We start from the raw sequence: 53909 nt of genomic DNA, 5'->3' as shown, positions 1-53909 counted from the left end.
TAGTTTATAAACGACAAAAGTTAACGATAGTTAACAATAGTTAACTATTGTTAGAAAAAGAACGCACCTCAGTGTCATCGTGCCTGTCAATGTGATGACAATCGCACTACATGACACATTTGTGATAGGTTCTGAAGCGTTATTTTTCAGTTAGAGAGCCTACTTGTTGACTTTTTACGTTGGCCGTTTATCCCAACTTTACTCTATACCGATTTAAATGCTATCTTAAGAAGAAAATTCAAAAGTGATTTGAAAGTTGCGCTTTTTAAAATTTATAATTTAAACATATCGAGCTCTTTCCGACAATTTGTCGTACAAGAATTTTCATCGTAAACGGGTAACTCTTTGGATTTTCATCCTAAAAATGATTACCACTCGACATTTTTAGAGTCATGTCATCTACATTCGTCCTCTTATCTTCCTCATTTACACTTAAGATGGTAGAGAAGTTATTATTTTGTATTGTATTTTATCATTTTCTTACACGGAGAAAAAGACCACCTAATAATCATTTTTATCAATAATCATTTTTAGCAAAAAAACAAAACCGACTTCCATGGATCAAAACTGGGTTTTATGGTTTTTAAAATAGTTCCTATGGCTAAAAGTGAGCGAAATTGACCACACTGCAGCCACCAGCTTTCTAATACAAAAAGTATTATCAAAATTGGTTCACTCAGTCCACAGTTATGCGGTAAAAAACATAAAAAAAAAAAAAATACAGACGAATTGAATACCTCCTCCTTTTTGAAAGTCGTTAAAAAAACAAGACCGACTTCCATGATTCAAAACGGGGTTTTATGGTTTTTCTAATAGTTGCTATGGCTTAAAATGAACGAAATTGAAATGGGACCACATTGCAGCCATTAGCTGTCCAATACTAAAAGAATTAACAAAATTGATTCACTCTGTCCAAAGTTATGCGGTAACAAACATAAAAAAAAAAAAAAAAAAATACAGACCTCCTTTTTGGAAGTCGGTAAAAACAAACAAATTTCTGTCTGCATGGTTATTTGCCAAGATGTCTTTTTCTCCGTGAATTCATATCTTTATTTTAATACATTTAAAATTTGTTTTACATAACATAATTTAGTTATTAATTTATTTTATTATTTATTAAGCCCTTAATGGTAAGAAACAGTTAAACCGTTCTTAAAATTCATCCTCGACTTTAAAATATTGGGGAATCTAAAACTATTTCATAAAATGTATTTAGTTTATTGTTTGATCTATTAAGGAGATATGTTTAGTTTACTTTGATTTGGGAAGTTGTTATCGATTCAAAGATCCACTCTTGTAATGTGTTGCCATTCACTCTGTACACGTACAACAGGTTGGTTCCCATTAACTTTTAATCTGGTAGAATTCCAAAATTTCTGATTAGCTTCAAAGTTTGGTTTGGTTTCCTGGGTTTGTTTATACACCCATCTCGCAACCTTCTTGTTCTTAAACTGATGAGTTCTTAAGCCATTAACCTCTTCTTAAATTGGTAACGGTTGGCGCAGTTCTAATTTCTGACGAGAACGTCTGAATAAAATTTGTAATATGTATCTTTAAACATAATATGTTTATGATGACGGGTCTTAAAGTTTTTAGTCACCCTCCCTTATCAAATAAAATGCACGACTGGGGTCGCACGTACTTGCTCTTGCAGTTTAACACACTTTTATGTTAGTTTACTTGTAGATTTTTAGAGCTGCCTTTAAATAAATTTAAAGAAATTTTGTTGATGTTGGGGAAGAGCCGACATTTAGGGCAAAATTTTGAAAAATTTGTATAGGAGGTACACTTTTTTGACTTTTTTGAGAAAAACTAAAAATGCAGTTTTAATGCAATTGCTTAAAATATTACGTCTGCAAAGTTTAATCAAAATCGTTAGAGCCGTTTTTGTGTTATTTGGTTTGAATTGAAAAATTTGTATGGGAGGTACACTTTCTAAGCGAGATATAAAAAAACAAAAAAAAAAAACAACTTTAAGAATTTCATAAAAATCATCTGTACCAAATTTGAAGAAAATCCGTCCACCCGTTTAGGCTGTGGAAATGTGTACAGATGGACGTACAGACGCACAGACGCACGGACGGAATTGCGAGACCCACTTTTTTGGAATTCTCCATCATCGTAATGTTGGTTTTGATTAAAACCTCAAATTTTTTTTCGACACGAAACCAATACTTGCCCTATAGAGCAAGTAAAAAGTTTAAGATGCAAGTGCATAAGCTAAGTTAAGGTTTAGAAATAGTGATGCTCTTAACAGAGTCAGTACCGTCTTGAGCGGGAATACTTTAAATATTGGTAAACTGGAAATGTGCAAGCGGTGGTTAAAATTTAAATCAAAAGAGAAATTAGAAATTTCAATACAACTGACAGCAATATCGATCCGCCATTTAAAATTTGATTTTCTTATCTTTGTCTGACCGCCATGTCGTATACAAGAAAAGTGAACAAAAAACACTTTTTCGACTAGCGGCTTCACACTTATATCTCCAATCCCAATTGAAATATTAAAATTGCAGTATTGTAACCAAAATAGCCTGGATATACCTTATATAAATGTACAATTTTTTATCAGCTAGTTTTCATTAAAACGTCACTAGGCAACTTAGCGTACATGCTTTTGACGAATTTTATAGACTTGTTACCCTGAGTTATATTATCTTAGATTAGAATATTGTAGTTTATAAAAGGGTCAATTATCTGTAAGTAGAGTTACAGTTGAATTTTTAACATTTTATTTTTGTATTCTTAAAATTATTTGAATTTATTTTGTTTATATTAATTTAAATATTTTTATGTTATACATATACATAATTTGGTTTCTGCACTATGTAAATACAAATATGTATAATAAAAAACAAAAAAAATTAGGCTGATTGTCCACTGTACGTAGTGCATGTGATGAGTAAATCTGCTGGCATTGAGCTTGCCCGTGCCAGATTCCGTTATAAAAATCGTGGAATCTATGGCGAAACATTGGCAGCAGCTCTTGGTACAAATGGGACACATTGTTTAAATGAATGTTGGCATCATGCAGCGGCTCATATATTAAGTCCGCCATTACGTCCAGATCCTACAACGCCAGAATTCATGATGCAACTATTGGCAAAGTGAGTATAAAGTAATAAGTTCTTATATGCAGAAGAATCCATTAGGCCTTTAAGGTATTTTTGTGTTGCTTGCTTTGTACATACTTATTTCACTAAGTGTTGCTTCTAAGCTATGTTTATATCATTATAATAACACAAACTATTAATATGAACTAAAAAATTAGCTTTATTCCATCAAAACCTTCCATTTTCTTTGTTTACATTACTTTTCTCAAACAAAAAAGATGAAAGCTCCGCTTTATGTAACCTGTGTAACATGTAAATCATCGGCTGAAATAATTGGCCGTGCACGTCGTAGTGGATATTGCGTATTTGGAGAGACTTTGGCCAGTTCGATAGGACGCTCTATGAATGGTGTGAAAAAATCAGAACAAGCTAATTATGTAACAAGTCCACCAATTCGGGAGCCAGCCGAAACGCCAAGGCAATTAATGAAGTCGCTGGCGTAGTAAGTACATTTATGTCCTTTAATTGTTAAGTAATTTCCTATTATTTTGGATTCCCCAATTTACTCTTATAAATGGTTGTTTTGTCTATTGTTTATCGAAATTGGTTATGGGTTTATGTCTTTATTAAATTTTTTCATTCAATTAATTTCATTAACTATATTAGTTTTCGTTTGTTTTGTATTTTTATATTATTTTTATATTTGTATGGTTCTATGAAATATACAAAAGAGTATAAAAACTGATCAAAAAAGGTGGACGAAACAAAATATTAAAAAAAAATTTGAGCTTTTGGAATAGTTGAAAGAAATGCTCTAATACCTTTTACCAACAAATCCCGTTTATAAATTCTCAAATACTAATTATTCTTAAGAAGTTATTTAGCTCTTTTAAGCTTCCATTATTAGATTGGAGTGACTCTATCAGTCCATTGGTTTTTCTATACAGTGGGCTTTTCCAAAAACTGGCAGTACTTTCAAAATCAGTCAGCCAAGTCTAATGAAAAATTCATGTATATTTTTACTGGGCAAAATCTTGTTTTTTTTTGTAATTTTTTGTTTAAAAAAAATCAATATTTAACGGTACCTTATACAACTTTGCTCTATTTTTGTGCGTTTTATTAAACTAAATATTATCAAAACTGATTGAAATCTTAATTTACTAATTTTCTTCAACATAGAAAAGCTTTAATTCTCAACTCACATTCCCTCAAGTGAAATCTAAATTCAAAGCAAAAATAAAGCGTTGTTTTCAAAAAAAGAAAATCTTGACGTGAGGAGCACTTTTCTCAATCAATCTCACAATAAAATTGGTCTAATTTACGTAAATTTATCATCTAAAAATGTATTTTTTTAATAATTCGGTATCGATTTTATTTTGTCATCATCATTTTGCATTAAAGAAAAAAAAATTATTAAAAAATAACAGTTAATTGCTCAAATCAGTCAAATTTCATTCTGAGCTTCATTGAGAAAAATATTTTTTCAAGTCAAGATTTTACTCTACTGAAGTAAATGTTAAAGTTGAGAGAAATTTTAACTTGAGTAACGACTGTGAATTCCGCCATAAATCGGTCAAGTGAATGTTGAAGGAGGTTTTAAAACATAGTTTGGCTGATATTCGAACACAGTGAAAATGTTCGGAATGATTAAGAGGCTACTAATCTTTGTCGTCTTTTATACAAAGTAGGTAAATGTTATTTTATTTATTCCGGTTTTTTGATTTTGTTTTATTAAAAAACTATTCCTTATGTCGTGACCTTTTGGAGTAAAATAAATTTTACTATAGACCCCGCAAATAGTAAAAATTATTTTTAAATTATATTAAAACTCACGCCGAAGATTTTTAGGATAACTTGAATCCGAATTAGAAAAATTTATATCAGCTCGATTTTTCGAGATATTCCCGTTACAAAATCTCAATAATCAATTTTTTGATACTTTTAAAGCCTTTCCCTTGCTTACAGTGGTTTTGTTTTAGGAGCAAAACAGTACTTTTACCTACCTATAAATGTTTTGAGTGAATCCGATATCAGAAAAAGGTGCAATTTTGTTTATCAAGTTTTATTTTACATTTCGGCTAACGAACATTTAGATTAAACCACTTTTGGATTTTTAATATTGGATTGCCAATTTCTTAGGCAATTTCTCAAAATATAACTATATAATGTACAACTTTACCACCCGTGATGATGGATTGTCCTTATGCGAAGTAATTGAATTTAAAAAGAAAAAAAAATACAAAAGTGCTCAAAAATTGTGATGGTAGTAAACAATGCTGTATGTTATAAAAAAAAAACAGAATAGTACTCTAAAAGGCCTCTAATTTATTTCTCTTGACAATTTATTTCGAAGGTCAATCTTCCTGAAATGTTTTATGTAAACATTAGAAGGCTAAGTGAACGATCGATGGTTAATTGTGTTTGCATTGGAAGAAGGTTTTAGTTTAAGATTTAACCCAAACTTGAGTAACCCTAAGCTTTCCGTACGAATTCATCTTAAAAAAGGGTCAGAACGAATAGGGCTACTTATAATAATGCCACATTTCACTAGTGCTCCACTTTTGTTAACTTGTATTAGATAATGTTTAAACTTGTTCTACTTAAAAATGTTCATATTTGTATTTATGGTATTCATATCTATTCTCTTTGGTTTCATTCCGTTCAGTAGTCAAAAATAAAATAATGCGTAGGTACCTATCACATTTTTCAGCTTGAAACCATCACCTTCTCAACTACTTCTCCAATTAAAGCGCGGTGTAAAAAAATTCAATGAGGAATATGAACTTCCTATAAAGGATGAAATTCTGTGTCGATACCAATCATAAAAAAATCATAGGTAAATTAATTTTTCTGAGTTCTGAGACCCCCTATGTTTCGATACTTGCAATTTCGTATCCTTTCTGATCTGTTCAACAAAAATTTTTTTCTTGTGAGTTTTGCCAATTGTTTTTTGTTACTAATTGTAAGCCTAATCATTGCTAAATTTCCATATAACTGGGATTAGGGCTTTGTCAATAACAATTTTGTTAGATTATTTTTTAGGATTAACCAATAAAAATCTAGTTTATCCTTATTAACTAAATTAATATGTATATATTTTTTCTTGTTCTATAGTGATGACCTACAAACAACAGGCAGCGACAATTGCACTTTCAACAAGAGCCAAAAAGAAATTGGTATGGGGAATTTCTCCAAAATTCCAAACGGTGTCAATGGCGTTGAAGATCGTATGTCGATTGTTTGGGAAAAAGGTGTTCATGCTGGTCTTCTGGATCCTTGCCGTTTTGTCGCTGTTACTAGTACGAATGCAGCTAAAATCTTTAATATGTATCCTCAGAAAGGTCGCATTGCTGCTGGTTCAGATGCTGATGTAGTCATCTGGGATCCAAATATGACACGTAAAATTTCCAAAGACACCCATCACCATGCATGTGATTTTAATATATTCGAAGGCATGGTTTGCCATGGAGTTCCTGAAGTGGTCATTGTTCGTGGTCGTATTTGTGTAGAAAATGATAATGTTCGTGTTGCTGAAGGTTATGGAAAATTCGTCCCCTGTGAAGTACGTCCCGCTTTTGTCTATGACGCTCTTGAGGGTAAAGTTAAACCGGAAGAAGTAGTCAATCATGAAGAAGAAATGATTAATGGATCTAAAAAGCTTAATCTTTGTGATGCATTGGAAATCGAAATTCCATACCAGGAACCTATAACTAGGGCCCTATTGTCTGGTAATGCTTGCATGCCCGGTGCTGGTGAGGGTTCATTGGCCAGTACTCCTTCATGTCGAGGACATCGAATCGATGGGCAGAGAAATATGCAAGAGTCTACATTCTCTATCAGTGGTAAGTTTCGATCAAAATATTAAAAAAAAGAGGATAGTTTTCTCATATTTTTCAATTCACAGAGGAGTTGGATAGGAGTGGAAATCGGTCTTGCATCAAAGTTCGAAACCCTCCAGGCGGAAAATCTTCGGGTTTCTGGTAAAATACAACATTCATAAGACACCGCACAACTTAGCAATCTAGAAGCTTCTTTGATTCGTATTTATAAAATTTAAATTAATTTATTATTATTTATTAACTTAAATAAATTGTATCAACCAAAAATATAATAATTATTATAATAAAGTATATATTAAAAAGTTTTTCAAATTAATAAAAAAAAACAACAAATGAATATTTAAGGAGTCATGGTGACAAAGTAAATAAATTGCGCAAGCGCTACATAGATCTTATGGTATGGCTAACAAGAAAACTTATGAGGAAAATATGCCACAACAAAAGTGTGATAAGAGTATACTTAACTAAATAGTCTAAGCTAATCCCGACAAACAATTTTGGTTCTATAAAGCTTTACAGATGCAATTGTTGCTTCTGTAAAGCATTATAGAAGCAAAATTGTTAGTAGGGATAAGGGACTATTTCGAAAATACATAGGTACTCCAATATGATGTCGCCCATGTTGTTCTACTTTATGATTCCATTTACCTTTATTAAGCTTATTTATGTTTAGATACCTACATATAACATGCAACATATAACTGACAATATTATATTCGCATACCTAAGTCGTTGAGATAAATACCTATGCAATTTTGTTCTAGACTTTTCAACATTCTATGCAATATTGTTCTAGACTTTTCAACATTCTGTATAGAATGTTTAGAAACATAATTGCATTTTATCTCAACGACTTATGCGAATATATCTTAAAATCCCGTATCTAGGCAAGGAAAATTCAAAGGTTGATTAAGGGTTCATATCCAACGTGATATCCAATATTGGAGATATATCCTTGCTGTAGAAAAATATTTATATTAATTATTTCCAAGAATCACCTATTAAATTTAACTTGATTTCATATGAGACACCCTGTATGTTCCAGCAATTTTATGCCGACTTTTTACGAGTCATTTTTTTTGGAGCATAGAACCGGATGTCCTCTTCGTCATTGGAATTTACCAAAAGTACATCCTTATCTATAGGGCAAGTATTGGTTTCACGACGAAATAAATATTTAAGGTTTTAATCAAAATGACCATTACGATGATGGAGAAGTCCGAAAAAGTGGGTCTCGTAATTCCGTCCGCGCGTCTGGACGTCCATCTGCACAAATTTCCACAGTCTAAAACGGGTGGATGGATTTACATAAAAATTAGGTACCTACAGATAATTTTTATGGAATTCTGAAAGTTTTTTTTTTGTTTTTTACTTGCGATATAGGTACTATAGAGCATGTTTAGGATTCTTAACAAAAATCGAACTCCAGATAACAATTTTACATGACATTACGATGATGGTGAATGCCAAAAAAGTGGGTCCGACAATTCTGTCTGTCTGTAAATATGTACCTCGAGCTACGGCCTAAACTACTAGAGCGATTTGCTTCAAACTTGCTAGTAAATAGTTTGTTGTGATTCCTTAGAAGACAAATTGAATTTTTTTTAGGACCTGTCACGGTACCTGTCATATAACCGAAATAGAAAAGTTAATTTCTTTCAAAAACGGCTCTAATGATTTGGATTAAAATTTTTCTGTTTAGTGTTACATAAAAGAGCCTTCTATTGAAATAACAAAAATATTTTCTGTACCGTTATTAACGGTACCTGCCATAGAACGGTCTTTTTGAATTTATGAATTTTTCGTAAACGACAAAGCAGATTTCAACCAAAATTTTTGTACAGAAACGTTAAAATAAACGTTATACAAAAATTTTATAAAGTTTTCAAAAATCTCATTTTTGGATTTTTAAAAAATATTTCAAAATGTTTTTTTTGAAAAATCAAAATTTTGAAAACGGGTTAGTGAATTTTATTGAAACTTCGTTTTTATGTGTTGAATAATATTTTCTTAGAAATGGCATTCCAAATTTTTGTTTAAGTGTTGGAAATTTTTTGTGTACAGTACATATATAAAAAAATATTTTTTTAAAAAAACGACTCTAACGATTTTCGAATTTTTTTTCTAAAAATTCTCTTATGTTCAAGAAATCAAAGGGCATACCTACTTAATTTTGTGTAAAAGATCATTTAAAACGGTGTTTAATTAATTTTTAAAACTAATTTTGTTCGATAAAAAGCATTAATATTATAGTAAGTTTTACCATAAGAGCAAGTACGTTCAACCCCAGTCGTGCATTTTATTTATATCTTTCTTAGAAAGTGTACCTTCCATATTTTTTTTTATATTTTTGCAATTTTCTCGAAAACGTCTCTAACGATATTAATTAAACTTGGCACCGTTATATTCAATATAATTTCAATATAATATAAAGGCTCGATTATGTCAACCAATTTTCCTAAAATTGTCACATGGACAGTTTTTATAATAAACAAGCTAACTAACATAAAAGTGCTTTAAGCTCCAAAAGTAATTACGTGCGACCCAGTCGTTCAATTTTGGAGACTCTACAGAAGTGTGGCTTATCTATCTTTTAATAAAAATATATATATTTTTTTAATCTTTAGATCTTTTTTTTAATTTTTGCTTTAAGGAATACCAACTTAATTAATAAAAAAAAATTAAATTAATTCTTTTAAATTATGTACTTGAAAGCCTTATGTACTTGTGAAGCAAATCGTGAAGTGAATCCATACTTTTTTTTTTTGTCAAACTTATACACAAGACTAGATTGTCTTAACCGCGAACAGTGTGATTATTATTTTTGTTAAATAAAGGATATTTTCAACAATTTGAAAAAATTTATGCAGTGTATAAGTATATATTTTTTCGAACGAAATTAATTGGAAAATTGAAAAAAAAAAAACAAAAATTGTATGAATTCACTTCACGACTTGCTTCATAAGTAGGTACAGTCACTCACATAAATATTGGGCCAAATGCAAATAAAAAAACATACCTAAACATATATCGATGAATTTAGTTTTGTGGTTATATAATGGATTACATTTAGGCTTAAAATTCAGAAATTTACCGATATTTTTACAAAAAAAAACGAAAATCGGATAAAATCAACTATTTGGCTCGCAAAACCTGGTTCAAACTATATCGTCGTCACAACGCCAAAACCGCGAATCTGCATTTTTGGACATTTTCACTTTAATGCGTCATTTAACTTGTTATCGGTCCCTCTATTTACTGTTTAGATCCCAATCTTGCATCTGTTGCCTAGAAGCCTAAAATATCAATATTCGTTCCACTAGTCTCCATACGATTGGGCACGTTCAGGAAATGTTAGGGACTAAATATTTAGGCAACGTCATTTTCCGAACGGAAATTTGAGCAATTTGCCTGAATTAGTTTGTATACGCCATTATTGTCAAATTTCGAAATTTAGTTGAGAATTTTAAAAATCGCATGGGGCAGACACCAAATTTCACTTCACTTTAATATTAGTTACAAACGATAATGCACTTTTTACTCGTTTTTTACACAAATAGATTTAATTCTGCTACCGTTATTCTAAAATTATAAACAATCAGCTGTCATGTTGACAAAAAAAACTTTCCTAAACATTTAGGTAAAATTTTCTTGCCTAACTTTCCAGTCAGCTTTCCAATAAAATTACCTAAATTGGAAGGATTTTTTTTGACAGTTGACCAATCAGAGACCGAGAAATTACCTAAATATTTAGTCCCTTACGTTTCTGAACCTGCCCATTGTATGAGTATCGAAAACTTTGAAGCCGTTTTTCTCAAAACTACAAATTTGCAGATTCGTGGTTTTGGCTTTGTGCCAACGATATGAAGTGGAATAAAAACTGTTTAAAATACTGAAACAGAAGTTAAACTGAAACTACAGTTCCCAAACTTGATTTCGGATTTTTGGCCCAATAATTTTGTGCGTTTTTCAATTATTTCTTTAAGGAAAAAATATTTTTTATTTGATTTTGCTTATCAAACTAATGGTTTGAAATATATACAAATATCTATGCTATTTTCAAAACATTTTATGTATTCCTTCTTCACTTTTTCCGACATTTAACTCAAGACAAAGATTTGGCATAATAATTCCGTGACTGACTGTACATACAAAAAACTAGATTTTAAATTACTTCTATGAAAAAAAAAAACAATTCTGTACGCTTTTGATGTTTTTTTCCAAACATTAATCTGAATAAAACAATTCAATTTGCGTAATTATTTTGGATCTCAAACTCTTTAATGAACATTTTAATACTTTTTCTAAATTTACATTTATCAAGCTTCTATATCAAAAGAATTAAAAATATTAGCAACTTGAACTTTAAGAGCAAGTTTGTGCGACCCAGTCGTGCATTTTATTTTATCTAACCATTCTACCAAAAACACAGGGGTGAATTTAGTAGCGCTTTGTGGTTTGGACATATTGCGATGTACGTATTTTATGGAATAAATTGTGAATAATTTAATCATTATAATTGTACATATCTAAGCCTTTTTTTTCATCATCACTGACCGCAAAGAGTCAAAAGATTGAATCAAAATTCAAGAATCATTGTCTATACTTTTTTACTTAAATGATATTCAAATAATGTTATATTCTGAAGTATTATTTGCCCATACTCTCAATACAAAACCAGACACATACTACATTCAACAACTCTGTGCGCAATGTAGCGTTAAAAAGTGACTCAACCAGAAAATGAAAGCACAAAGGCAAGCAATCAGACCGTGTATATGTAGCAAAAATTAACGATGGGAACGACCGACTTCCCGGACAAGACGTATGCGGGTGGACCGCTGAAAGACGACACGTGCAGTTAATTTCAAAGCTTTTCATTTGTTAGCCCCAACTCAAACTCATGTGTTTTGTCATGATGGTGGTCGTGTAAAAGTTGGCGAAAAAAAACATTGCAATGTGAACACCTCTCTTTTAATAATGTATACACAGCGGCATAGATGAGTGGAATATCTATGTAGATAGATATCCACTTAAAGTATCTAGATAGTCTTAGGGTAAGCGTACACTGTAATGCTATTACCGTTAAATGAAGTTAGTAGGCATTATTACTTGTTAGTGTCTACGGTTGGTTTGATGTTTGGGAAGATTTTAAAAGTAAATTTTAGTAGGTACAAGTTGTGTACCTACTAACAACAATTTTTATTCTTTGCTTTTAGGTAATTGAAAGTAAACTCAGAAAGAATATTTAGTTTAAGGTTTGGGTATTATTTTCTAAAATTTTCTGAAAATAGAAAATAATACAAAGATTATTTTCTAAGACTTCAGATTTAAAAAATTAGAAAAATGAAAATTAAAAGACAGTTCAAAAATTATTTTTACTCTATTAAATAAATTGAGATGGTTTGGTGATTGTAAAATGAACAACTTAAATCAAACTATAAATCTTTAGCAAAGATATTTTTATGTATCAATTCTCACTAATTTTCACTTCGCATTTAGCACATTTAGATACAACATCGCTGTACAGCTGCCTAAGATAAAAAAAAACAGCAACAAAAGCTTGGAAAGAATTAACTCAATCAAATTCAAACAAAACGTTGCTCGGAGGCAGGTGGAATATGAGTACACGAGGAGTCTCCCGAGGTGACATCGCGCCGAATCTACTCAGTTTTTTTTTGTTTTTATTTGGTATTTTCGTGTTCTTTTTGTTTTATAATTTCTAGCTGCCGCACGTGTAAGATACTTAATTTAGCTCATGTATTTTTGTATGTAGGTAAAGAAATGTGAGAGAAACAAAACAAAAATCCCTCTGTTACGGACGGACAAGCAAATGTGAATGAAAGCTTATTGTTTAATAGCAGTAATATCGACACACAGCCGAGTCCAGCGTTGCAATGCTTTTTCAAGTGTTTCTATAGAAGTTGACGCATGTTTTGTGCTTTCAACCAAAATGTTGCTAGAGTACCAGCAAGTTTTACAACAGAAACTTTGTAGTAAAGGTGCTATTTTGTATCACACAATAGAAATATGCTTTCTGATTTCTGAAGAGTATGTTTTTGTTTAAAGGCCGTGACCTATGAAATGTGCAGTTTCTATTTTTAGATAGGTACAATAAATTAAATATCTTTGACAGATTTAGCTTAAAAGTCGATATGCACGTGTGTTAAGAAATACCTAAAGCTTGACAAATTTTTTGGAATTGCTTTTAAAGTAGACAATAACTGTCTGGTGTGGGATTTTTTGAAAATAATTATAATTTATAATTAATAACTGATTTATAATCAACTACTCATAAGAAAATTTTAAATATAGTATTCCTTAGTAAGAAACAATTGTATTTTGAACTATTAACTGTTGTTGAAGAAAATCATTTTTTGGAATAGTATATCAATAAATAATCTAAAATATTTTAATATTTGATCGGCGAAAGATATATTTTTTAGTAAATAAAATTTTATTTTCAATATATATGTAAGAAAAAGTAACTCATACACCCCAGTGACCGTTTATGTTTAGACTTAAACAATACTAAGAATACTTTTATCACCGATCAAAAAATTAAAGCGTTTAAATTATAATGACAATTTACTGGCCTTTAAAATTACAAAAATTATTTGGATTGTTTAAATTGTTAAAGAATAATTGTAATTTAGGCTTCCAAGCAATGTATGAAAAAACAGAAAAGCTCCAAGCTCTGTACTTCATGAATTTAGTTTCATGTATGAAAAAGAATTCACAGAAATAATAAACAATAGTTAGATCCATTTTCATAAAAGAATAGATATTAATCAAGACCTAAAAAAACTTAATACAAAAATTATAAAGTCATTAAAATTAAATTCAAAAAGATTAATTAAGTTTTAAAATATAAGGTGCATTTTTAAAAATTTTCACGATTACTCCAAAAACTCTTTACTATAAAGATTGACGTCAATCACTTCAGTGGCTTAGAATGAAGTTTGAGATAGAGACAGGTAGAACAAATTGTATTGAAAAGCAGTACCAGTAAATGATTTTTGCGCTTTAGATATCAAGTAGAGTACATAGCTCTTATATGATTACTAATTACAAATTTAAAAATAATAAATAAAATAAAACAATAAAATACAAATTATAATAATTATTATTCTCCTAAGCTCGAAATTTTTTTTTTAATTATCCTAATTCACTGGTAGGATTGAATCAGTGACATTCCCGCCTTCGACACCTTTCTTGTTTAAAAATCTACTCGATGAGGACTTAATTAATCAATGAGAAAGATGCCAGCCAATTTTACGTAGATCCTTGGTCAGCAGAACACAATCAAGCTTGAAAGTCTACGCCCTTTCCAATAACACATCATCTCCACAATCATAAAATTAGTTAAACACATTGACAATGTAAACAAATTGGGCCCCTTTGGGCCATTATATTAATAGTGTAACCATTTAATTCAGTGGCGTAGCTAGCCTTTTGGGGGCCCTGTATCCAAACATTTTTTTTGGGGCCCGTCATCTCCTAGATTTGGGCACAGCCTTGTAAGCTTTTTTGTTAAACGAAAACATTAAAACCATATCCAAAGTAGTACTTTCCCTGCAATTAGGCAAATTTGTTGATTGGATCTTTCATAGCTAACCAGGATCAACATTTTCGGCATTTATGGGACAAGGACGGTTATCGGATTTATCGATTTTCAGAAAAATTTAAAGCAAAAAATATTAATTTCGATAACCAATAATTTAACGTATCCTACTTTGGCGGACACTTTGTCACGGTGAAAAAAAAATTAATCTTTAAAATTGTAGCTAGTTAAATGCTAGTTTGCTCGATTATTTTTCTACAAAATCGGGCTTTAAGCGATAGAGCCTGTGTTACTTTAAATGTCTATTATTATTGTAGAATTATATTGTAGATTTACTGTTGTAGATTCTTAAAATTTGGTAGAATGGTAGAGCTGATAAGTTATACAAAGGAAAAATTTTAAAATATGAGAAATATCGAAAACTCGAAAGCATGGAAAAGTCAAATAACTATGTAGATTTGAAATTTTACAGCAATACCTTGCAAAAACATAACTGTTAAAAAAAAGAACCAAGTTGAAGTTAATTCTGGAACAAAAAGCAATGATATTTATAAAAGTGCACCTTGTTCTAAGATTTGGTTAAATTTTTTCCGATTCATTTTGGCTTGTTTACTTGGGAAGTTTTCAAACAACTTTAAGAAATGGTATAATTAAAAGAAAAATTACCTAGTTGAAATAATTCGTTGATTCGGGTGATAACCTTATTTTCTTAAATTGATTTTATCAATACATTTAATTTTCTTAAAATGCTTACCAATTCAAAAAGTATTTTTAATTTGTTTTCTTCTTTATGTCGATGGCATAAGCTAAACATTTTGAATATATGAATATTTATGTATGAACAAAAAAGATAAAAACAGTAATTGGTATTAATTGATTTTGATAGAGTTATCAATCAACAATTTTAAAAAGTTCAAAGCAGTTAAACGTGTGCAAATAATCATTAACACGAATTCGTTACAAGGCAGCCAAACAGAGACTTTCCTCTTCCATTCTTGTGTTTTTCTTACGAAACATATCACATTCCTAGCACATTATACAAAAAAAAAATCGTATAACCGACGACTCATGGCTTCTCGCATGTGCTGGTTTCCAAACAAACATTGAAGGAGTGTGTGGTGTGTCACTCGTTTGAAATGAAAAATATTGTCATTGTACCTTTTTTGTGAACATACATACGTTTCTACTACGTATCCCATTGCCAGGTGATCAGATTATTTAACAATATTTAACCAGCCATTTTTGATAAGAATTATTAAGTGTTCCTCACGTTGTGAATTTTTTTTGTTATCTTTTTTTCGAAATTATTTAATCATCACTTCTTTATCATAATGTAACAAATTTAAGTTCAATATCTTCATCGCCATCGCTGGCATCGTATTCCGCAAAAGAATGTCTCATGGGACTTTCGCATTGAATCCTCTGATGTGAGCTAACCCAACCCTTGGCACCAAATCAGCTACACGTGCCGTTTTTATTTACAAAGTTGGTGGTTCTTCTTTTCCACGCCTCAACCGGCAGTCGCCTGAGGTGGATCCTTAAGCCCATCATATTGCACCGCAAGAATAATATAAAAGCTTTTTTTCGTTTTGATGTTCATAGTCTCCCCATGGACATGTTATCCAAATGGGAAAACTAAAAAAAAAAAACCCGAGGGTTGTGGATTTTTTCCGCCTTTATGCTCTGGATGGGTATTTACTTTTGGTTTAACCAACCATTTGTGCAATTTTTTGTAGCAAGGAGAGAGTACTCCCTGTGTCTACAATATAAATTCCATCTTATTTCTTATTCAGAAGAATGGGAGTTGATTTGTATTGATTTTATTTATGTTTGAAATATTGGGTTGGGTCGTTGAATATTATATTTGGATTAAAGGGATGACAAAACGAGTTTTCGGATATGAAAGAAAGTGGGGGAATTGTTTTTGCAATTTGTGTTTCTGTAGATGTGTTTGTGTTTGGACACAAGGATAACTTAAAAATGGTTTAGGTACTCCCACGTGGAAAGGATAAAATTGGATCTTGATAAATTAATTTGAAACTTTTGTAACACAACCTTTGGGACTTTAAGGTTTTGTTTATTTTAATAATAGGCTTTGATCGATGACCTATAAGGAGTAAAAAGTTAGAACTTTTTAGATATTGCTACCAGATGTTCAATAAGAAATAGAAAACTCACGCATAAATAATGACACTAAGTCAGAATTAAAGCAAATAAATTACAAAAGAAGAAAAAAACCATACAATATTGCAATTTTTTTTAAGGGCAGGATTTATTGAAAATTACTGGAATTTGAACTTGACCCAAGTTTCACCAATCAAAAGCTTTTAGGATTTACCTATGTCAATCATCTCAATTCCAACAATCAGGACTAGGACGCCTTGTGGTTTAAGGTTTTAAGAAAAAAAAATAAATGTTACGCATACGCCTCAGTGAACCACCTTTTCATTCAAATTTTAATTGAATTTGTGGCTGGGTGTATATTTGGTATATGCATGTGTGTGTGTTTGTGAGTGTGTGTGTGTGTGTGTGGACTACAGGTCAAAAGTTAAACTTTAGAGTTAGATGATACTAAAAAATATGTAGGTACAAGTATTTACAGTGAGATAAAGATACAAATAATTTATAAAGTTATAAATCTTGCAGTACAAATTGAAAAAAGATCTGCATCGTAATTGAAAAGATTTATGGTTAAGGCAATAAATAAGACGAACGTATTTTACAATAATATAAAATTTGTGTACTTTTAAATTTATCAGCAATGAATATTCAAGCAGTTTGGAACACCATGAAACTTATAAACTAATTAAGTGAAAAGACAACATAATCGACGTGAAAAGTGAATGTCCGCTGTCCACAAAAAAAAAAAAATCACCCCAAAAGCCAGAAGCAGATTCTGGGTGTGAGTTATATCAAAAAATGGAATTTTTGGTTTTAAAGAAATTAAAATGTAAATATGTTCGAGATGTGCAATTCATAAGTATTTACATATAAATTGAATAAATTTTGCAAATAATACAGTATGACAGGAAAGAAATTTCAATCTACTCGATTATTGACCAAAAATTGTTATTGTTGTACTCTTTAGAGTTCTTTATCAATCAGCTACATAAACGACTTTAAACATCAATAGGACCATTCCATTGGTTTTCAGGGCCCATTTTATTTCTGAATTATTTTGACCATTAACAATATTCCAATGATTCTATTGGTTTTTGGCCTCAGGGTCTGTTTCAGAGCTTATTACACTATTATTACATCATAAACCTCAGAAAATACTTTTTAGTGTCTAAGTATTGATAATGTCCTAAAAAGTGCTTCGAAAAATCTAAAAAGGCTCCCTTATTAATGCTTAAAGTCGTTGATTATAATGATGTTGATCCTTGATCAAGACAGATAATACATTTCAATTCAAAATTCTGATTTTAAATCAGAATTCTTGTCCAATTTAGATTTGTATTAATTAAAATAAAAAGTATCTAACTTTTTACCTGGTTATAATTCAGTTGAATCCCGAAATGGACTTTGCTTCTAAAAATTATCTCTTTTGTCTGTACACTGTTTTAATACAATATTAAGATTTCAAATAAAGGCAAATAAAACTCTCCTGATATTATTTTCATGCCAATCAATGTGTTTTTTTTTTTTTTTTTTTACTTTTTTTATCTCTTGAATTTACATATTCACACCACACTTGAAGCTCACTTCTATATGTAGCTTTCATAACAAAGCGGCTGGAGAACAAACAGGAGCAGATGTGGAATCTTTTACATCAATGTACACATTTTACATACACACATACTTCCAGATTGTTCCATATCCATAGACAGAACACAGGGGGTGCACAGGGTCATGGATAAAATGGTGTACACGTGCGGCAAACGGCCATTAAACTTTGTGATGTGACGACTTAAACTTGCAGCATGTTGTACACATTGGTGAATGATAGATTGGTTTCTCTCACGTACTCTAGTCTTGTGTATATTCTGTAAAAAATGTGAGCTTGAATAATGATTCAACAACAATTTGTTGCTGTCTGTATAGTTGCATTAACGAAATGTTGCTATACATCGAAAAAGTATCTAAACAATATTGTGAAGCTTTGACGACAGTTTCCTTTTATTTTGGTTCCGATATCGGCAAGTTGTAGATTTTTTTTTGTATCTCACATAAAGCGTTTGAATGCTGAAGCAATCGGTTTGTTTCACTTCATAATAATATAGTCGTCAAGAATTTAATAAATAAAAACAAATAAATACGCGACTTTGAAAAGAAAGCAAAAGTATTTTTGCAATATTTTTTGTTTTACATACGTTTAAGTGCAAAATATATTCGGAATCTTTGTCTAGCTTCAATACTTGCAATTTTCAACTCAATTATAAATTGATTTTAAAATTCTTTTTGTGTAAACATGCTTGATTGCGAGTTGTCTCCCTGCAATTTGTAGTGCATTTGTGATCTTTAGAGTGGTAAAATATTTTTAAGCAAAAAAAAAAAATTGTATTGAAAAGCAAATCGGAAAATTAATGTGAGAGTTATTTTAAAAAAATTGAAAAAAATATATTCTCTATTTAAAAAATAAAAAAAATCTGTCTGCTCTTGGATTAAAAAAATACTAAACACATTTAAGGTAAGCCTTTAAATAATTTATTAAATTTAATACAAATAGGAAAGATCCTGCTGAGAACTAAAAATGAGTAAAGTTCTCAAACATTCAATTTGTAAAATAATTTTTTATTCTTTGGTGTGAAAATATTCAAAACGATGTTTTATAATCCAAATTAACTAAGTTTAACATTAGTTTTTATCTTTTTATGTGAAGTGACATCTTCAATGGTTTGGAAATACCTACAAATACGATCAAAAAGTGGAAATTAATAAAGTTGTTCTTATGTCAAAGGTTTAATGTACTGTATGATTGAGAAGAAAAAGGGAGCGAAATTCCTGAAATTTGATTTGTAGACCATTATTTGGTGTCTGCTGGAAAATATTTATGAATATGCCATTGTCTGGTTTTCATTTTTCCAATTCAATTATCTGTTATTGAGAAAGATTCAATTTTGATCTCTTATTAAAATACTGGAAATAAGATCCCTTACATTTTTAACGATCATTATAAAATATTTAAAAAAGATTGTGCACACTGTGGCGTATACGTGCTTTTTTTTTTATACAAATTATGAAACTTTATGAAACTTCTTCATGAATTTAGTAGGAAAATGTTAAAAAAAACTCACATGAAGCCTTACTCATCGAGTGTTATATTAAAATTAAAAAATAAACTAACAATTGCCAAAAAAACCTTTGAGCGTCAGGAATATTTTTGTTTGAAAAATGTGTGATGACTTTTCCAATTAATTCACATTCCATTCAACATGGTAACATTTTTCGTTATCCTTTTTACGTTCACCTTAAAGGCAATTTATAATTCAACATCTGTTTTCAATTGCTTTCGTTATTTTTTTTTATATAAAACAACTTGGGTTTATCAACACAATCCTTCAGAATAAGAAATGAAATAATGTTGCAATATAAATATAAAATATCCTTTATTGCTCAGTGTTTCTTAAGAAAAAACCCACGCATTCTATGAAATCAGCAAGCTTAAAACAGCATGGTGGTAAAATTGCAATGGGATCAAATAATACACAATATTCTTAGAATTATGATGATTTATGAAGGATTTTCTTTTGATGTCTATTTGTCAAATCTTTATCTATGCATATGGGTACATTTTCCATTGAATTTGTTCTTAAATTATTGTTAAAAAAAAAAACAAAAAAAAAAAAACAGTAAAACTGTATAACTTTTTAGAATTTAGCAATTGTATAAAGTAAAACAATATTAAGGGTCAAGAAGCGGGTTTTTCTTACCTTCAGTCACGCAAAAATTCTAGCGTCCTCAATTTACAACCGATTTTAGCTTTTTAATTGTACTATCTATTCTAAAAAAAAAGACATTCAGGGCCTTGCAACGATCTTTTGATTCAAAACCTAGTTTTCATAAACTGAAAAAATTTCAAAAATAGAGTTTTTGAACGCGTTAGGCTGGTGCTTTTATTTACTGATGCTCTTTAGTGAATTTGGAAAAAAAAAAACTTAAATCTTATAATATTTTGTTTGGATTTTTTTGGATTTCTAGAAATAAAAAAAAAAATTATTACAGTTGTAAAACAACTCAAACGACGAAATCCCCAATTCATGAATAATATCTCTTTACATGCGCGCCTCATTAAATTACTTATTGTGTTTATAATCAATCACTAAGTACATAAATTGGCAAACTTCATTGGCACGTGTTGTTATATCGTGAATTTTGTATTTATTTTCTTATCTTACTTCGGCGAACCATTGAGCATTGGCTGGCCATACAGATTGTTTGTTCTATATCAACGTTTATGTAGAAAACTTGAGTTGTTGACAATCATTTGCATTTCAAGTGATAAATATTGTTTTTTTTTTTTTTTTTCTTAAAGGCAAACAATAACAAAACAAAGGTCAAACGCGTTACAATATTGAATGGGTGGGTTGGGTTTGGGAACATATAGATTTATTGAAAATACGCACACGTGTTGGCTGTGTCATCAGGCGGATATGAGATTAAAGCTGTTATGGCTTGAACTAAGCGGAAAATAACCTTATGTGTAATAACTTATAAGAATAATATATTTTGACGTTAAGGATGATGTGATGCGATATTATAGGTATTATATATTTATTAGAATTAAGTATGTATAACAGTTTTAAAAACTTGAAATATAAATTTTTATTGGAATTCTGTTACGAGTTTGGCAATAATGGTTCTAGAATTATTGTTTAGCACACAATTTCATTTCTAGACAAAGTGGGTTGTAGGGCTGCTAGACTCCTGATATACTCTTGACATGAATCACTTCTCAAGAGATCTAGCCACTTTGAAAGAAAGCTTTTAATTGTATTGCTTCTACAGTTGGTGCGAATAAAGGTGGTGAACTAGGTAGGTTTGATCACAGATTTATTATTGATCTAACTAATCGACCCCTAATAACAAACTTTTCCCAACATCTTTAAAAATATCTGTCTTCAGTCGTTCTAGAAACGTGATTTCAAATCTTAATTCGTTTCAATTTTAATTTTTTTATATAACCTTTAATAACCCTGCAGACGATTATTGCATTCAATTTAAACACATCTGCATCAGTTATGAAGGAAATATAACTTTTTGTCCAACCGAGTATTCAAATTTTTACAATTCAATTGACTGTAGTATAAAAAAATGTACTAAGAAATTTTGGCAAGTTAGTTCAAAAGCTTCAATATTATTTGTTTTTGCAAAAATTGAGAAAAATTGAGATTTGTAATCACGTCACTTGAAAGACCGTCGTCACCCGTTTTCGTTTCGACGTAGACTCTCAGGACACCCTACATATCAATTAACAAAAAGTTTAATTTTGTAAAAAAGAGCTGATAGAGAAAATTTAGACAAGTCTAAAATTTGACAAACAAGTTTTTCTTAAAAAAAATATGGTATTAAATAAGAATTGCTTAAAATGCCATACCATTTTTTAAATTATGCCATTTAATTTTTTGTATACGCGGGTTCCGTTTTTTACATGTTTTTTATAAATAAAAATAAAGAAAAAAATAAATAAAAGTATTGGATGGCATACCAACAGAAAATATAAATTGAAATATAAAAATCGAATTTACAAAAAAATCGCAGATCTGTTATGAATTGATTTTTTTTAAATTTATTTTTAAAATCCTTTTTTAACAAAAAAGTTGTTAAAATTAGTTTCGTCTATAAAGTCAGAAGTCAAGAAAACCATTTTATTAATAATGGTTCAAAACTAGGACCTTGTTTGCGACAAAACAAAAATCATCAGTAAAAACTACCCATTTAACACAAACTTTAAAAAAAAATTAAAAAAGAGGAAAGGTCATAAAACAGTTTTGAACTTTAATGCAATACACTTTATTTCATGGCACTTCAATTGACATTAACTTTAAATTAAAAGTACAAGTTTAACTTATTATAACCAGTAAAATTATTCCATCCTTAATATTTTAAATAAAGTTCAAAAGTTCTAACTGTCTAATTTAAGAATTTTCAATATAGTACTAAATAGATTGTACCTACTTTTCCAAGAGTTAATTTTTATTGTATAAAATTTCAACACACGCGCAGCCATAGTAACCTTTATGCCTATATATAAACACAAAGCAGAATGTGAACACGTGCCATTGTTACTCAGTGGGAATAATGTTATTGTGCCAATTTTTTTTCTTTGAAGATCTTTCTCAACTGGTGTTGAAGAGGTCGAATCAAACCACGATTTATTCACACCAAGAAGAATTTTGCGTTCAATTTCTTGTGGCCCCACGCAGTGCTCTTGTGACAAAAAGAAGCTTTTCGAGGAAAATGTTTATAATACTACCAGTGCTGTCGAAGTAATATAATGTATTTAATACAATATTAGTAAGAAACATGCCTCACATTTCAATTCTATGTTTAAGTTTCAACCTACAAAGCATAATATTAATTGTGAACTATTAAAAATCACAAAATACATACATAAAGCGTTTTGCGAATGTTTTGATATTTCACAAAGGTTATTTTAGACTTTTTTGAGAATTGACAAAAAATTGTGAGATTCATGTACCCATGGAAAAACTCTTATAAAAATTTTTATATGTAGATATATCTTTTAGTTACATACCTTTATATTTTTTTTACTGAAATTTTGTATACATATGAGAGCTTTTTCGTACGTATTTCCAGATAATACATTGCATTTAAAAAAAACTAAAGTTAACAACTTTTAGTAATAATAATTTTATAAAAACACAAAATGACTTCATTTTACAAAATTTTACAAAAACAAAATAATAATAAAATTAATAGAATGACAGCACTGTGTTTTTTTTTTTTTTTTAACTTCCAAACAGCTTCATTTTTGTTTGGCTTAGGAAAGAAAGCATGCTTTGTGACTTTGTTTTCTCTGTTTTATGTAGGTTTTGATACATTTTATTAAGTAAAATAAAAGTATCTCATAAAATGAAGCACAAAATTGCTTAAATTGAGGGATGAGTAAGTGAATGTCAAGGTGGTATACAAAATGATTTTACTACATTCAAAGTTATATGGATGTGAATATTCTATACTTACTTAATTGTGATTGCAATTTAGATTAGATTTTATTAAATATATTGCAAATAGGGTTAATGGGGTTCGAAGACATTTTCGTGATGAGATTTCAAAAGCAATTTATACATAAAGCTTTTTATAAAAAGGTTAAGATTGAGAATTTAATTTGATTAGGAAAGGTTTTTAATTAAGAGTTCTTTTTTGTGTAGAATACCTAAAATGTGAAGTTTTAGATTAAAACTTATACAATGAAGATGGAAAGATCTTAAGTATTTTACCAAAACCCGTGAAAAGTCGGGATGAAAAAGTTATCAAATTCTGAGAGGCCATTAGATAATATTTCACTTTTTTTCAGTTAAGGTCAGTGCTTAGAATTTCGTTGGTATGTTTCATCTGCCATTGAAGTTTATATAGAAAGATAGAGAGCTTTTAATATTTTAATAAGGATGGGGACGGTGAGTTTTTTGAATTGAAATTTTATTTAAGGTCAGTTTTTTTAGGAGAATTAACCCTTTTAAAATTCCTACTCCAAAGTCAGTCCTACTCCAAAGTCAGTTCAGCAAAGTATGGGTCATAGAAAAAAAACTTTATGTGTAAAAGTCGCAGAGAATTATTTTTTTTTTACAAATTTTGCCAAGTTGTTCACTAAAACTTGTTTTTCAAAAAATCCAAGATGGCGAAAATGGATAAATCTCGATTTTCCTGAAGCACCGGGCTTAGATTTCCAGAGGCCAACTCTAACGTTTTCAAAAAACTTTTTCGATAATTGTTTTTTCCATTTCAAATGTTTATTCCGATTGGACTAAAAATGTCGTGGTCGGTACCGGCGGACCAGTTGTTTTTCTCAAGCTTTTTTATGGTTTTCTTCACCCCTTGCATGTTGGCTCATAGGATTGTACGTATCATCAGTAGATCGGGGTTGATTTTCTAATTTCGGCAAGGGTATAACGGGCATCATGGGCTTCAGTAATTTCTAATTCAAGTGGTTAACCAAAGACAAAAAATGAGTTTTGGCTTTATATTATGGGTGTTTGAGTGTTTTTGAATTCAAGTTCAAAAGGTTTACCCCAAAGCCAAAAAATAGTTCGTTTCCCCACTCTGTTCAAATAAAAATGTATCAAAGAAGCATATATTCTATTTATGTGAATTTCCCACACGTTATGCCAACTTGAATCCACTATTAGCCAGTTCATTTTGTTGAATCATTCCTTGTTTTCAGCATGAACTACATACGTACAATATTTTCATTTGCATTCATTTCTTATCACTGAGCACTAAAACGCGAAAGATTAGAAGGCACGTTTTTTTGTTTATTTTTTTATTTGTTTTCAAACAAACATCTGTTTCTGACGAAAAATACATAAAAAAAAAAACAAACAAGAATAAATATAAATATTTAAAGGCTTCATTTTTTTTGTAATTGCATTCGACAAAAAGAGTGTAATTAACTTAACGAGTGAAAATTTAAAACAATTCATTTTCACAGTACGATGAAGATTGTGAGCTCATCCCAAGAATTTCACTAACAAATACATAGTTTATAAATTTGCACGACTTTTTCTTAAGTCTGGCACCAATATTGTTAAATTTAAAGATACTTTTTAATATTTAAGAGAATATTGAAAAAAATCAAAGATTTCTTTGGTGGTTTTCCTTTCAGTGTATATGTTCTGTTTTGGTCAAATATGAATATAAAAAAAAGTGCACGTGTTTGTGCGCTGTGGGATTTATGAGTTTGAGTTCTGACCTAATTATAAAAGCATGTTATTTTTTGTAGTCAGCATTTTTGGCAAAACAATAAATATAAAAAGTTACAACATTTTTATTGAGGTATAAATAAATATAAATGTATGCAGGCAGGTAGGTACCTACATAAAAACAAGACATTGGAGCTGGACGGCAGCATATCTATGGATTGTCTTACTTAGTGTATAGTATAACAAAAATTACGAATTACTTTGAGTAATTAGGTTAAAATGTCAGCAGGATGACGATTTCTTTTGGCTGCAGGAAATGATGTCATTTGGTAAAATGGTGAATACAAAAGTGATTCCCTTGACAATCTATTGAATAGTGAATTTTAAGAACATTTCAATGAAATCAGTATGAAATAATTAATTAATATTATTTTTGAGGGTGTGCATTATAATAAATTAAGTTTCATTCGGTATTAATTAGGATAATTACTTAAATAATGGGTCACATTGTGAATGCGAGATTTGGTCTATGTTAAATTCATATTAAATAAATTTGTTATTAGATAAATCTAATGTGAAATAATTACATCAACCAAAATTCAAGTTTTTTACTAGGCCATATTTTTCTACAACTCAGTATCTACTCATGTTTTTATTATATAAATATACAATACAAAAACATATCAAATACTCACTTGTGTAAATTGTCTTGGTTTGGCGTTTAAAATTAAAAATAAGTATAGGTAGCTTCTGAGTTATAGAGAAACAAAACACGCCTATTGTTAAAGCTGAAAAGTTATTAACAAGCGTATTGAATATTAGAATTGAAAAACCTTCGTTAATGAGAAAAATTAGGAAAAAAAAAAACAGGCGATTGTTTTACGTTGTGTGCAGATTTTTTGATGTTAAGTCTGTTACGGAATTTTTACATACCTTTTTGAAATCAATGCAACAAGCTCTACAAAACGTGATAGGTTCCGAGATAATGCCATTGTTCCTTTAACTTTGTACGATGCAATTATGATCTCGATACCGAAGGGATCATAACCATCACCTGTGGTGTTCGTTGGGTTGATCTCAGAAAGCGGGTGCAGGCGGGCCCGGCGGTGGCAAGCTTCCCGGTTTTGAATCGTTTCATTTCTGAGATCAACTAAATGCTGGTATTATTGCATTTGTTATACAAGGAATTTTCAGATTTGATTTACAACTTAAAATTTTGGCTAACGGTTTTCCCGGATTTTTTTTTATCAAATAGAGTTTTTATCATTTTTTAATTATTTGTTATGTACATCAATATACACGAGTTTGGAATATGTTTTTGAGGCTCGAAGCTTCTTTATTCATGCAAGATGGAGTTCTTGACATAAATCTAAGAATATGTTAAGTTATTTCTCCATAAAAATTAAAAGTGTTGAACCAGTCTGGTAATTCCCCAAGCATGCATCCTTTGGAAAATGTCTTTTGGAGCTTCTCAAGAGAAAAGTTGTACAAAACCTTAAAACAGTTCAAAATTAGCTGCTGAAAAAGCTTTATGCTAAGTTACAGATTGATAACGAGTTCAAAACTACAATTAAATCATTTTAAAAAAGTGTGCTTTTAAAAATGAAGGGATTTAATAAAGGGAAACATAGAAAATTTCCGTTTGTATATTATTTTCTATTTCAATTTGTATTTATACATTTTTACATTTTTTTTTTATGAATCCGTACCTATAACAATAAATTATTACCGTAGTGATTGAGACCAAAAAATGTAAGCTTCAATAAAAACCTTGAAAATTGAGCAACATAAGCCAAAAATTTACATTTTTTCGCTTTTAAGTGCATTTTCGTCGCTTTATCAGCACTCTACCTCCAAAACTGTTGGTTAATGGTTTTACAGAAAAATATATTTTGAGCATATTTTGTAGATACATAATTGCATGAAAAACTATTTTTATTCTGACCTCTATTCATTAAATTTACGTAATAAAGAAGTAAACCAAAATTCAGCTCACTAGGAAGTTTTCATAGAGGAATTTTTCCGCAAAAAAAACGTAAAATAACTTTTACTTTTATTAACTACAAAAATGTAACATTTTTTCGGCTTTACTCAAAATTTTTAAAAATTGAAATGTTTCTATTTTGTAAGAAAAATGTTAAGCAATTTTTAATTAAACAAAAGTATAATAAAACCAATGTTCAAATTTTAATTTCTCTTCATATTCATATGATCCGCATTCTTGTTGTTTTCTTACAGTGGGATTTCTTTTTTATAATAATGTACATAATGGAAGAGCTGCTTTGACTTTAAATTAGATTTCCAAAAACCCAAACGTAAAGACGCACCAAAAAAGTGTTTATGTATGTATTAATATTTTATCCAATTGCTCAGATATTAATCAAATCTTAAAGATCTATTGTCAAAAAACTTTCTTGAATAATAAAATATTTCGATAAAATTAATCTGATGGTGTTTTGCATGATTATACCTACATACATTGTATATTGAAAAAAATCAAACATATGCCTCTTTCGGTTGACCGTAGATCAATGGACACGATTTTTTTTTTATTAATGCCAACAACCACCGGATAAGGATTGGGATTAAGCTGCCTCGTGTACATTTAAAAAAAAGAGAAATGTTGATATTTATTGTTCGATACAAAAAATGCGTGATTGATGTTCCACTTTTGATAAAACTTTACTCTGTGGTCGTTTTTTTTTATTATTTTAATCGAAAAATTGTTGATTTTATTTATTTAATTTTAACGTGTAGCTTGTTTGATTAAATTTTTGGGCATATCTGAAAGTAGAAAAGGAATTCGTACAGCCAAACTAAAAAATAAAAAATATATACATTTCTAACCCTCGGCCCTATTACTCCATTCTAGAGAAATAATAGGACTTGGAGCATTAAAGCAGAAACACAATCACGCTTTGCCGTCGATTTTGACAACTGCCAAAAGTTCAACCATACGAAATCTGTGTAACCTCTCACAATGATGTTTTTTCTACGTACGCTTTTTTTGACAAACGTACGGAAACGTAAGAAAACGAGAAAAAGTTCAGCTAGGCTCAACTTTTGCTCTGACATTTATGTGCTTTTTTGTTTCTCTATATATATTTTTCACAAAAAACGACATGGAGATATTTTAAATCAAAACATTTTACGTAATTAAAAATAACAATAATTTAATGATGTGGTTGCCTGAGTTTTATTGTTAGTTCTCTTTAAAAAAGAATTTATTTTGATTGGTTTGGCTATAGGATTAACGAATAAACAAATTGATATGTATTTTTCAACACATTAATATATTTCTTCATTTTTCCACATTTAAATCAAGATAAAGACTTGGCCCAATAATTTTGTGAGTGACTGTGTTATTTTTTTATTTGACAGCAGATTTTATGTTTCAATAAGCTGTTCAAAGTCAAAGTGACAGAAGCGCGCTTTGAGGATTTCTCAAAGCGTGATTGTGTTTCTGCTTTTATGGTTTCCGCGTTATGCTGTTGGTAAACAAAGGCGCCAGCTTGATTTCGCAGCTATCTGTAGATGGAAGGGATCTTGACTATATGTATATTCAGTGCGTCACCATTATCTACATATTTTTACACATCAACGGAGCTCTTCTGATAAAGGAGTCGATTTTATATGATTCTGTAAAAAGCTTATATCGTGAGTCTTAGGTATTGGTCAGATTTTCAATACAGAAATTATCAGACTCACTTAAAATGACATGGCGTTGTCTAAATCTACGAAATCAATTCCAAAAAACTGAACTGTGTTAAAAATCTTTCGCAATTTGATGGCTGCCAAATGGTTTCTGGTTTTCAAAAATACATAGTAGTTAATTTTTCCTTTCCTAGTAAATAGAAAACAGTGAACAGAAAAACTTGAATTAAGTAAAAGAAAATTGATCTTTGAAAGAAATTCCGGGAGCATTTAATGTTATTTGTCACGTAAGCCATCGTCTACAGAGTTTTAGTTCTTTGTAAAACTGAGGTAAGGGAAAAATAAGTGGGAAACATGTTTCATAAGATCTTTTACTGAGATTTAGTCATAATCTTCTTATATCATTCTATTGCCATCTAAGTTGATTGATATTGCAATTATATATTTCAATAAAATACTGTATTTCTGTTATATGAATTTTAAGGTTAAAATACTCGTGCGTGACATTATTCTTGATACTTTTAATATTGCATGATATTTATAAAACAAAAACAATAACTTTCAATTAAATCTAAATTAAATACTTCTTTTCCAAACGAATATTTTCACTGAAATGTTGTTAAAAATTGTGTTGGAGTTAATTTGGTTATTATTGCAGAATTAAAGAACTCTTCAGAGCTAGGTAGGTTATGTAAAACTTACACATTAATAAATTCAATATTTGAGATAAACCATGAAATTATCATTTTATTTTTTTTTTTTTTTTTCTTAAAATACTCAAACAAATCAAATGGAAAGGATTTGGCACCAAGCTAACAACGAAATCCTTATACAATAATATACTAATTAAAACAGTTGGTACATCATATTAAAAAAGAAATAAAATGTACGACTGGGTTGCACACTTTGTTAGAACTTTGTGTTTAAAAATTTAATAAATGTAGATAAAAATAAAAAACTGTTACATAATTTTTTTAATTGTTATGTTTTAGAATAATTTATTCTTTAATTAAAAAACTTACAACTATACTAGGCTTTGCTGGGATTTCAGTATTAATAACTTCCTATTTACTCTAGATGCTATAAAAACTTTAACCGTTCTGAAATTCTTTTTAGATGCGCATATTTTTAAAAAAGTTACCACAGATGTTTAAAGTTTTTCATGTTTAAAGTTTTTCTTTTTTTTTACATTTTGAATCGAAAAAAAAAAATTTTGTTTTAAGAAAAGGTGCAACAATTATGAAAAACTTAAACTTCTTATAATGTATGTCAATTATTTTAGAAAATTATAAAAAGAAATTATTAAATTCATTCATTTGTGGTTGTGGTGAACGATGAAATTTAAAGTACACTGAACGAAAAAAAGCTAGTATTTTCTAAGCTGGTTGCGATAGAAAATTTTTCTATTTGGTTTTAGAATAGTTATAAGCGTTGCTATCAGCCATTTCAGACTAATCCATTCTTTACCGGACACCCTGTATAGCTGGTGTTTACGTCAGACTTGAAATTGATTAACTTCGCCACTGACCAAGTCTACAGTTATAAAAATTATCATATTTGATTCACTCTAAGTTAAACGATGTGATTAAATTAATATTCGCAACTTAATAAAAATCTAACAATCATTACCAAGCGCGTGGAGGTTATTGTACGTACACCTACGAAAAAAACACTGATATGCTCTGCCACTATATATAATAACTTTAAATTTTATCTATTATGGTCTTCAGGAATAAACAATTATTACTATAAACTGATAAGATAGAAGGAAATCAATAAACAATAGGGTGGAAATATTTGGGTCAAATGATTTTTGGCAAAGATACCAAGTATCTCTGATCTCTGATTTTTGATATTTTTGATATACTTGTGTTTCTGTTGTTCATCTCTTCTTCTTTTTGTTGGTGCTGTTCCTCTACTTTCTTCGTCTTCTTCCAAATCTCCTTATTTTCCTTCTTTTCCTTGTCTCCTTTTTCTATTTTCTTCTGTATTCCATTTTTCTTGTTCTTATTATTTTTTTTTCTTCATCTATATCCTTATTTCATGCGTTTATGATTCTAAATGCAGAAGAAATTCGAACTTAACAAAAATTACTCATCTAAAATACTCTGTAGAATACATATCGTATTTTCAAATAATCTAAACCACTGTATTAAATGAATACCACACTCGTGGCCCAGAATGACATATTTATATTAATTTCATAATAATAATTACAAGTGATTTAAATATTTTTATGACCGTTAAGTTATCACAAAAATAAAAAAAAAAAAAATAAGAAAATAAAATAAATTCGTGTTATAACCTTTTTGAATTTATTTTTTTATTTTTATTGCTGCTCAAGACACGTTTCGGATGTTTAATTTACTCGTGCTACCTTTTTTACGACCGAAATTTATTAGGCACGTTATTGAGCGGGACATTTGTTAGGATTTCTAAATCAATTATTTAATTTTGTGATTCAATTGTGGTGTGGATGTTGTCGGAAAAATTATTGTAGATATGATAATATGCAATTAACTTATTTAGAGAATATTTTGATTTACATTATGCAACAAAAGCTCAAAGAAAGAAAATACAAATAAAAACAATCTACAATATATATATTTTTGACGAAGATAGAATAGAGTATACCCATATACACGTTTTAACGGATAATTCATGATGTCAAGCTGTCAATGATATTTGTTCAATATAGCTCTTGAAAATATTTTATTATAACACGTGCTGGTCAACAGATTAAGTAGTGTGTTGACAGTTGACTGATTTAGATATCCGTAACATACATGGGGCATATAAAATAGATAAATAACGTGAGAGAGAATTTATTATGCCTTAAAATAATTTATTAGTTACATTGAAAAAAAAAATTAAATTTATAGCCAAAAGAAATGGATCTCGGATGATTGGGAAGTTGGCCAACATTCGTTGAGTACTTGCATCATTTAGTAGTTCCAAGTTCAATGCTGTTTATGGTTCAAGTTTTTTTTTTTTTGCTTTAGATCTTACTCGTATCTTTAAATATTTAAGTTTCGATTAAATTAGACATATATTACATTTGTAGACTTTTTATGAGCTAAGAGTTAAGTTGGTTGTTTAGATCAAGTAAATAAAATAGGATAAGATTTAAGGGGGCCTTCGATTAATTCAAAGCGAATCGATTCAAATTTGAGGGCAACATTTGAAGGTAATAGGGAGCAGGAATAAAAATACGAACGTCTTCGGCGACCCAAAATTTGGCAAAAGCGGTACTGCCCATCGCGGAACCTTAATTTGCAGGGAGTTAGTTTCGGTTACTTCCTTCAAAAATTTCACAATATTGGAAGAGTTTCTCAACCAGGCAATAACTATAGACTGCGATTCAAACAGGGAAGCCAAATGCGAACTATGAATCGGATGACCGTAAGCAGTGAGCCTGAACATAAGTTTAAGGTTGACCTAAAATGACGACAAAAACTAAAAATGAGGCTTTTTTCCTGAAGGCCTCAGCAATAATAATTCGTTTTTACCAAAATCGGATTAGCTTCTTTTTTCGAGATACCCCCCGTAAAAGTGTTTTTTTTTTTCGAGAAAAATTCATATTAAAGCAAGGCTCGAGTACGATAACTTAGGCGCCGAGAACGGTTTTTTGTAGAGGTATTCAATACAATCGTTTTTTGTTATGGGAGGGAGGGTCTATGTCCCCCTTTTAGGAGGGAGGGGCAATTTTCTAAAAAAAAACTACTAAACAAATTATTAAAAAACAACGGTAACACTTACAGTTATCAGTGATACCTTTTTAAAAACTGGAATTATACACTTAATTTGAGTTTTTAAATCAAGTTATTTTAACCAGTTGTTTTCGGAATAATCGATTTAAAAGTCAACATTTGTGAAAAATAAGTATGAAAAAATACAATGAATACTATTTTTGTCAAAACTATGGAATTCAATACGGAATAAATTGATCAAATAAATTGCCTAAACAAATTCTTTATCAAATACTGAAAACCATATGTTGTTAAGCATTTTAGAAAATAAAAATCTGGTAAAGAAAGTAGTTTTCCTATTTTTCAATTTTCTCAAAAACTAGAAGGCTTAACAACATATGGTTTTCAGTATTTGATAAGGAATTTGTTTAGGCAATTTATTTTTTTTATTTTATCCTTTATTTTATCAACAATTTCTCAAGAACAAATACAAACCAACATCGTCTCCAAATAAGGCTAAGAACAAAAAGTAATAGAGATTTTCTAAAAACTCTGTTATCGCTTATGATAAAATTGAGGGAAAGGCTCGGTATTTTCAAGTTTGTGTGCCCTATTTTAACAGGGAGCACACTTAAACTGAATATTTACTCACAATGCCATCGCATTAAATTATATTTTTATTTGTCTTAAATACTCTACATTTCTTAAATCAACAAAAAATAATTATTTGTTCATTTAATGTTCGCAGATCTATTCATTAACACATACCTCTATTTGAAAGCACGAACGTGCGACCCAATTGTTGTGTTCACATTCATTATAAAAACTTGATGTTCTTCTATAAAAAAAATATATCTACCTCTCGTGAATGGAGTGAGTAATTGATTCATCTTTCAATGCTGACGTCACTGTATTGTTTTTAATTTTATTTCAATAACTGAAAAATGCGATAAGGAATCAGTGAGTGACTATATCATTATGTTTATGGTGTTAAACAATAACGCGTGTATAATATTTGCACTTAATGAATGCTATTAAGTTTATACTGTGAAAATTAACGTTAGGTATATTGAGTTTTTTTTTAATAACAAAACCGTGTGTTATTGCTATATAAATAAAGCCAATAACTTTTTTGTACCTACAGTATTTCTTTAAAAAATATTGAAAAAAAAAACAAACAAAAAATGGGATCCTACAAATAAATTTGTTTTGTCTCCTGATGTCTGCTTACTGTGTATTTTTTAAATAATATTTTTGAAATTTTAAATTTGCATGTATGGATTGCAAAAATAATTTTAGACTAACAATAAGTCAGAACAATCGCTATGACTTTTGCTGTGAAGGTGATACTTTTGTTTGCTTTATTTCATATGCGTGCAACCATTCTACATACTTGAGCTATCTGCTATTTTGTGTTGCGTACGAAATAGGTGGTACATATCAACCATAGATTTGAATCATATCAAATGGAATGGGTTTTATTTGCCCATTTCTTTCATTTAAGAATAAACTATAGGTTTATCATTAAGGCAATTATTCGATTAAGTTAAATTAGGTTAGGTGTGTTGTTGTTTGAAAATTAAGTTTAAAATAGTACCAAAAGTCAAATAGTTTTTTAATAGATATCAATAATTTTTTTCAAAAAAGTTATAAGTAAACATTAATAATTTGATAATTTGTAACTTTTCAACCATATTCATTAAATTTTGCCTGAAGCAAATTTTTTTGTTTATAGATTCCCTTATATTAAATTTACTGACATTTAATTTTAATTGGATATTAGCTGTGCTTTTTTTGGGTTTAGCTTTTATTCTTATCGGAAGCTGTATGTTATTTTTGTAATACATGTAAACTCCAACTGCGGATACGGATAACAATGCCAAAAAAAAAAAACACAACTATTGTGTCTACAATTTTGCTTTAAGTTTATTTTGCAACTGCAAACATACATTTTTTATTTATTTTTTTTTATTTTAATTTATTTTTTATTTGAATATTTTAAAATCAAGAACCAAATAGTTTGAAAACAGTTTGCTGCAAAAATTCTGCAATTTTACATTGTACCAACAGCATACACTGATCCAAAAAGGTACATTAAATTTAAGAATATTTTTATGAAAAAATTCATAAGGGAATTAATCTTTCTTAAAAATTAAGAATAAGTTCTTAAATTTTAAAAATTCTGTTCATAAACGAATTCGAAAATTTTTGAAATATTTCTTAGATTTTATGAAAAGTTTCTTAGATTTTAAGAAAAATTAATACAGTTTAAGAATTATTTCTTAAATCTTTTTTTTTTTCTTCTATAGTTTAAGAAAGTTTCTTACATTTTAAGATTATTTCTTAAATTTTATGATTTTTTCATAAATTTCGTAAAAATTTAAATGAAATGCTGCTTAAATTTTATGAAAAAAAACATAAAAACTATGAATTTTTCTTAAAGTTGTATGATTGTTTTCATAAAATATAATACACTTTTCATTAAAATGTATGCATTTATTTATATAAATGCATATAATACATTACCATACCAAGCCTTTAATTTGTTCCTAAAAAAAATTATATTCCTAACAAACAGCAAAAGAAAACAACCCAAAATCTAAAACAAAAATATGAAAATTGTTTTTAAAAATAAAAGATTATAAAAATGTTTTATTGATCACTATCACTATAAGGGCCAATTTTTCAATAGTCAGATAAACCTCAGATAGAGCTTATTCCTAGGAATAAAAGTTTTTTTTATATTGGCATATATTCTTCCTTTAGTCTAACTGACGATTGAAAAATTAGGGATAAATTTCACTATAAAGTTATTTTTTAATTTAATTTTACTTTTTTAATGGATGCATCATCTGGAAAGATAAAAAAAAAGTTTGTATTACCAAAATGACTATATACTATTTGGTTTAAAAAATCGAAATAGAATTTTAAATTGTAACGGCAGCATTAGACTCTGGAGCTGAAAAAAAAAACAATACAAAATTGAATAAGTTGGGGAAAGATCAAAATATAAAGAATTTAGGTACCTACATCATATAGAATAGTTTGAGAAATGTTGATAATATTAAGTAAAAACAATATTTAAATATTAAAAAAATGCAACACTTACTTACTTCTATGTTTTGCGAACATGATGCGTTTGCATTAGTTTGCAATGACAGTTTCAAGTGTACAGGATTTGTTGAGAATTGCCTTTAATATGGTTTTTATTTTGTGTTAATTTTTCCCCTTTTACCAGTTCAATAATATTCCGCTTTTTTTTAGGGAAAATTATAATAAAATCCTTAAAAAAATCTTCAAAATGATCTACATATTTACTTTTTTTCTGTTGTTTTCATATCTGAAATTAATTATTTTTCTTCTTTGTCTAAAGACATAGTTTCGTTTTTTTAAACAAATGGCAACTCTTTTTCCAATCAAAAAATAAACTAAAATAAAATTTTGAAGAATATTGCGCGTGTTTGTACTGTTCTGTTTTGTCAGACATAATGGGCGCACGTGGTGTAGAAATTACTATTTCTTTTTTTGATTAATTCCACTATGATAGCAAAGTCAAAAATCATACGTCAAATACTTTTTATGTGACTACAGACGATAGCTAACACACGTGATTCTCATACATGAATGCTAATATCTACCTACCTATAACCACAATATGGTTCGCAACGCGCAATGTGGCGGAAAAGGAAATGACATTGAGGTTTTGTCTTTTATTTGAAAAAAAAGAAGATATTATTAGGTATGAGGATTATTCGGTATTCTATTTTTTATGGATTTTTATGTATTTAATCAACTTTATGAACACACACGTTTCAAGCGTAAAAGATGAATTTAGTTGAATTGAAAGAATTCAATGAATAGAAAATAACAAGAACTGGTTTAAAATATAATTCACTTCATCACAAAAGATTATGTTGATTATTCACAGGCCACTATATTAAATTAAACAAGTGCAAATAAGTGATAGTTATAGATTAGTACTTTTGTTGGTCGCATAGAACTTTTCAAGAAGTTAAGAGGTCTGATAGAGAACTTATGAAGCTCAAGCAGTTGAAATTTGAAACTCAAAACATATTATTCAATCTGCCAGCATATAGTTTTTTTATACAAATAAGTCCCTTGGCCAATGTAGATATCAGTCTAGTCATGATTTTGCCAAGCCCTCCCTCTCTTGGATAACCGTTTTATGTTTGGCTTATAATACATGAATATCAATTGAATAATTTTATTTTGGTTGTAACGGTAGCAAATTTTGTTCCAATTTCCAAGTTAAAATTTAAATGGTCACTGTGGCGTATGTGTAACATTATTATTAACAAGTTTTTGGTGATTTTTTGAAAATCTTTGCTTTTTTTCCTAGACATTGGTATAGTTTTTAACCAGTCTATTTGAACTCAAATAAAAAATTTACATTATTTGAGTTAAGAAAGAGCTATTTATAATTGAACTCATCAAATCCTACAATACATATGGCTTTCAAGCCTTTGTTCATATAAACTCTAAGGTGGAATGCACAGATCCTTCTCTGTTTTTTTTTTCTTCTTCAAATTGCAAAACAATTATTATATCACATTATTACATAAATATTCCATATAATTAATTTTTTTTCTTCCCTTTCAGAAGCCGAAAAACCCAAATTAATCATCAAAAAAGTTACATTGCCTTGGAGGTTTCAATCAAATAAAAATTAAAAATAAACAAAAACAAACAAACATCATGGCGCCTACAATTTGTTCAGAGAAAAAGACTCAACAACGTTCTGGAATAAATGATATTCGAAAGCAATCAACAATTACCAGCCTTTCAACATCACCCTCTTCAAGTTTAAATTATGGTAAGTAACAACTCATTATTTATGAATAAATTGAAATAATTAATTTCAATATTAAATTCGTGCCGACACGTGGGAGCTTAAGCTGTAAGCCTGTAAGGGTAATAAAATTGAAATTACCAATCTGTAAGTTTTTCTTGTAACTATGTGTAACATTTTGATAATATTTATTATTTGGAACAGCCATTTCGAACAATATTCGTTATGATATTGTTTTGACGAATAGGAAGTAATTAATATTACAATTTTAAACCTACGTCACATTGTATCGCAGGAAGTGTGACATGTTGCATAAATCCTAAAATTGTAGGTTAGTCTTAAGATTTTCAGAATAAGTCTATTTCTATGTATTCAGAGAATTGGTCCTACAGTAAAGGTGTTATACGTGGGGGTTCCTTCTGTTGTATGTGTTTTAAGTTATGTGTGTTTTTGATGAAAAAACACTTGAATAACGATTTTTGCGTCATAAAGTTAGCGGTTATTAGAACCACCTATAGCAAGAAATCCTTTATGGAAAGTAATGAAAAGAAGAAGTCAAGTCATTTTACAGTGAATGACATAATCGAAATAAAATTTGTGCTTGGAAAATTTAAGCATGTACCTTGCTAAAGTTTTAACCTTCAAGAAAGATTACTCAACGAAGCAAGAAGTCTAAGATTTTCTCAAAAGTACTCGCTTTGTTTTATATTTCACTAAATTTCAAAAAAATTCGTCAACCCCTTTTCAAAAAATAGATTTTTCAAAAAAAAAAAAAAAACTGAAAAAAAGAAATCCGATAATCTCCTTGTTTTTTTCAAAAAGTAGATTAAAAAAAAAAATTGAAAAAAGCAATCCATTAATCTCCTGATTGATAATTTTAATATTATCGTTACTTAAATCTTCTGTATAAAAATTTGTACGTCAGAAATAAAATTAAAATAATTAAAATGATTTTCAATGAAAAAGCAACTTTATAGCATAACACAAAAACATTCTTAAGAGCCGTTTTTTGGTCATTTGACTGGAGGTGTCGTTAGTTTTATTCCTATAAAATATATAAAAACATTATATAAAAACAATTAAAAATGAATGTTATACATTTTTTGGCTGCAATTTTTTTAATGTCAATGTCATCATTTAGCGGAGTAAAATAAAATATAAAAACACCTGTTCCTGTTGTAGTTTCCGAAAAATAAATTTAAATGTTCAATAACGTAAAGGAGCTCAAATACCCATTTCAAAAATATTAAAAGAATTACAAATTTTTATTTATAAACACATTTTTGAATACAATATTTTAAGAATATTTTATGGCGGGATCTTAGACTATAAGAAGTTCTTTGAGAAGTTTTTAAAATTTTTTATAAATAAAATTAATATTCATGACATAAGTTTTATTCGCACACAAACAACCGAGAGACAAGCCCAATATGGCGTATTTTTAAGAGTTTCAAGACCTAAGGGTTACCACTTAAAATTGGTCGTATCAGAAATTGCGTGTCGCTAATTTTGAAGTAAATCAATTAACTTATTTGTTTGAACTGATATTTTTTTAACTGATTTATAGATTTTTTTTTACCCACTTTACCAATAGAAATTAAGTGTGTTTGTAGAGAATAATATCGCAAAATAAAAAATGAATTGAATTTCTTTAGAATTCAAAAATTGTTGAAACGAGCCCAACCTACATAATTTTTGGCTGAATTTCTAGTTTATTTCATTCCAAAAAATGACTCAGCTCAAACTTGATCTTTGGTTTCTATAGCTAATTAGACCATAAACAACTCATTCCCGCGCTACAAACATACAATAAAAACTCATGCCTGAAAAACCAAAAGTGTGCAAATACACGTGCCCCCATTTCAACTGGGCTATTTTGTGTACAATTCTCTCAACACAAATAGCTACGTGACCCTCCCGCCGACGTACATTACGAATAATTCTAATTAAAACTCATTTCAGCATTGTTGTGTCAATAAATAGAAGAACCTTCGTAGTCGTCGTCGTTGGCGGCGTGTCGCGTCTCGTCGCTTTTCGTTGTTATTATTGTTGCAATCGTTTAAAGGAAAGAGTTAAAACACCAGGGAATGTGAATGAGTTTGTGATTGTGACACATGTTGATTTCGTTTAAAGTACCTATCTAACCAAGAAATCTAATAAATATTTATAAAATTTTGTTTATTTCTTATTTTTTTATTTTCACATATAGCTCAGGGAAATTAGTCAAAATATGGGCATGAAATCGCATTTTTCGCGGGACAAAATTTTTTTCATGGAATGTGTTCGGGTGGTTGTCCTTATCATAAAAGTCAATTTGTTGGGAAAATTGGAGGTTGGGAACAGCCGCCATCTTGGAAAAGAGATTGGTATCGTTTTTATTGAATAGCTCCATTGTTATTCACTTTAACAAAAAATGACAAAGGTAAGACTTATCAACAATAAAATTATCTAAAAAATGATATACAAAACAATTCCGTGAGTTGATTAAATAAAATTTTACAGTTGGTCAAAGTGCGGGTTTGTATCGCAAGTTTGGGACAAAATGACATTTTTTCATATATCTGACGAACTTTTGATTTGTTTGGATAATTCTTCAAGAATGAATTGTAGTACTTATAATTACCTATAAAATGAGCCCACAATCGTTATTGTCACCATCGTATTGTAGAAGTAATCTAACTCCGAAACTCTCCATGTACTAGTCAAAAGTAAGAAAAAAGCTGTTTTTTTGCTAGTAGGCCGAGAAAATTTTGGGAGTAGAGGTATAACCAAAATATAAGTTCGCAGTTTTGCAGCCATACGCGTGTTAATGTCGATTTCAAAGGTCTGACAACTCTAATTTTGTGCTTTATACGGTTGTTGGGGGGTTAAATAACGTAAGTTTTCCAGTTAACGTGAATGGGCTAAATTTATACTATTTGAAATTATAAATATACAAGCTGATGCTCTATTATTTTTCCTAAATCTGGATAAATTAGAATGATAGATATCCATCTAAGACAGGAAATTGAACCATGTCTGATCTCTAAGGCACAACATGCCTACACTAAAGGGAAATCGGTGGAAACTGCTCTCCATTCTCTGGTTAGCACCATTGAATACTCTCTACACTACAAAGAGTACACTCTTGTCGCCTTTTTAGACATAGAGGGTGCTTTCAATAATGTCAGGAATTCAGCAATCATGAATGCTCTTGACAATCTCAAAATAGAAGACCCGCTTAAGAACATGATAGAAATCATGCTTAGTAGCAGGATTATCAGTTCAGAGTTGGGAAACTTCAAAACCCGTAGAGCAGCCAACAGAGGGACCCCTCAAGGAGGGGTCTTATCGCCTCTCCTATGGAACTTAGTAGTCAACGAACTGCTGCTAGACCTAGAGGGAGAAGGTTTTAAGGTTATCGCCTACGCGGATGATGTGGCAATTGCCGTATCGGGCAAATACCCACAGACACTTGCAGAACTTCTACAAACAGCTTTAAACAAGCTAATTCACTGGGCTAGAGGATGTGGATTGGATATTAATCCCCACCGGTTGTAAGACCCATTCTTACCTACGGCGCCATTGTTTGGTGGCCTGCTCTAAGTAAAGCATACAACATCAACAAACTTAAGAAAATCCAGAGAACGGCAAGCGTAGGGACGACTGGAGCCCTCCGGTCGTGCCCCACTGAGGCTCTAAACGTTCTCTTGCACCTTTTACCCATAGACCTTCATGTCAAATACCAGGTGTCTTGTAGCGTATTAAGGCTAAAAGAAACCGGCTGTTGGAAGGTAAAACCTTTTGGTCATAGTGACATAACTAATTTAGTACCATCAGATATGTTTCTGACCCCTACCGACTATCACACTCCTACCTTGAACACTGTAAGGAATTGTAAGGTCAGCTTCCCGTTGAGGACAGACTGGGAAGATGGAATTGTGACGAGAGACTTCGACACTTGTATTTTCACTGATGGCTCAAAAATGGACTGTGGGGTCGGTGCGGGTGTCTATCATGAATCCCTTAATATTTCAAAATCCTTTCGACTTCCAAATTTTGCAAGCGTGTTTCAAGCAGAATTACTCGCAATTAGGGAAGCTTGCAAAGTACTAAGAATAAATTTAAATCAAACCCAGAATGTAGCTATACTAACAGATAGTCAGGCAGCTATAAAAGCAATCTCTTCAGTCATGACATCATCCAAACTGGTTCAGCAGTGCAGAGAGCAACTCTCAATACTGAGCGAAAGCCTCACAATCACTCTAGTCTGGATCCCAGGACATAGTGGTTTTGAGGGCAACGAAAAGGCAGATGAACTGGCCAGGCAAGGATCGGCCCTTCATGAGTCGCTAGCAGAAGCAGTTAACATTCCAATAGGAGTCATGAAGGGCAATATCTTCTCAAACTATTTAAAAAAAGCAAATAATAGGTGGCATAGTTTAGATAGCTGCGTCATATCTAGGAAAATATGGCCCACTTATAATAAATCCAAAACCAATGATTTAATCTCCAGACCCAGAAAAGATATTAGCAGAATCGTTGCGGTGTGTACAGGACATTGGCCGATAGGGGAACATGCAGCAAAGTTGGGTATACCACACAATACTTGCTGTCGCAGCTGTTTGGACCAGCAAGAAAAAGAAACGGTCTTCCATTTTCTATGCCAATGTCCGGCCCTCGCTAGATATAGAGCACTTTCTCTGGGGAGTGAATTCTTTAATGACATAGATAACATATCAGAATCAAAGATCAAAGACTTGATCTCTTTCTTCAACTCAACAAAGTGGATTTAGGAGTTCCTAAACACTTGTCTTTCCTCTTAAAATCAATCTAAATTCTATCTTCTAATAAATCCATCATAGGTTCCATGAGTCTTGGTATCAAAACGGCGCATTCTGCGCTAATTGGGTCATCAAGCTCGTTTGCTTTGACCGCCATCTCTACCTACCTACCTACCATTAATCCCCACAAAACGGATCTTGTCCTTTTCACGAGGAAATACAAGATTCCAGACTTCAAACTCCCTACAATTAAAGAGGTAACACTTACTCTATCCGATCAAGCTAAATACCTAGGACTCATTTTTGATAAAAAACTGACCTGGAAGCTCAATATTGAAGAAAGAGTTAAAAAAGCCAATGTGGCACTCTTTTCATGCAAAAAAGCCATTGGTGGCAAATGGGGATTTTCTCCTAACATTGCACACTGGCTGTACACATCGGTCATAAGACCAATACTTACATATGGGATGGTAGTTTGGTGGACCGCACTGGACAAAACGATAAACTTAAACAAGCTTATCAAAGTCCAAAGGTCAGCGAGTATGTGCATAAGCGGTGCGCTGAGGTCAACCCCTTCTGACGCCCTAGACATACTTCTAAATCTCACACCCCTAGACATCTTCAGCAAACAAGTAGCAGCTAGCTCAGCTACTCGTCTAAAAGCAACCTCTCAGTGGACCAGTAATCATATTGGCCACACAAACATTCTAAACAACTTCGGATTCCTTCCGGATCGTCTAGACTATACCACACCTCAACTGGTGTTCGATAATAATTTCCAGAACTCCATTCCCTCCAGAACTGAATGGGAGAACCTTAGTACTCTGGATAATGACTCTTTACACTTCTATACTGATGGTTCAAAAACCAATGAAGGTGTAGGAAGTGGCATATTTTCGGAAAAACTGAATCTCAGTCTCTTCTTCCGCTTACCAGACCAATGTAGCGTGTTCCAAGCAGAAATTCTGGCGATTAAGGAGGTTCTCTCTTGGCTCAGAGAAAACGTAATATCCAACACGGATATTCGGATCTTCTCGGACAGTCAAGCAGCCATTAAATCTCTTGCCTCCGTCTCTACAAACTCAATCACGGTCCTCGACTGTCAAACATCTCTAAGGGAGATGTCTGAGCAGTTTAACATTCACCTCGTATGGGTGCCGGGACATAGAGACATCCCAGGCAACTGCAGGGCAGACGAACTTGCCAAACTAGGAACAATTACTCCTCTTCAACCAGAAAGGAACAATATAGGAACACCTATCGCTACATGCAAACTTATGCTAAAGCAGGACGCTTTAAAGAAAACCAACCTCAGATGGACTCAGAGTAATACTTGCCTAGCTACTAAACAAATATGGCCTTGTATAGACTTGAAACGTTCAAAGGGTTTGTTAAATTTAAACAGAAAGCATATTAGCTGCACCATAGGTGTCCTTACAGGACACTGTCTAATAGGTAGACACGCAAAAAGAATGGGCGTGTTCTCTAACGATTTCTGCAGAAGTTGCATGGATGAAGAAGAAGAGGAAACTGTTCAACATCTTCTGTGCACCTGCCCTGCTCTCTCTAATAGAAGAAAACTCTATCTAGGAGAATTCTTCTACGATTACACTAGTGATCTAGTGAAAACGGACGTTAAAAGTCTATCTTCATTCATAAGAAGCACCGAGTGGTTCGGCTAGTGAGTCCCAACTTGCTAGTCTTTTGTGGTATCACAATGGATCCATAAGGGTCTAAGTGTGTCGGGTAATTTGCCTGACAGCCACTACTACCTAACCTAACCTAACTCACGGAATTGTTTTGTATATCATTTTTTAGATAATTTTATTGTTGATAAGTCTTACCTTTGTCATTTTTTGTTAAAGTGAATAACAATGGAGCTATTCAATAAAAACGATACCAAACTCTTTTCCAAGATGGCGGCTATTCCCAACCTCCAATTTTCCCAACAAATTGACTTTTATGATAAGGGCAACCACCCGAACACATTCCATGAAAAAAATTTTGTCCCGCGAAAAATGCGATTTAAATTACTAATTTCCCTGGGCTAATAAAATTTATTTTTCTTCAACTTTTTTTTAAACACCAACAAAAATGGGAAACAATAAGAACATTGTACTTCCGAAATATCGCTGAATAGGAACAGTCAGTCATTCCCATTAGTTATCACATCACCGAGGAACGTTTGTGGGAAAACGTGACATCAATTACAGAAACATGCAATGCAACACGTCACTTTTTCAGCTGCAATTTGCAACGAATGCTTTTTTTTCGATTTGATTTGAGTCAGTGTAAACAAATAGTCATTCGAATTCAGGTCCGGCCTATAGCAAGGTTCTATCTGCCAAGCGTTTTGTTAAACAATTGTTTAATTTTGTTATGCAGTTCCTTTGAGAGGTTTCGGTACAAATGAGAGAAATAACATACTTTAATACCATTCTTTGGGATGTCTTTCCTCGATGGTCATTCTCCTAATTTGTAGGATTGGGTGTTTTTCAAAAGTTTTTTTTGCAAATAGCACACAAAACTGGTCAATTGGCTTAGTTTTAGCTTCTTTTTACAGAAAAAAGAAATTATTACTTAAATATTTCTGACGTTGTCGATCTAATGGAAGCCCGATGAATATCCTCAAAATGTTGCTTTCAAAGTGTTGGAGCTTCTACATAGAAATTATGGTGTACCATAAAGGGTAACTGTAACTTTCGGTAAACTGTTGTTGAGTAATTTCTTTAGTGATCCGTCTTTAACAACATCTACAGCCCCTCATTTACAAACTTAGTTTTAAACTAACACGGAAAACTTGAAACTTTGCACTATTTGTTTCAGATATTTAGTAAATAAATTGGTTGTCTGTAAAGTCGGTTTACGTAAATTTATTAAACGTCTTCAATTAAAGTTTAAAGTATTAAAAAAAAAACCAGGGCTAGAAATTAAAAACTGGCGTTGTAAAGGTTTTTTTAAATAGAAGTATCGCGAAATCTCTAGATACTGGACTTAACTCGCTAACCAACATTTATAAAAAAATAAGAAGAAAAAACTTACAAAACTGCAAAGCTTTGACCAGGAAGATACCTGAATTTTAAAAGAAGGAGGTATTACTTTTAATTTGACACCAATATTATCATTTAGCTTGATGTGCTTCATTATCTGTTACAGTGGTACCAGATTGTCAATTAAACAAAGTTCAAAATTAACCGGTCACTAGGGCGTATGTGTAACATTTTTTTTAAATTAATTATTTGCTGGAAGAAAAATGTTTTTTTTTTTCTAAACGCTGCTGAAGCGAAACGAAAAAATCTCCAAAATAAAAAAAAATCTTTTGCAGCAAGAAAAATTACCTCGGGGTCTATTCCCGATCTGTGACACTGTGAAGTGATAAAAAATGTATCATTTTAGTTTTCATATTAAAAATTTTTGAAGTTTGTTTTAATTTCTTATAAATCCAGAATCGAATTTATTATGGTAACGAGATAAAACTTATCACTCTACAGTTTCACAGATCGGGAATTGACCCCCTGTATCCCTGTTCTATAAATATTATCACTGGCGATAAAATATTTGAATTTAAAATCCATTTTATCATATCAAAATAAAAAAAATTTCATCAAAATCATAATTTCTTAATTCAGAAATTTTGAATTCTAAAGAAATTTTGCTTTATTTTTGGAAATAATGGATTTTGGAGACAATCAAAACTATTTATCGCCAGTGATAAAGTTAAAGAACAGGGGTACTGGGGGTCAATTCCCGATCTGTGAAACTGTAAAATGATAAAAAATTTACCATTTTAGTTTTCATATTAAAAATTTTTTAAGTTTGTTTTAATTTTTAATTTTTTTTATTTAGTTTTTGAAGTATGTTTTAATTTTTTTATAAATCCAGAATCGAATTTATTATGAAAACGTGATAAAACTTATCACTTCACAGTTTCACAGATCGGACAGTTAAATGTGAGTGTCAAATGATTTATTTGTTTGCAATTATTCTTTGTTCATGTCAAACTTTGTCTATGATTTTTATATGGGGTTTTTCATTAGACTCGCGAATTGTACCGGGAGGCAAAACAGTTGAAATAGAAATCCGCAAAAATTAGAGATTATATCCATCAACCGTGAAATTTCGGAAAAAAGAACAATATAAGGACCACCTTAACATACGTACATAAATACATACATTTTTAGGTAGTACCAGTCTATTTTTGTTACTTTTGTTTGGCCTTGAAAATAGAGACTTTTGGACTCGTAGATTTTTTTCTCTCAATAAGCACCTACTAATTTCCAAGTACCTACCAATTATATCAGCTTTTTGTTTTATATGAGTCTGAGTATAATTTGACTTTAAATGTAACTTGGACGGTATTCTTTACCAGGATACTATATGAAAGAATTGTTTTTGTACTCTGGATTACACTTTAATTTAAGGATGAAACTGGAACTCACAGCTTTAAGTAATGAGTCAAGCACTAAATCGATGTTACTATTGCAACCTGCAATATGTTAGGTATAGTGAAATATTTTTCTATCGAACACTATCAGTAACAAAAAAAAAAAAAAACTATTGTTTATGTCAACCGCCCTTGTATTCTATGTTGAACTATGGTTGAGTGTGAGCAATTAGAATAAGAACGTGATTATTGTTATGGAATTGTAATAATATTTATGGAACATAGAGCAGATCATTATTTCAACGAAATGAATGTTTATAGAATCAGTCTGTCTTCAACATGTGCACATTCGTTATTCAAGAAAAAGACAAACAATATGTTTGGTATAACGCATCACATGTAAGTTATATCATAACTTTGTACTAAGGAAATTTCTTAAAAAAAAAAAAATAATTTTTATTTTTAAATAAAAGAGATTTTATTTTATTTATTTATACTAAATATCAAATTTCCAAAAAAATGTGTAAGATAATAGAATAGTTCATTAATTGTTGTCTTTCCAAAAAACGGATTTCTGTTACTTAAAAATGTAAGCATTCATATCATAATGAGAATAAAAAAAAAGAGTCACAATCAATTGTACAAAAATGTCAATTCCTTCATATCACGAGGTAGCAGGTACCATATAACCAAATGTGTTGCATCACATTGTGTATCCGAGTTCCGTAATCCAATTACTCATACACGTATTGTTATGATGATCATTATCTAAATTAAAAAGGCAAACCATACGTAAGAATTGAGAGAACAAAAAATACACAAACTTTCAACTACTGACATGTACGACTGGCACCACAATGACATGTGCATTGTTATACTTGAAACTCTGATAAGATATTCGTTACCTTAGTTACTCTTATATTGGCGGCTGTCAACTGTCATTTTTTTTTTCTTTACACAAATATCAACTTTTAATTTGTACCCTTGGCACATATCTGCGGGCCGACAAAGGAAGTACAATCATTTAATTAGCAAACAAGCTTGGGAATCCTTATCTTCCAACAACAAACCACCCACACATCTATCTACTATGTTGCAGAAACAAAGGTTATCTTACTGCTTCAATAGTTTTAATCTTGACCAAATGATTTCAATGTGTCCAGCCAGCGCTTCACACAGCAGTACACGTGAGAGAGAAAAAAAAAATGATCTGTCATTGATTACGCCAACAGTCCCTCAAGCCCGGAATAGTGTCATCTGGTAGTGGCCTTTCCGCTTACATGAGTAGTATAACCACCTCGTACACCCACAACTGGGTGGGTGTAAGAGTCTATAGTAGGTTATTGGCAAGACAATTAAGAAACTTATGACTGTATCGAGTACATATTCTGGTGTTTGGAAGGAAGTCAGTAACGAATTACATGCAAACACAAAAAAAAGAAACAAATACAAAACGTTGTCATACTTAATGAGATCCAAGAGTGTGACGGGGGTTGCATGGCAGTTGCGAGATTTCCCATTATCCGCATGTTTTCAGAATGTGGCGGACGCGGCGATATGGTGTGGGACATTTTTGAGTGATTAATGTCTTGTTAGCGTAAAAAGTACTTCTCTAGGCTCGGCAAGCACGTGTTATTGTCAAATGTCAGAAAACGTCGCATAACAAAGTGGAGAAGTAAATTGTATAGTCTTGGTATTGTCATGCTATAATTTATTATGATAAAAGAAGGTATACAGCGTTCTTTTGCGGATTAATTGAACAAATAGAATTGAAATTGGTTGGAATAAATTAATAGCTTCTGTTATAGTTGTTGTATATTTAAATGCATTGATCCATTACTATTAGAAAATACCTTCATAATATTTATTTATTTGTGAAAAAGGTTTAATATTCTAGAGAAATTAAGTATATTTAATAAATGAAAAAACCAAAACTCCAGGGCTTGATATCTTGTACTTGCTTTTGTATTTTTAAGTTTTAAAGTAAGTTCCTGAAAAACTTAAAAGTTTTTTCCGTTTTTTCTGCTATAATAATAGACGTTATCATTTAAAATAATAATACAAAAAAAACATCTGGTTACAAGTTTTAAATAACCAGATTTTGCCGTTAACGAGATGTACGTGACTGAACGCTTTTTGAGAGAAAATTAAAATGCCAAGCAAATGTGCAAAAAGGTCGTGCTTTTGTTTTAAAACTGACATCTGCAATAGAACGTTTTTTTTTTTTTATTTCTGGTAATTCTCAAAACACATCGTCGTTTTCAAGGCAAAGTGCCATAAGTCGTTTAGTCGAGTTTAGAGCACAGAACTGATTAATAAAAAAACGCAATTTTTCTGTGTAATCAGCGCTTTCCTACTTCTTCTAGTTTTCCCACATTGTGAAAAAGTGACGCTGTTTATTTTTACAAAAATCCCTGTCATTTTGTATACATTAATGTCATTTCTTTAGTTATACTGTTATCGTCGATAGGATTGGTGTTGTGTTTTCGAAGAAATCGGCACAACCAAGAAAATGTCAAATAGTAAAAAAGCAACCCGGTAAGAATTTTTTCATCATTTCGGCTTTTTTGTCGAATTATACGGTTCGTAAGTCCGGTTCTGTATCTGAGTTGAAAAGATGAATTTAAATAAATTTTTGTTTGTGGTTTTCGTATATGCAAGAATAAGCGCATTTTTGTATCTTTTTCGTTACTGAATAAAAAAAATTGGTTTAAAATAATATAATATTTTTATATTTTTAGTTTTGTCTTTTAATAACGTGCAAAACGGCACTTTTTCCATAGAGTCAGAAAAAAACAATGTCGAAAATAGTTCTATTTTTTCGAAAATTATAAATTTTGAGGTTTGTTTTTCATTTACATTGACATTTCAAAGTAGCTAAAAAGTATTGGTAGATAGCACGATCTTTTCTGCGTCAATATAATTATACTGTTCATTGTATACTTCAAGAGAAATTAAGTTCGAAAAATTATAAGTATTAAAAGTATTTAATCACTAATCGTTAATGTCTCCAGTCACGTCAATTTGTTTTAAGCATACGGTACGCTAGGGCGTATACGTAATATTTTGTCTTAATATAATTCTCGACACAAAGAACATATAAAATGGAATGCTTTTTAAATAAGGTAGGTACTTATGTTATAAGACAGGAGACTATGAATTTTACACGTTTTTTTTTTTAATAGAGTCACAACTCAAAATTGAATATGGCACCTTAACTTTTTGTTTAATTTTTTAATTCAAATTTTGTCATAGACAAATTAAGAATTTATTATTAAGAAATAAACCTTTTGTTGGTGTAACTCAGTTTTATTTTTACCTAGTGTTTAAAATTATATTTTTTTTGTTAAAAAAAAATGGTTTTGGTTTTTTGAAATTATGCTATCATCGCCAAAGTGAAACATTTTGATGAGACCAAACATTTTGATGAGACGTCTGTATTTTTTTTTTTTTTTTTGTGTTTGTGACCTCTTAACTTTAGACTGAGTGAACTAATTTTGATAATTCTTTTTGTATTGGAAAGTTGGTGGCTGCAATGTTGTCATTTCAATTTCGTTCAGTTTTGGCCATAGGAACTATTAGAAAAACCATAAAACCCAGTTTTGATTCATGGAAGTCGGTTTTGTTTTTTGCTGGCAGAAAGAGGACCTAACCTTATACAATGAACGTTGTATGACTTATAAAATATAAATCCATGGAAAAACTTAATTTGAATATTTAGGTTTTCGCGAGGTTTTTAGACTTTTAACGTGCTCAATAAATCAATAGTTGAGTTTGGTTGGTTGGGTTGGCGGTTAGCCAATATAGCAGGCTAACTGGGTATTTGCTTAAGATTCCGCTGCTTCCCCGTTGTCCGCCGAAATTATGAGCTCATCTACTATATCCAAAGAATTAAGGCATCTAGGTTCTGGAGGTCTTTGTAAAACACACTATCAGCTCTTACATTATCCATTGTTTTAAATTTAGCGGTGTGAAATATTTAATATGACTTTAAATTGTTTAAATTGTTGAAAACAATTATTTAGAAATAAAATTAAACATATACTTATGAAATTAATCCTGATAAACAAAAAACACATTCATCGACAATGCTCCACAGTTTTTCCAAAAATGGATATGGCTCTACTTTTTTCCCTCAAAAAAAAAAAAAAAAAAAAAGAAACTAAGAATTTCCTTTGTGGGTCACATTCTGTTTTCACTGGTATGTTATTATCTCAAGTTTAAATAAATGGAAATAACAAATATTCAAGTTTATTTTAAGTTTAGATATTGTTAAAGTTAAAAGCAAAATAAAAATGAATATACAAAATACACCTGAAAATAAATGAATATAATGAAAATAAACGAATCAAAACCAATAAAATCAATGATTTTTTCAAGCTGTGTAACAGCTTATTTTTTTTATAATTATTTGTTAAACTAAATAACTTGCATTGAATAAAAAAAAAAAATATTTTATATTTAGACCACAAAATTTTATTCAAAGAAAATGGTATGAGAATTGTTCTATTGTTTCTTAAAAGTACTGTCATTGTAAATCAATATATTTATTTAAACAAAAAAAGTATATAAACAAAATTTGATATATATTTTTTTCTTCCTTTTACAGCTCAAAAGCGTTCAAAACTAATACGACCCTATCCGGCAAGAGAAAAACGTCCCATCACGGACAACTCCGTTTATCACATCAGCAGCAGCAGTGATGCCAGCAATGACACAAATGAATGTTTCCGCTCAAATTCACCTTCACAGTCTGTGCCAACAAGCATCTCAGACAATTCAATATCCACATCATCCGAATCTTCACTTCTCTCTCCACTATCACTTTCAGCTTTTTCTTCAGCTTTTGTGTCCGGCGATGAAGACTACACACCATGTGAGGATCGCCTGAAGCCATTCTACCACAATATTGACTTGTCATCGGTATACACCATAAGTAGCAGTGATGAGGAAAAAAATTTCGATGACGACATGATCTCAAGATCATTTAATGTGATAACCTCAGATAGTAGTCAAGACAAAGTAACATCTACAATTGACGATGATAAACACAACTTTAGATCACTCTCGAAGTTACAAATGCAGCAAGAAACTAAGCACACCAAAGGCCTTTTTGAAATCGCTATAAAAATGATTAAGCTGGTGCATCGTAATCAGTTGCTGCAGCGGAGACTCTCGCAACTGCAAACGGAAACTTCTCAGTTCATACAGTCTGTTTTAGCCAATCCAGAAAATCAAGCCTTTCGAGATAAAGTACAAGCAAATAATTGTTGTGAAAAATTAAGAGACTAAAAATCGAAAGCTATGTATCTATTGCGATATGCGATTGTGTCGGTGTGGTTCATTGGCAACATGATGTTGATAACAATGTTTATTGTATACTCAAATGCTTATTATGTGCATTTTGTGGTATACTTTTAGGAGTCCAAAACAATAACACTAACGTATGCAAGAAGTTTTACTGATTTCTGTTCCCTACAATTTATTTATTTCATCTTTTAATCTTTAATTCTTTTCACAAATTTAGTTTTTTTGACAGGAAAAAGTGATAAATTTAGTATATTCTGGTCTTTCTATAGATTTATATTAAATTAAAGATTTTGTTCATCGGAATTCGATTGTAGGCCCTTACAAAAAAGGCCTTTTTTCTCAATCAATTTCTTTAAATTTTAACTCAATAATGGAAATAATCAGTTAAATTGTTCCTGTCAAAAATCATTCAATATTATTAGAAAAAAGATAAAATAAACATACATACGTAATCGTATTAAATATTATAAACTAAATAGTTTGAGTATTATATCCCACAAAATGATAATTACCTTTTATATACTTTAATTAATAAAAAAAAATAGTTACTATTAAAATCATTTAAATAACTAGTTCTTTAAATTATTAAAATATGTATATAACCTTCTTAAAAAAAAAACAAATTGTGCCAGCAAATTAATAATTTAGTGTGAGGCATATATCATGTGAAAAGCAATTTCTTTTAATTGAAAAATAAAACAAAAAATCCATTTTATCGCAAATAGATTAGTTTTTTTTTTAGAATGTTTTATTTAATAAATAAAATAGAATATATCTTTAATGTAGCTCTATAACAATGTTTTATAAATTAAAATAAGAATTAAGAATTTTTTTCTACTTTGTACTGAGCAAATGCATGTCACAATGCTAAATATTTCTGTGAGAAAAAAGTAAATGAAAAGCATTTTCCAAAATAAAAACAAAAATATTTATAATATAAATTATTATTGAGTTAATGAAAACTACTTGTTTTATTTTTTGTAAATTTCTTTTTTATAGATAAAAATTTAATTGCATGTAATTTATTTTTTATATTTTGCAGGTTGTCATAGAATCATACTGAGTCTGGCTCTGCGATGCGTGGTGGATTCGGCGAATAAAATTTGCTCGATTTAATAGAAGGAAACTTGCTTCTTTTCTCACTTTTGACTTGTTTACTGTAAACGCACGGATTAACGATGAACATGATCGTAAAATTAATTAAGATTAATTTATTTAGCCTTGAAAAAACTTGTTTCAATTTATCAAAATTTCAAAATAAAAATTGAAACTTCTTTTTCAAAACTTCAAATATTATACAGCATTTATACAAAAAGAAGTTAAAGAAGCTTTAAGAGGGTAGTTGCTATATTTAAGACAAAAATTAGTTCTGAAGAAGGTTATAATCATACTCAAACCGTCGCACAGTGAGGGAAAAAAAATCTTTTTTGAGGAATGATTTATTGTTTAATTTTATGACAAATATGAATAAAATAAAGAAAAAAGTTAATTATTTTCAGAATTGACTAGGTTTTTTGCAAACCGATATGTCAATGACGTTGTTTATGAACTAAAGAAACTATTCTCTAAAAGGCTACTAAAACGTACAAGATACTATTTCAAAGGATGTTTTAAATTATATGTAGCTTTATTTATGGAAAATCAATGTTTTTTTTTTAATTGGTAAGTGTTCTATCACGAAATTTTTCTGCCATACATCATCAAGGATACCAAAAATGAAAAGAACCGTAAACTCCCTGTCGAAAAAAAATCAGTTTAACTGGAATAGACAATTTGTATTTACCAATCGTGTTATTCTTGTAAAATAAAAAGCCAATTTGAATTTATTTAATTGTTTTTACTATATGTTTTGTTTTTATTGTAAACAATTTCACCTTTACTATAGCTACATTCAACATACATAATATATAACACATTTTATTTACATTTTAAATTAGTTTACAATATCCAAAATTTCAAGAACCTCAGGCTCTAAGTTACTTCGTTTTCTTTTAGCAATACTCCTTAGGCTTGCTAAATA

General features: G+C 30.3%; 2 protein-coding genes and 1 long non-coding RNA gene across 5 annotated transcripts in view; 2 read left to right on the top strand and 1 right to left on the bottom strand.

The window, feature by feature from the left end:
- LOC129913838 (dihydropyrimidinase) overlaps positions 1-7194 on the top strand; it is a 23131-nt gene extending 15937 nt beyond the window's left edge. For 2 of the 3 annotated variants that reach the window (XM_055992740.1, XM_055992741.1), the window contains exons 7-9: positions 2869-3107; positions 6168-6895; positions 6958-7194. In XM_055992740.1, coding sequence (XP_055848715.1) covers positions 2869-3107; positions 6168-6895; positions 6958-7037 — 1047 coding nt within the window. In that variant the 3' untranslated portion in view covers positions 7038-7194. Of the gene's footprint in view, positions 1-2868; positions 3108-3331; positions 3556-6167; positions 6896-6957 lie in introns of all 3 variants that reach the window. The other variant, XM_055992742.1, reaches the window with a different exon arrangement.
- An 11430-nt stretch (positions 7195-18624) lies between these two features.
- On the top strand, positions 18625-52790 carry LOC129913123 (uncharacterized). Its single transcript, XM_055991635.1, has 3 exons — positions 18625-19086; positions 37243-37456; positions 51189-52790. Exons 2-3 carry the CDS (start codon positions 37339-37341, stop codon positions 51869-51871), a joined length of 801 nt encoding a protein of 266 aa, XP_055847610.1. The 5' UTR covers positions 18625-19086; positions 37243-37338; the 3' UTR covers positions 51872-52790.
- Positions 22595-23061, bottom strand: LOC129913125 (uncharacterized). Its single transcript, XR_008771983.1, has 3 exons — positions 23010-23061; positions 22932-22958; positions 22595-22877 (listed from the first exon to the last, which is right to left on the bottom strand). It is a non-coding gene; the product is annotated as an uncharacterized LOC129913125 (long non-coding RNA).
- Positions 52791-53909: the final 1119 nt, after the last annotated feature.

Source organism: Episyrphus balteatus, chromosome 3 (genome assembly GCF_945859705.1).
Source record: "Episyrphus balteatus chromosome 3, idEpiBalt1.1, whole genome shotgun sequence".
In the NCBI taxonomy this organism is placed as follows: domain Eukaryota; kingdom Metazoa; phylum Arthropoda; class Insecta; order Diptera; family Syrphidae; genus Episyrphus; species Episyrphus balteatus.
Note: the sequence above shows the minus strand (reverse complement) of the source record. Positions and strands in the feature narration are given on the sequence as shown.

Bases quoted from the DNA above. Each gene is read 5' to 3' on its own strand.
- LOC129913123 (XM_055991635.1), top strand. From the start codon at position 37,339: ATGGCGCCTACAATTTGTTCAGAGAAAAAGACTCAACAACGTTCTGGA. The intron at 37,457-51,188 runs GTAAGTAACAAC...TTCCTTTTACAG, and splicing joins CTCTTCAAGTTTAAATTATG to CTCAAAAGCGTTCAAAACTA.